This window comes from Plasmodium sp. gorilla clade G2 (assembly GCF_900097015.1).
Source record: "Plasmodium sp. gorilla clade G2 genome assembly, chromosome: 7".
NCBI classification, from domain to species: domain Eukaryota; phylum Apicomplexa; class Aconoidasida; order Haemosporida; family Plasmodiidae; genus Plasmodium; species Plasmodium adleri (nom. inval.).
The window spans coordinates 470,001-540,000 of record NC_041699.1 but is presented as its reverse complement, the minus strand read 5'-3'; the positions used below and the strand labels follow the sequence as shown (position 1 = coordinate 540,000).

Sequence of the window (70,000 nt, the reverse complement as noted above, 5' to 3'; positions counted from 1 at the left end):
ATCCAATAAATGAATTAAAAAATTTAGAAAATAAAAATATAATACATTTGGATGAATATAAAATGTTTACTCCTTCCAAAAACTTCGATGGTCTCTTTTCATCGGTAAATAAAATTATACATAAATATAAATATATATATGTATATATTTTCACCTCTGTGCCATTTTTTTTCATTATATTTTTCAACGTAATTTAATTTTTAATGTAGATATATATATGATAGATTTATAAATACATGAAACATATTTTATCATCATTATTATTATATATATATATATATATATATATATATATATTTTTCGTTTTAATTTTTTTCAGATAATTAAAAAGGGAATAAATGAATTTAAAAGCTGAATAGGAAAGTTATTACAAATAAAATATTGTTGTTGTGAGTTATACATATGTATACATAAATATATGTATATATATATATATATATATATATATATATAATGATAAATCCAATTTATTTATTTTTTTAAACATATATATATTTTTAAAAAAAAATTCTTCTTTTTAATTTTGGATTATATATTTGTATATCATATTTGTTTCTAAATATACGAAATATATTTTATACAATTATATTTTTTTTTAAATATATATTTATTTTTTTTTGTTAATATAAAATATATTATATATATATTATATATATATAATGTATATGTATAATATGTATATAATTTATTGTATATATAAAATATATTTTATGTATTCTTTTTAACATATTTTATAAAAAAATGATCATTTTTTTAAAACTTTTAATGAATATAATATGTTTCTTTTTTTTAATATTAAAAAATATAAATTTTTAAAATATTCAAAATAAATCTTTAAAAAATAAGGAACAAATTTTAAGTATATTTATTAAATTATATGCTTAATACGCACACGGGAAAAAAAAAAAAAAAAAAATTATATATATATATATATATATATATATATATATATTTAATACATAATAAAGCCTTATATTTATACTTATAAAGTTTATATATATTTTTTCTTTTTTTATCAAGTTCCCCTTTTTTTTTTTTTTTTTTTTTTTTTTCCACTTTTCCGAAAATAAATATATGTATATTATAAATATATAAACTTAATTTAAACCGATTGAATATTAATAAATAAATATTATTGTGAAAACAGATACTTTTAATTATGCCGTTTTTAATAAAATAAGTTATTTGTTTTTCTTTTTTTTTTTTTTTTTTTTTTTTTTTTTCTTATAATATTTCTTTTATTTGTTTAATTTTATAAAAATGTTAAAAAAGTTTTTTGTTTTTATAACCTTCCTTGTTTTCATCATAAATTATATCCATTGTGATATAATAATAGTAGAGTAAGAATAATTAGAAAGAAAAATGTATATAGTTTTTTTTTTTGGTTTTGTTTTGTTCTTTTGTATATATTTTAATATATTTATGTATGTTTTGAATAATGTAAAAGTATTTTTATAATAATAATATATAAATATATATATAAGTATTTTATATGTTGATCTATGAAAGGTTTAATAATATGTATATGTTTATATGTATATATGTATATGTTTATATGTTTTTATGTATATATGTATATGTTTTTATGTATATATGTATATGTTTATATGTTTATATTTTTTTGTATATTTATATATTTACTTTTCATATTTTAATTTCTCCCCTTTTTATAACAGTTCCAATAAAGATATCCAAGGATTTGATCCAAATTCAGTTTTAAACTTGTCTGAGGTAATTACAATTAAAAATATATTTTTGTCCATATATAATGATATGAACATATAAAATATATTATGTGTATATATGTATATGCTTTTATATTTTAATAATATTTGTGATATTATATATTTATTATTTTTTTATTTTTTTTCTTCAGAATGTATTTAACATATTTTTAGATACCAAAGTAAAGAAGAACGATTAAATGGGAATACCATTTGACTTTTTTTTTTTTTTTTTTTTTTTTAAATATATTCCTAATTTTATTTTTATTTATAGACGAACAACAGTGATATTAAAACAGTCTATTCAAGTATTTTTAGTGTAATTTATAAAATATGGAAAAATAATAAATATGTACAAAATGTATAAGTTTATAATTTTTATTTTATTTTGTTTTATTTTAATTTATTTTTTTTGTTATGGATTTGCAGAATTCCAAGGTGACAATAGATGGAACCTGTTCATCTATGAAAGAATTAATTAAAGGAAGAAGCCTAAAGTATTTAGGTATAATATATATATATATATATATATGTGTATATATTTATTTTAATTAATAAGGATGGTGTAGTAAAATTATTTAACGCATTTTATTCATATGATTAAATTAAAATTTTTTTTTTTTTTTTTACCATTTAGATGAATTGGGTACTGAGGAATATATAAGTTCAGATGATGTAAGTTTATCAAAAATAAAATATAATAAAATGGATATAAAAATAAAAATATTTTTATGTTTGTTGAAAGAAGAATAATATATATGTATATGATGAAGAAATTTTTATAAGAGTTACATAGAATATTAAGAAACATTACTAATATTGTATATATATATATTCAATATCATATTAGAAATAAATTGTTTATATAATGAAAAAAAAAAAAAAAAAATACTTTCCAAAAATGTTACCAACCATTTATTATATATATATATATTATTTATTTTTATTTTTATTTTTTTTTTTTAGGTCTTTAATTTTTCCATTTTTGTATATACTGTTAATGGACAACCAGGTTAAAAGAAAAATTATAAATAATTGCAGATATGTTAAATAAGATATTGTTATATATAATACATATTTTATTATATATATATATATATATGTTTTTTTTTTTTTTAGATATTATACAACAAGTTTATAAGAAACATCCAAATTATATTAGCTATATAATAACGTGCAAGGAAAGTGAACTTTTTGACAATATTGACGACGCCAAAGATAATAAAAATGTTTTCCATACCAATCCAGTAAGTTAAATATATAAATTTATAAATTATATGAATTCATATATATATATATATACATACATTTATATTTATATTTATATATTTTTAGAATATTCTATCCCAGTTAATGATTGTCTTTTTAATATTTTTTTTCCTCTTTATTGGATTTTACTTTTTAATAAATATCAGCACACCAAAAATATATGAGGAAAAACAATTAATAATAAATAAAGAACATTAAAATGTAAAAGTATAATATATAATATATATTTTGTGATAATATTTATATCACATAGTATTTCATAACAAAAGGATCTTTTTAAAAATTTCTAGACCTATTTTATTGTTAATATTTATATTTTGAATTAATTGTTATCAAGTCTTTTTTTTTTTTTTTTTTTTTCTCATTTTAAAAAGGTTTTTATTTGTAATAAAATAAAATGATTGATGTAATCGTAAAAGTATATATATATATATATTAATATAAATATGTTTATGAATTTATATATTTTTACATTAACTATGTTTATATATATATTTATATTTATCTATCTATTTAATTTTTTTCATTTCTTCCTTTTTTTTTTTTTTTTTTTTTTGTCTATTCTAATTCATTAAAAAAAAAATTATAAATATATTCGAAAATAATAAAAAAAAAAAAATTTATATAATTTTCAAAATTAAAAACAAATTGTTAAATAATGAGAGGATTATTGAAATAAAGCAAAATGTCGATACAAAAAAAAAAAAAAAAATAATTAATTAATTAATTAATTAAGAATTAATAAGACATAAAAATTATTAACTTCGAAATAAATTTTGTTTTAAAAAACATTTGTACGATAAATATTATTATCTACATATTTTTTTAATTTTTGAGACTCTACAAATTTTTGTATAGGTGTTTTCCAAGTATAGGGTGTAAAATCTGGTACAACTTCTTCAGGTATTTTGGATATATTGGATCTGAAATTTTTTCTACATACCATGGTTCTTTTTTTTTGTATTTTTTGAATTTTATATTTATATTCTTTTAGAATATTTTTAAACCAATAATCTGGCCAATGGCTCGTATAATAATGAGGTGCAAAATGACAAACATATTTCTTTCCCGTCATTTTACATAATGTTTTAATAGATACGATTTTATTTAAACATCTTTTTAATGCTTTAATTCTGCTCATCCATTTATTGGATCCACTAAAAGATATTTTGACATTATCTAACCCTAGAATATATGCTAAAGGTAAATATTTTCTATTGATTTTTAAACCTTTTCCTAATGGTCTTGGTATAATTTTCACATGTGAAGAGTATTCTTGTCCACTTACAGGAAAATTCAGTATACAATTTTTATAATTGAAATCGATAAAATCTAAATTACTAATAGAATTTAGTAGAGCACTATTTCGTGCTTCTTTTATATTTTTTCCAAACCCTACACCATATCCATAAACACCTTTCCCATTTCCAATAATGATAACAATTCGTATGTAGTAAACCCGTCCATCTGTAAAAAGAATAATTTTTTTTTTTGATGTATAATAATATGTTATATGAAATAAAAGATAAATGAAAGAAAATATATATGAATAAATAAATAAATAAATATATACATACATACATATATATATATATATATATATATTTAATATTTATTTTATTTTATTTTATTTTATTTTATTTTATTTTATATTTTATTTTATATTTTATATTTTATATTTTTACCTTTGGTCATGCTCATCATACGCTTTACCTCCAATATGGATGATCTCATTTCATTCAGTTTTAGCATAGGGTCAATGGTATCCTTTTCCCTTATATATTTATTAGTATTTTGATCATATATAGTATTTGGTATTTGCTTATATTTGTAATTATATGTATTTGTACTTTCATTATATGTATATGTAATTACAGATCTATTCATATGATAATTTTTTTCCTTTTGTAAAAAAAGATCTATATCCATATCATTATATGTATTACTACTTTTATTATTATTTATTATAGTTACTGAAGAATTATTGTTATAAATAATATTTTTTAATTGTTCATCTGATATATGTTTATTTTGTTGTATTGTATTAATTTTATCTTCAATTGAATTTTTTGGTTGTTCATGAAATAAATAAAATGGTGAAAATTCTTCATAAAAATAGAAATCAGTTATATTTCTACTAGCACATTTTAACATTAAATAAGAAACATATTTATCATTATCTGTTATTTCAATCAAATTATTATTATTATTATTTCTTAATAAATATTTTTCAAAATCATTTATATCCATTTGTAGCCAATTGTCTAAACCTATTTTTTTTAGATTTATAAACATCATATTTATTTGTTCTTCTAAATCTTTATTTATATTTTTTTTTCCTAAAAAAAATTGAATAATCGATTTAAAATATAAGGTTAATTTATTTGTTGAAAATTCTATTTTCATATCTTCCATTATATTATCATTATTTATTTGTAAATTATCATATTTAAAATCATTACCAATATTATAATATTTTTCTTTATATAATGTTTTATTTTTATACTTTTGATTATATAACACTCGTTTTATATGACCTTTTAACCATTCTTCTACATATTTAGTATTTAAATTTCTTAGATTATATGGTAAGTATTTTTTTATCTTTTCATATACATCATTTATCCATCGTTCAACATCTTCTTCATTTTTCTCTAAACAAAAAAAATTACTTAAAGAATTAACAAATTTATACAATCGATCACATTCTCCTTTTTTAGGTATTTCTTTTTCTTCTAATATATCTCCAAACAAAAATATCAAATCTTCGCATATTTCGTTTGTTAAATTTTCAACAGCTAAACAAAAACTATTCGGATTAAAAATGGGTAAGTTCATATTTGTAATATTCATAAAGTTGTTATTACAATTTTTATTTTTATCATAATTACATTCTTCAGAAATATTGTTTATTAAATTATCGTTAAAAGAATTTTTCACATTTAAATTTGTATCATCATTTGTATCATCATTTGTAACATCATTTGTATTATTATTAGTTTGATCATTCTGGATATTATCCTTTATGTTGTAATCATCTCTTTTAATTTCCGCAGAAGATTCAAAGTAATAATTTCTTTTATTATTATTACCATTACCATTACTATTAATATTAATATTTATATTATTATTATTTTGTATTGTACCACTATTATTAATTCCTAGTGATGAAGTGCTAGTACCTTCTAAAATGTCCTTGTTTAAAATATATTTCTGAGAAAATTCATATAAATCATGATTCATTTTACTATCTATATTCATAAACACATCTTCATCAAATATATTCGTTTTATCATTTAATTTTAATAAATTATATATTCTAATAGCTTGCTTATATTTTGATTCACACATTTCTTCTTTTCTATTTTCATTATCAATATTATTATTTGCATATTTTAAATTATCATCGTGCTTTTTTTCTTCATTATTCAAATTAACATTATTTTTTTTTTTTTTTTTTTGTATTTCTTCTAAAATGTTATCACTTAAAAAATAGTCATTACCATCTGCTTCGTCATAAATTAATTGTCTGAGATAATCAATTTTTTTATGTTTTATATTTTTATTGATAGTATTAATATTAATTTCATTGTTATATATATTATCTAAATATTTATCTCTCATCTTTTCATCAGCATATCTATTCTTTAGGGTTTTATTTAAGTGGCTATTATGAATATTACGAAAATTCCACATCTGGAATTTACATGGAACCCTTTTCTTGAACATAATTATTTTCATCATTAAAAAAAATATATATATATATATATAAAATATATATGTAAAAATTCTTATATTCTTTTCATTTATTTTTAAACAATGAAAATAGAGCTTATTATATATATATTATATTACATTTATGCCATTTTATTATTTAAGTGTAAAAACAAAAACCAAAAAAAAAAAAAGTTCATTTTTAATTGAATCAAATTTTTATATTATTAACCATTTCATAAGAAGCCAAATAAAAAAAATATAATTATGTATTTTTTATTTTGAAAAGGTTAATATATTATATTTTTAAAATGGGAATAAATATAAATAAATAAATAAATAAATACATAAATATATATTTTATTCATAAAAAAAAAAAATATATATATAATAAAATGATAAAAACATTCTTATATAAATAAATCGTATTTCAATAAATGTGTAAAAAAAAAAAAAAAAAAAATATATATATATAATATATATATATATAATATATATTTATATTTCAATATGTAATATTTAATATTGAATATTATTTTACATCATGAAAAAAATAATTTTTTTTTTTTTGCTGATATATTAATATTTCACAATTTTAATAATAAATGTATCATTTTAATCATATATATCTTTTAAATAAAACATTGTGTTTGTTACTTTTTGTGTTTGACTATATTGTTGTGTTATTGTAGAAATTTCTTTATCCTTCATAATTTGTATAGATTTATCTTTTTTGAAAAAGGATTCTATTGTTTGTGTTTCCACTGTTTTTTTGTTATATAACTTTTCATAATCTAAGAATATCTTAACTTGTAGTAACTTTTTATTTTTTATTGATTCTTCACTTTCTATTGATTTTTCTTTTGGTATTTTATAGTACATATCAAAAATATGATCATCGTATATTTCCAAAATGTTTTTATTGTATTTATTTAAATGACTTACATAATTTTCAGTAGTAATATTAGAATTCAATTGATTTAATATAATATTATTATTAATAAGTTTATTTAATATTTCTTCAATTCTGTTATAATCACTCGTTTGACTTTTCAAACACTTTAAAACATCACTACGTTGGTATATAATACAACATTTGTCATTTCTATTTTGTAATAACACATTATTCATACTGTTTTGTTCTTTAGGAACAAGAATATTATATCCATTTATAGGTGTATATTTTATTGTCCCATTTTCGTTTGAAAAATTATACATATTAACATTAATTAAAATGTCATCCAATTTATTGTTAATCAGATATAAAAATAATTTTTCTGAATTTAAAAAATGAACAGAATTAAATTGATTTTTTTCCTCTTCTAAAAAAGGGTCATGTGCCATATGATTTTCTGACAAATTATATGAAGATAATTCTGTTTCATTTTCATTTAATAAAATATCATCAAAATTTTCCATTTTTGTTGATTCTACTAAACTATGAATGGTTCTTCCATTTTCATCATTTTTTGTTTCACTGAAATAAAAAAAATCCAATCCATATTCATTCACATTTTTAAATACATTAAAATTGTTCATTTTTTCTTCCTTATTTTTTAAGACATCATTTGTTTGATTTTCCATTTTTTTTAAAACATTTTGTTTATTATTATTATTATTATTATTATTTTCATTTGGATAGATATATGATTTGTCATAATAATTATAAATAATAAGATTGTCTCTTTGGTTATTCGTAATTTTCAAAATTGGAAAATAATTATAAAAATGTTTTAATAACAAATGGAACAAATGAATTAATTTTATAATTTCGTAATTTATTTTTATGCAATTTTTGTACTTTTTAGATAAATGGTTGTAGTTGGAATATATATTATATAAATGATCATTAAATGATACGTTATCACACATGTCATTTATTTTTACATTTACATTTACATTTACATTTTTGTTTAAATTTTCATCTTTATTTATGAAATCGTGAGAATTTGATATATTTACCTTTTTAGAGACATTACATTTATTTTTATTTATTTCCATTTTATTTATATTATATATGTTGATAAATAAATGTATTATCTTTTTAATATTATTTTGTATTTTTTCAATTTTGTATTTCATAGTATTTCTTAAATGTTTTATATATTTGAAAAAAATAAAAATGTATATATAACAGTCCAATATTAAATGTTTCTTATATTCATTATTAATGACTAAAGAATGGTATTTAATATTTTGATTTTCAAAACTGGATAAATTATTATTTGAATAGAATATATGTTCAATTTCTTCTTTTACATATTCATGATTATATTCTTTCTTGTCATTATGATTGTTATCTAACGAATGATCATTTACACTATTAATATTAAATATATTTATATCTTTTTTATTTTTGTTATATAAATCCTTATCACATTCATAATAATATTTAAAGTAATTATATAGAGACAACATTGCCAAGTGATATATAAAATTAACAAACTTGTATATATTAACAAAAAATGATATATATATATACTGAAACATTTGAATATTTATAAACTTTATGTGCTTAATAAAATTCAATATGGTTGCATTGTCTATATATGGAATCTGATCCATATATAATTGTTTGATTTTTTTTAAGTTATTTAAAAAAATAAAAAGCTCAATACTTTTATAATTTTGTTTTATATATTTGTATATATAAATGTATATAAAAATTCCTAAAGATAAATGTAAAAAAAATTGTAAATATTTCTTCTTTTTTTTTTTTTCATTTTCACAAATGAATTCTCTTATCTTTTTCCTAGTAATAATTTTTCGAAATATTTTGGTCAGATAAATCATTCGATTTTTCTTATTATGTAAATTATCATTAACTTGACATATTTTATATAAAAATGATTTTTTAAATGCTACAATGTGTTCAGAATTATTTATATCTTTATTCTTCATATAAGACTTATCATTCAAACTGTTGTTATTATTATTATTATTATTATGATTAATATTTATTTTATTACCATAATTTGTAAATACCACCTTCCTATCATCTTCTATTTTTATATTTTTATTTATAGATTTTTCCTTTTGTTTTTTTTTTTCCCCTTTTATTTTCTTAAATTGTTCCACATAATTGTGTAAAGTATTATAGTCAAAAAGATAGTTGTCATGACAAATATACCTTTTATTGTCTTCATCATGTATAATATAACAATTTTCTTTCATTTTTTCTTTTTCGAAATCATCAGTAGATTTATATTTTATTTCATTTATACATTTAAAAAAAAATAAGGAATCAATGATGATACTATTTACATATTTGAAAATATAATGTTCCGTTATTTTATAAAAGTAATGTAATATATTTGTTGTATAAGAAAAATTATTTACATATTTATAATTACTAAGTAATATAAAGTTTCCATATTTATTAATTTTCTTATTAGTTTGTTTAACAATTTCTGATTTCTCTTTTATTTCAAAATTGTTATATTCAAAATTGTAAATAAGGAAAGCACATGATAATATACACATATCATTCTCATCATAGATAGCTCCCTCCATTTTTGTGTTATTTTATTTTTTTTATATAAAGAAGATTTATTCATATGTATTTTTTGAAAAGTAATATTTACAGTTTAATTGTTAATATATATATTATATTTTTTTTTTTTAGGGATGCATTTGTATATATTTATCAATTTTAATATGTTAAGGAGTATTTATTTTGCATTTACCTATAAATATGCATTTTACTCACCGCGTTAAAAATGAAATAAAAAATTGGTAATATATATATATAAATATATTTAATATTTATATTACACATTTTTATTTGCTTAAGTGTTCTCCAATAATATAACTTTTGTCAAATATTATACATATATATATAAATGTATATATATATGTATTCCATCTTGTCTTTTTTTTCATTATTTTTTATTTTTATTTTTATTTTTTTATTTATGGTCTTTTAATACACTTGAAAAAAAAAAAAAAAAAAAATTAAAATGAAATAAAAAAATAAAAATACATACATATATATAATACATATATATATATATATATATATATATATATTATATGTGTGTCATATTTTGATGAATAACTGATTTTTTTTTATATATGTTAGTGAGATAAAAAAAAGCCACAAGGCAATTTGGAAATTCACAAATTGGTCTTTTATAGAATAACTAAAAACGGAAAAATAAAAAATAACTGATGATGTGAAAATAATAAATAAATAAATAATTGCCCATACATAATGAAAAGGTAATTTGGTCTGTACATTATAACATGGTCTATTAATTTCTAACACATAAGTAATTTCTAAAATGGTATATAATATTAGGCATAAAAATATAAGAGCACAAATAATCTGATTTAAATTATATTCTCCTTTCGTATATAAAGTAATATTTTTATATATAGTATAAGATAATAATAATAATTGATACATATAATTAAGAATGAAAAGTGTTTTTTTCTTCCTATTACTAAATTCAAAATTTAATTTAAAATAATTAACTATATAAAAGGAATCTGTGTATTTACTCATAAAAACATTAAAATTTATAATAGTCCAATATAAACTAATAAATGTATTTTCTGATAATATATAATTTGTTAATTTATCAATTTTACATGTCCTCAAGGTATATATATTTATTACATTATTATTGAATATTCTTATACCATATAAAAAACTTAAAAAACATAAAAAGTATATTAAATAATAACATAAAATCCATAAACTATAATAACAAATAATAGAATTACTAACATTATATAAATATCTTATTTTTAATTTATTATATTTCTTCTCTTTCTCATTCTCATCACTACTTTCATCTTTTTCATTATTACTAAATTCATGCATATCAACATTTATTAAATCATCATTTATATCACTTGTCTCACTCTTCTTATTATTTAAATGGTTTATATTCTCTTTGTAATTCACGTTTAATAATAAAAGAAGCATATTCACAACTGTTAACAAGGCTAGAAGTTCCCATTTTACTTCTCCAGTACCAAAGCAACTAGTATAAAACTTTAACCCTGAAAAAAAAATAATATGATATGATATAAAATAATATAATATGATAAATATAATATAATATGAGTTTAAAATAATATTAGGGATGGAAAAAAATGTCAAGGACACTAAAACTTATATATAATACATAATAATGTATTAAACATAGAAATGATATTATATATCTTATTTTCAATATTTTTCATCTTAAATTTAATACATATATTATATATATATATATACATATATTTGAGCTTACAATCTTTTCTATTGAATGCTGTGAAAACGGTATGAATCCCCGTAAATGTCACAAAAAAAAAAATTGACAAAATTGTAATCTTTAATTTGTGCCTTTTAGCCATAACATATGTATTTATATATTTTATTTATTATTATTTATTATTATTTTATTTTATTTTTTTTTTTTTTTTGGCACAAATTTGTATTTAAAATATTTAATTAGAACTTTATATAGTTCTTCAAACAGATAAAAATTAATCAATAAATTAATTCATAATATAAATAAAAAAACAAAATATATTAATTATAAAAAATATATATATAATAATATATATTATATTATATGTAAAGAAAAAAAAAAAAAAAAATATTATATTATATAATATATTTTTATAAAGATAAATTTTTTCTTTTCTTTTTTTTCTTCCTTAAATTATGAAATAATAAAAATAAATAAAAATTGGAACAAATTAAATGACAAAAAAATTAAAATTCAAAAATTGCTTCTTTAAAAATTTTTTTTTTTTTTTTTTTTTTGAAACCTTTTTAAAAAAATTTGTTCAAGGCATGTATATAAAATATAATATATATTATATTATATGTATTTGAGAGAAAAAAAATATATATAATTATAAATATATATGTATAGTATATTATATATATATATCATAATATAAATATAATATATATATTAAAAATTATTTTATTTCTTTATTTAATGTTATAATTAAATTATATATATATATATACTATAATATTTAAATATATATATTTTTTAAAGTTTAATATTCTTTTCCATTTTATTTCATTCTTATAAATAATAAAATTAAAAATAGAAAATAAATTATAATTATATAATTTTTATATATTTCATATATACATGTATATATTTTTTATATATTACATTATTATTATTATTATTATGTATTTAAGAATGAAAATCGTCTTTATTCTATTAAATATATTATATAGATTTTGTTATTTTTAATAAAAATGTATAAGAAGGAATAAGAAAACCAATTCTTAACATTATTTTTACCTTAAAAAGTAAAAGAATGCTAAAAGTTAATATTTTGAAAATGAACAAAGGATTTTACTTTTAATTTATTTAATAATATAAAAACAAATTGAAGTATGAACATATTTTAAAATTAATAATTAATTGAATATATATTTTATATGTATTTTTTTTTTTCTTTTTTATGAAGAATTAATGTATTATGTGTAATATTAGATAAATTAAATTTTTATAATACATCAAAAGAATTAATCTTATCATTTGAACAATTTACATCAAATTTAAGGTTTATATATATATATATATATATATACAATATGAAAATAAAAATATTTAATTTATAAATATATTAATTTACACAAATAAATTTTAAAATTAAATTTATTAGTTTATAACACAGTTGCAATATATATGTATATATAATATATATTATTTTTATTTATTTACTTTTACTTATTAAGTAATGGTCCAGATAAAATAATGTTACTATAGAATAATTTTTATTTTTAATATTTATTTTTAAAAAATGAAGTAAAATAAACCTTTAACGTAAAAAAAACATTTTCAAATGTTTATTGTATTAATTATAAATACAACTTTCTTTAACTTATATTAAAAATTATATTTTTATATCATTATTTAAATTAATCGTTCTTATTGTAAATAAGTTATCTTTTCTTTATATATATATATTTATTTATTTTAAATATATATATTAATACAAAGTATAATTTGTAATCAGATATATTTTTATAAAATTATTTTTTAAAATACATAAGAAAATATATTAATATGGAAGGCAGTTTTAGATAAAAATAAATGTTATTAATTAATATTACACATATATATATATATATACAATGCTGTGTTATTATAATTGTAAATTTTTTATATATCAAAAGTATTTGATAAACTAAAAGAAGCATCCTTAGAATTTTTATTAATAGATGATCTCATCATATTTTGTGAATTGTTATGTTCATCAAAAAAAAGAATCATCTATATCATTTACATATCTTTCGTCTACATTTTTTTCAATATTATATAAGCTATTAATACTAGAAACATCTTCAATATACTGGTTTACATTATCAGGGATCGAATTATTCCCATTCACGTTTATTTTCATAGAAACATTAGTATATAACTTGGTAGTATCCATAGGATTTAATAACTGGTCACTCATTATATGGGAAATATATTTTTTTTCATTGCTTTTCCATTCATTTATTAAATTGGTTAACATTTCATTTTTATTCCATTTGTTGCACATATCTCTATGTCTATCTAACCATTTATGGAACAAATCTAGTTGGTTCATTATAGGATCTCTATTTGTTTTTTTGGAAACACTATTTGTTGTTGTATGTTTCATATATTTTGTTCCAAATAGTTCATTTTCTTTTCTTTTCAATAACTCATCATATATATCAATATGTTCATTACCATTTAGAGAATCATTAATTAGATCAATACCACTATATAGATTTTGTGACACATATGTCGGAATATCCACGATATTACTAGTTACTTCCTTTTGTTTTGGTATATTCCAGTCAATATTATAACTAACCTGGTTATCACCATGTAAATATCTATCTTGGATTTGTGTAATAAAAGGTTTTTCTCCAAACCTATTATCCACAGTATGGGGTGGGTTGTCCATATAAATGTTTCCACTTATATTTTCACGAGATATATCCATATTATCATTTTGTAACATGTTCAAAATAAAATCCTGTTTTAGTTCGTTCCACTCGTCATCTGTAAGTTTATTCGTGGGTATGTCACTAGGTATAGGTGGTATAGTACCACTATTTGGTGTGTCAGCACTATATGTTATATCACTTTTAGTTGGTTTTAGTACTACTTCAATTAAAGTTTTATATTTTGGCGATTTATAGGGATATATATCATTAATATCGAGGTCTTCATACTCACTTTCTGATGAAGATGTAATATCAGATGTATCAGTTGTTACCACATAGTTGTCATCATCTGTATCATTTTCCACATATATGTATGTTTTTCCTTTATATCGACCATATGGGACATACCTATTCGTGAATGCTTCATCAGGGATACCATAGTCGTTTTGTGGCATTTCTAATATCCGGATCATATCGTCGACATGTCGTTTACTTCGAGGAAGAAGTTTTTTCCACTATAAAAAAAAATACGTGATTGTGTATGTATTTAAATGTATGTGTATACGTTTAGATATTTATATGTATGTATTTATATTTGTTAATATATATATAAATTCTTTTTTAATTATTATTATTATTTTTTTTATTTTTATTTTTATTTTTTTTTTTAATTATTATTTTTTTTTATTTTATTTTGTTTTTCTAATATAATTACATATATATAATATATATAGAACACATAAATATATAAAAAATATATGAATGACCACATCGACATATATAATACACAAACATATATGTTTTTATGTTTTTTACTTTATATAGAATAAATCCTAGAACAAAGAGACCTAAACTAGTTGCTGGAACGTATATTTCAGGTCTAGAATGTATATAAGGATCAATTTTTTTTTGTTTTGGTTGATTTGGTTTTGTTGTTGTTGTACTATCTATTGATGTATCTTTTTGTTCAGGGTTTTTAGGAATCAAAATGTTTTTTACCACGTCTTTTGTTTTTACAACTGCAGTATTTATACCTCCGGCAACAACACCCACTGCCTCATTAATGTTTTCTGCAACTTTTTTTATATCTTCTTGATGTGATAGTACGGTATTGGCAACTTGAAGTGGAATAATTGTAGGTTCCGGTAATCGAGGAATTATGGGTTGTAGCCATCCAACACGGATACCACGGAATTTTGGTAATCGAAAACTTTTCCACCCGAATTTAAACCATCCTCCACTACTTCCATCTGTATTAATCGATGAATGGTCATTACCATTACAAACGTTCTTATATTCTTTAGGATAAGTTTCGAATGCATAAGGGGTATTGGCACGATGAGTACTACCATACTGAGTAAATTTGAATTTTGTACAATTACTCGTTTGATCAAGATATTTATGAGCATCATCAACAGAACAACCTTTTGTTTCTCTTACCATCTGCAAAAAGTTTTTAAAATTCATTTTATTTGTATTGCTTCCTGAAGTTAGTGCTTCTATATTTAATTGTTTCAATATTTGATTTTGGTTTTCAAAATGTGAATTCCATTTATCAACAAATTTTTTATAGTCATCACATTTTTCTTTACAATTTTTACATTTGTTATTTTCATTTGTATCATCTGTACATTTCTCATCTTTATTTTTACATTCATCAAACGCTTTTTTCATTTCATCCATTTTTTTATTTAGTTCTTTACAGAAATGTTCACTCCATTCAGTTAACCATCGAAAAGGTTGAGGAATGTAATCTTCATCAGGTGGATAGTTTGCATGTCCGCACATTTTATATTGTGACAAAGTTATACTTTGGATTCCTGTTTCATCTGTATATGTTTTCGTAAAATAAGCATTAGCTGGAGCAGTACAAGTCATAGCTTCCCAAATATATTTTCTGTTTGCATCCCACCAGGCATATCGAAATGATGTTACATCGTTATATTTATCTTTATGTTTTCCTCCATTCTCATTTACCCATTGTGTTCTTATTTTTTCAAAAACCCCATTTAATTGTTTTTCAAGTCCATTAGTACCATTCATACCTTTATAGTTATCCATTCCTCTTATAATATCTCCTAGATCGGCAAAACTGTACTTCATAGCATCACACAATTCGTAGCGTTTAATACTTGGTCTATTTGTTGTACCATCTGCCTTTTTTTGAGTACTTTCCGTTTTTTTCCATTGTTCTTTTAAATGTTTTCCTTCATTTGCTGCTGTAATTAAAACTTCTTTCAGTAAATCATCTGTATTTTGAACGCTATCCTCTTTTAAATCTTCTAATGTTTTTGTGCACATATGTTTCCTTCTTGGAGGCAAACATATATGTTCGTTGGTCACATTCTTTGTATCTTTGTCACAACTCCATTTGTCTATTTCATCAAACGGATTTCCATTTCCATCACAGTTATATGTTTGTCCAGTATTACTACTAGGGTTAGTTATTGTGCAATTACTAGTATTACTCCAACCATTTTGTTCTGTTTTATAAACATCTTCTGTTTTTGTCCCCATCAATGTATTTTTCACATTTTCTATTTCTTTTTCTGCATTTTTTTGTAATTCATTTGCAGCTTTTTCAACACAATTCATATATTCTACGGGTATTTTATTTTTTTTTTTATTGGAAGCATTACTACTACTACTAGATGGTCTAGATGAATCGACAAAATTTCTATTTCTGTCAATAAATGTTTGATCCGTATTAACTGCATTTCGAAATTGAGGGGTAGGTTTATATGATGATGATGGTTCAGGGTTTATGGTTGGTGATGAAACGGGTAACGTTGGATTTTGTGGTGGTGGTTCTCCACTACTACTAGTACTTGTTCCTTGTGGACGTGAAGGATCGGCTTCAGGATCGGGATTACCCTGGGAACCAGTCGTGGGATTAACCACAGGATCCGCGACAGTCGCGGTAGATGGGACCGTAGTAACTGAAAGTATTCCTTTTCCATCTAATGTACTTGCAGTAATGGTTGTAACAGTAGGGCTAGCACCACGATCAGGTTCTGTTCCTTGTGATTGTGTTTGTTGTCCTTGTCCCCCACCATGTGTCGGTTCCACCACTGGTTTTGTTGTTGCTGGCTTGGTTGCGGCGGGTTTGGCTGCCTGTGGCGAATTATGATCACTAGTTGGTTTTGCTGCGGCTGCTGCTGGAGGTAGTACCGCAACGGGTTTAGCAGGTGTCGTACACTTACACTTAGCTTCATGGTCATGTGGTGGATATTTAAAAGCATAATTGTTGCCACCACTATTACAGAAAACATTTTGTTCCTGGCAATCATCAAAATTACCTATATCATGTACATATGCTGCAGCATTTTCAAATGTGTTATTACTGCCATTTAGTGTTTGTAATTTCTGTATAAATTCGTCAAGATATTTTTGATGTGGATCACCACTATTACTACTAGAATTATTAGCACTTTTTGCTTGTTGGTATAATGATTGGTATTTTGTTTCTATTTCTGTCCATTGTTGTTTCCATGCATCAATAATACCTTTATATTTACCACAAGCTGTTTTGCATATGTCACAATCATTACATGTTACAGACTTACCACCACCACTACCCTGATTCTTACAGTTGATACACTCCATCCTCACCTTATCATACTCCAGTTTTTGTGCCTTGCAAAACCATTCGGCCCATTCGGTCATCCATCTCAACCGTTGGGGGATATAGTCATCAAGTGGTACACTTTCTTTGTAACCGCAATGACTACTTGATTTTCCGTCAGGCGACGTATCATTCATTTTTCCTAAGTGACATTTCATGGCATCCCAGATTTTGCCACGATTTGCTTCCCACCAATCCTTACGTAAATCTAAATATTTGCTATCTGTATTATCATATTTACTTTGAATTTCACCAGGAAGTGTTCCTTTAATTTTAGCAAATATTTTTACCAAATGTTTTTCTAGCTCTATCATCTCTTTGTTTCTACTCCACAGATCTCTTCCTCTAATAATATCTCCCATATCTGCAAAACTGCTACGTACAGCACGACATATTGTCGTTTGATGTCTTGAGTCTATTGGTTCTTTTTGGCCATTTAGGCCATTCTTTTGTTTATACATTTCTATTGTTTTTTTTGCCTCCTCTTTTGTAGATAGCAATACATCTCCCAAAAATGAATGATTAACTTTATTGTCTTGTTTAAGTCCTTCGGCTCTTTCTACATCTAAATTTTCTAAATTCGAGGTACATATATGTCGTCTTCTTGGTGGCATAATGACATCCATGTGATTTTGATTCATGTTTCTTGCATCCTTTAGCCATTGAAATCCTACAACAAATCTCGTGTGTTCACTATTATCTTTACCTGTACCTTTACCTGTACAGGGACCTTTATAATCGCTACCATGTACACGTTTATCATTGGAATGTTTGTCAGTTATACTACATATATCTGTTAACGTACTTGCTTTACCACCGGAGTTATGCCTATATTCACCTTGCTCTGGCTTTCCTTTCAACTTATTCTCACTATCATTATCTTCCAATTGTTTTTTTGCCTCCTCATGTAAGGTTTTTGCGATGTGTTCGACACTTGTAGTGGGTTGACTACCACTAGGGTTGGCACATGGATTGACACGTCCACGTTTTTGTTTTTTCTTTACCGTGTCCGCAATTTCGTTGACTCGACACGTTGTGCAAAAGGGTTCGTATTTTTTATATTGATCATCACGTTTTTGGAAAACATCATCTAAGTTTATATTGTTGGATCCACCACTAGTACCACTACTTTTGCATTTATTATTCGATTCTCCTATATATGTATTTGCATTGGCATGGCTCTTTATATATGGTTCATAATCTTTATATCCTGGTTTATCTTTGTTTCCATATATTTCTTTGTATTTCGATTTTTGGCCTAACCATTCCCTTTTATATACATTTATCCAATTATTGTATTTATAACATTGTTGTTTACATTCTTTATTTCCTTTGTCGCACTTTTTATCATTTTCTACGTCGTTTCCATTTTTGCACAACTTTTCCAATTGTTTTATTTGTTTTTCCCTTTGTTCGCATATATATTCTCCCCATTCTTCTAGCCATCTTAAAAACTGAGGTTTCTTGTCATCAGTAGGTGTATTTTTTTCACACGTGTTGTTTTTATCACATTTCGACATTGTTTCCCATACATTGTCTTTATTTTGATCCCACCATTCTTTACGTTCTTTTTCTATTTGTTCCTCGATAGGTGGTGTAGTAGCACTAGTATCCTTCATTGCAAATACATTGTATATATTTTGTTCGACGAGAGGCGAATACCCTGCCATCCACATATCTGTACCTTTAACCATATTTCCAATATCTGCGAACGAACGTTTCAGTGCGGAACAATATTCCTCTGTATTTCCACTATTACCATCGCTATTACCACCGCTATTACTACCACCAAGATATCTTTTCCACAAATAATGGGCTTCGCCCCTTGCTGCGTCCATAACTTTACTTTTCAATTCAGCTTTGGCTTTATCTTTGGAATTACCACTTTTTCCACCATTTGTTTCTATTGGCGAGAACAACCACCCAATACATATACTGTTACGTCTTGGTGGGGCAAAAACTTTACCTCGATCTTTAGGATTTTTCATATATGTGCTGCTCCACGAACCTAACTTATATTTTTTTTCATTACATGCGTGGAATTCAAAACTAGTGTTACAATGGTTATTTTCAGATGATTGTGCGTCTTTTGTTTTACTACTATTTGCTTTACATGTGCATTTGTTTTCATATTCTCCATGCTCTTTATTACCTAACAAATCCTTTATATGTGTGCCATCACAACTTTGATATGTACAAGGATACAATAAATAATAATTATGTGGACTATATGTTTTTGTGTCATCAACACTCTGTGTATTTTGTTGTTCTTCTTTATCATCTAAATATGTTTTGAAATTATCCTTCCATTCCTTCCTTTTTTTTTCTAGAAAATCTTTGTACTTACCACATTCGATTCCACAAACTCCATTAGGTGTGTTACTACTACCACTACATCCACTATTACCACTACCACATTTCGCCTCCATTTGTCCAACCAATATTTTACGTTTATCATAAAAATCGTCCGACCACTCTTTTGCCCACCATTCGAACTGGTCATCATCCGAAATAAATCGGGGGCATTCATTGCCATTCAAACCACTATTTGCGGCCTTGATCCCACATTTCACAGCATTCCAAAAATCGGATTCGTTTTTTTTCCACCACTTTAACCGATCCTCAGCACTAGCGGTACCACTACTACCATTTTGTATGAGTTGACCAATTTTTGTGTCTATTGCACTAATACTTGGAGGTTTCCATAACATATTTCCTGTCACCAAATTTTTGAAATCATTAAAACTACGGTATGCCGTATTACAAAATCCAGGGGGTACTTGTCCACTAGTGGTACCACTTTTATTTTTTTGTTTGTAGTATTTGTGCAATTCTTTTGTTTCTGTTTTTATTGCTTCTTTTAATTTTGTCTTCAAATCATCTTCCTTGGACAAAGGCTCCTGTATTACTCCACTTGTATCTGCCATATTTGCTACACATATGCTTTGTCCTCGAGGAGGAACACATACAGCTTTTTTAATTTGTGTGCTTGATGTATTGCTACTATTTTTGTTTCTACAATCCCACGATTTTTTGGGCTCGTTCTTCTGAGGATCTTTTGGATCATCATAATCTTTTGTTTTACATTTGTTCTTATCTATATCACTAATTTCTTTACATGTTTTTTCATCAACAGGTTTGTTTTCGTTTACTTTTTCACATGATTCACACACCGATTGTTTCTCTTTAGATTTCGTTTCTAACATTTCGTCAAAAATTGTGTGATTTCTACTACCACTAGAAGTGTTTTTTTTCGAACATTTTTCTTGCGCTTCGCTTTCACTTTTTCCATTTTCTGTCAAATTATATTCACATTGTGCTTCCAAATATGTATCAAGATCAATGTTTCTCATCATATTTTCTTCAAAATTTTTATATATTTTAAAATTTTGCTTTTGTTTTTCCCATTGTTCATTAATTTTCTTTCTTAAATTATCATAACACTTACAATCATCTCTACATATATTGCAGTTATTCTTATTATTTTTTGTGTTATTTTTCATACTTATAAATTTGTTCGTACATGATGATTTCAATATTTCAATATTTTCTTCTAGCAAGCGTTGTATATCGTTTAACCATTCATTAAATACATCATAAAATTTGTAAACCGTATCTAATTCATTTAAATTTGGTTTTTCGTATTTATCATCTCCTTTTCTCAAACACATAGATTTATTAGTGTAACCTAGAGAACTAGTAGCATGATCACATTGCCAATCATTGTCAAATCCTTTATCCTCACATTTTATTGGTTTCGGGCATTTTTTAACACAGTCCTCTGATTTATATATCGCGTCATTTATTTTTTGCTGTATTTGTGAACTAGGGGTAGTATTTTCATGAATTCCGAAATCATTAAGAAAATGTAAGTTATCTAAATATAAATCCAAATAATAATCATTACCTCCATGACTAAATAATTCAAAACTTTCTTTATTATTTGTTTTAAAAAATTCTTTTTGTGAATTCCATTCTTTTTGTTTATTATGTGCCCATTTATTATAACAATGACAATGATTTCGACATTCTTCATTAGGACAATTACTTATATTTCCAGCGTTATTGTTAATACACGATTCTACCTTGGTAATAAACTGTTTGTGTTCTTTTAAAAAGTCTTCTATCCATTCATGAAATAAATCAAAAAATTCTTTGTTATAATCTGTATCAATTTTTTTCCTACATACTGATTGTGTGTTTTTATCTGTTTCGTTACAATCCCATTCGTTCCATTTTCCATCAAACACGCCGTCACATTCATGTTTTTCTTTTTCTTCTTTAAGTTCGCGATCAGATGTTCCAGGTGCAGTAGTTCTCGGAATGTTTTGTGAACCTGTGGTATTTGGTGGAACAATAGTTGTTCCTGTAAGAATTGGATTATATGGATAACGTCCTGGAAGACCATCCGGAAGAAATGATATTCCTGTAGCATCTTCGAGATGTTTTTGTTCAGCACATGTTCTACAATATCTATGTTTTTCATAAAACGTATTTGGTTCTTTTTCAAAATTCACTGCTTCTACATTTTGATCACAACCAGTTTCTTTCAACTGTTCTTGTAAAAACTGGTTTGCCTTTGGATAATCCTTTTTAATTTTCGTAAAAAATTCAGTAATGTTCATATTGTTCTTTAAATACATAGAATGATTTGTCCTCCTTTGTTGTGATTTTAATGCATTTTTTATTTCTTCGTTGTATTTGTTTTTTTGTTGTTCATATTCTTTTTTCTGATTTCGTATCCATTGTGTGTATTGTTCGCATGTTTTTTTACATTCTGAACATGTTGGATTTGATGAAACATGACCCGATTCTGGATAACTAGTTAAACAATCTCCAGCTCCATTATAATTACACCCTGTGCACATTGATTTGATATTCTTATCCTCATTCTTATTCTTAATATGAATATATGTTATATCATATGTATTTTTTTCCTCACAAAAATGACCGCTCCATTCAGTCATCCAGCGCAAAAATTGCGGCATATAATCTATATTGGGTACGGAATCTCCACAACGATTATATTTGTCCATTCCCGCACCACAACTTAACGCTTTCCATATATATTCTCTATTAGTATTCCACCACGTTTCGCGTAAATCATAATAATTCTTAGTAATATCATTATATATATTTTTTTTTTCACTAGGTAATTTGTCATATATTCGTTTGAATATAGCTTTTAAATTTGTTTCCATGTTTATAGTATATATATTTTCCCATATACTTCGTCCTCGAATCACATCTCCAAGATCGGCAAAACTGTATTTCAAATCATTACATAATTTGTTCATTTCAGTATCGGTGCTTCCTTTATAATTTTTTTTTAAATTTTGGCCTTCAACATTTGCAGCATAAACTAATTCTGTTAATAGTTTTTCATTACTATCAATATTTTCTATTGGATGATAATAATTTCCATTTTTATCATTAGTATGAAGAAATCCTAAACACAACGCTTGTGTTCGTGGAGCCAAACAAGCTTTATTCTTCCACGGTGATAATAAAGTCCCGACAGATCTTGTTGTTCCATCACATATCCATCCTTTTGTTTTGATCGTATTACTCTCGCAGGGATTTCTTGTATTTTTTCTTATAAAAGAATCATAATAATTGACACCACAAATATCCTTCACATTATCCCTATTCGTCATTATTTTATCACCGTTACCCCCAACTGTTCCGTCCAAATCATCGTCAGTAACAGAACAGAAACCTAATTCATTCAATACTTCTTCAAGAAATATATTGTTTGTACCCTTTTTAAATATAGAATTTTTTTGATTTTCAGAACTGCATCCGCAATGGTATCCTTTATGTAGATAATCAATATTCTTATCAAACAAACCATTTAAATGTGGTTCATATTCGTTTCCACATGCCGAATCATCACAATTTGTTTTTCGTTTTATTTTTTTTAAAAGAACATTAATATCAGCTTTCGCAATATTTTCATCCATATTTTTATTTTTTGATATATTTCTTATACATTCTTTACGATAATTATCATAACATTTTTTATTACTTTGTAAAAAATTCTCATATGCGTTACAATAAAAATTACAATCCATTTGTGCCATTCCACCTTTGGTCTTAACAACTTTTTTTTCATTATACAAACATGCTCGTATTAAATCATTTTGTATATTCTTTTTTTTTTTCAAAAATTCTTCAAACCATTCTTCCAAAAATCGTAAACACTGATTTTCTGTTTGTGATTCATTATATAACTGACATGTTTCTCCGTTTCCATTTTTTATATCTTTTAATAATATATCGGTTGCGTTTTTAAAAATACTGTTCCATAACACATTGTATTTTTGTTCATTTTTTAATTCATTTTGTAACTTATCATTTATTTGTTTTAATTTACATTGTAAATCCTTTGATTTTTTATAAGAAACTATATCTTTTCCATCAAAAAGATCCTTATAATCTGCGAAATTGCGCTGCATAATTTTACAAATTTCAACATCCTTTTTCCCTGTTTTCTTTAATATATTAATTTCTTCTTTAGCTTTTGTCCCTAAAGAATTCGCCATAATTCCAAACATTAAATGGGCTTTCAGTTCAGCAGAATTCCCCAAAGACATTATTCTTTCCATATCAGTTATATTACTTATTATTCCATCTAAATGAATATTTCTACGACGAAACGGCAAACATGTACTCAGTTCGACAGTATTAAAATTACATCCATTTATAGGTGTTTTAGTATCTTCATCGGGTATGTCTGTTTTACTACAATTTAACATATTAAACTTTTGTGTTTTATTAGAATATTTTAGTACACCCTCTGCATGATCGCCCCATGTATATGGAACATGATTATGCTTTTTCATAACTGCATCAAAAATCTCTTTTTGTATATCTTTCCATTTACAAAATTTTCTATTTTCATCAACAGGGACCTTTTTTGACTGAGTGTTTAATAAGTTCAAGAATTTTTGATCTTTCCATGGTTCATCTTCATCCATAATTTTTTTTAAGTATACAATATAATCCCAATGTAACCATGACTCCGCATTGCTTGGTAATATAGACTTATATTTCTCCAGGGCTTCTCGCCCCACAATAGATGCCTCATTTCCCATTTTGAACAACACAAATAAAATTATTTATGTACATGTATAAATGTCTGCTTACTTCAACATGTATCTAAGTATTCCATTTTGTAAATATTAACATAATATAGACTATAGTGTATATATTCACCTATATATTACGTCCAATATATATATATATATATATATATGTTCTATCTCCAACATTTGAAATATATTAAAAATTTGACATTTTGATACTTTCGTTTGGTATAACGGGATTTGTTTTGTTCATTTGCCATTTTGATATATTGGTGCATTTATATTTTTGGTATTTATTTATTTTTTCTTTGCACTTGTATTTATTTTTATTTGGTCATATATTTTTATTTTGATATGTTTCGTTTATTTATCTTTGGTTTTGTTCTGTTTCTTTATTTAAATTTGACGTACATGTTTTGGTTTTTTTTTTCTTTATTTTTTATTTTTATTTATTTGTGTTAATATGATCACATATTTGTTCTTTTTTATTTTTATAGTTTTATATTTCTATATATATATATATATATATATATGTATTTTCTTTATTGTTTTCTTTTTATTTTTTATATATTATTTTATTATATATATATTGTTACATATACATATATTAATGGTTATATTTATAAAAACAAAAATAAAAAAAAATAAAATAAATAAATAAATAAAAGAAAGAAACAAATGCATACATCGAAAATAAAATGTATGAGAACAATAAATAAATATATATATATATATATATATATATATATATATATATATATATATGTATGATTAAAATATAGAAAAAATATATATGATATAAAAATATGTATAATCTTAAAATATATATATGAGGTATCTATCAGAAAACAAATATATATGTAGTACATGTTGTAGATAATATAATAACATAAAGGATTTTTTTATTTTTATATTATTAATTAATTAATTAATTAATTAATTTTTATTATTGTTGTTTTTATAAAAAAAAAAATAATTTAAAAAAAAAAAAAAATATATATATAATAAGTATATAATAATATAAAAATAAACGAGTTCTTATTTATAGCATAGAATATATTAATGATGAAATAATATATGAATTAAAATACAAAATAATATACAAAGTAATATTAGAAGTGCAATACAATATGTTAAATTTAAATTAACATATAAATGAAAATACAAATTAAAATATATAACAATATACAAATAATATACAAATTAATAAATATATATAACAAGCATTCGAAAAAAATGAGATATTATTATATTATATTTTTAAAATATCTATGTAAATAAATCACGATGTTATAAATACAAAAAATTTTTTTTTTTTTTTTTTTTTTTTTTTGCTTTGTTCCGTAATAAAAATTGAAATACACAAATGATACATATATAATATCAAGCAATTAAATTATATAGTTAATACATTATATAAAATATTGTATAAAACGAAACATTTAATTAAATAATATTAGTTTTATAACAAAAAATTCTATGAATATAAAATTTATGTACAACTGATAAATATATATATTTCATATTGTAAAGTTTGTATTACATGCATAAAAGTTTCTTGCATATTCATATTTCAATTATATATATTTTTCTTTTTCTATGAATGCATTATATATATAATAATATAAATGTAACGGTTATTATAATTAAAACTAAAGATACATTAGCATAAAAAAATGAAATATCTATTAAAATAATTTATTGCCATTTATTATTAATGTAGGTAATACCTAAAAAAAGTAAATATAATAAATTTACAATTGAAATGATCCCCAAATAAATTTATTCAAAAATAAATGTTCGTTAATTGACATGATGATAATGAAAATGATTATGATGATATTCGACAATTAGAATGATAATGGGGTAGACAGCAAAATAAACCCCGATGTTATAAGTGGAATATGTTCCATTATCGAAATATTAGAAACTACAAATCTAACGGTGATATATTATAAATGTGTATTATAGTAACCATTACAGAAGGATTATATAAAAAATTTTCCATATAGTGATTTCAGATTGTTATGCATTGAAAATACAGTTATTAATGCAAAAAAAAAAAAAAAATTAAATAAAATAAAATCAAATAAAGATGTAGAAAATACAAGTTTTATGTTCTTGTAGATGTACATAAAAATATAATAGAAATTGATATACTCATCTTCCTTATATTAATAAACTTCTTTATTGTTTCACACACAAGCATAAATACAAAAAAATATAATAAAATTCTTGGCATATATCAATCTAAGTAACATGTATATACCTTGTTATATATAATGTTACGAAGTATTGAAACAAATGGAACAAGTTATTAAAAGAAATGTCAAATTCTAATTTATGTAAATTGCAATATTTATTCATTTTATTATTATTATTTATACATAGTATTAATATTTTAGAATATACAATTATTGCTATATATACTATTAACTTATTTTAAAATAATTTATTACACATAATATCAAAAAAAAAAAAATTCTTTTAATATAGACTACTTTATATAATGTAATATTGTATCTTTCAATATGTAGAACAGTAATAATTACTATTATATAATTATTAAAAGAAAAATAATTTTAATTATATACATACAATATATAAATATATATTTAAAATATAATGAATGGTAAAATAGGATATCATAATTTGTAATGCATATATATAATCCTTTATATTATATAAAAATAAATTGAATATATTTTTTTTAGATTACATATATATAGAAAATTATTCAATATAGTATTTTTTCTATATGCTTACTTTCTTATTTTATTTATTTATTTATTTATTTTTAATAATCAATATTAAAATAGTTTCATTTTGTGATGATATAATATAATTATTTAATAAAAAATATCATTTTTAAAAGTTTCATAATTAAAAAAAAACAAAAAAAAACATATATTCATTTTAATAATAACATAGTTATATTAGAGGGGAATATATACACAACATATATTTTAGAACAATAGCAAAATATAAAAGAAAACAAATTAATTTAATAACATTTATTTTTTACTTAATTTTTATTAAAATTTATTTATAATTATAGTTTTATGTTTAATATGATATATTATATTGTACATTTTGTTATAATTTTAGAAATACAATGACACAAAGTTATATATATTTTAATATATATTATATATATATATATATATATAAAGACATATGTTGTAGTATATATGTGATGTAAATCTTGAGTAATTACCATTTTACATATATTTTTTTATTTACTACAGGAATATTGTTCCATTTTCATATACGAATTTTTTTTAAACATATATTAAATTTTATTAGGTTGTATGTTAATTATAATTTTGTAATATTCAATTTAAATAAAAATATAGAATATTTAAATATTCAATTATTATTATTTTTTTTTTCTTTCTTTATAACAAAACAAAAATGATTATTCCTATAAAAAAGGAATATATTTATATTTAGTATCAAATATAACATGTATAATATAATAAAAAAAGAATATGAGAATTTCTATTAATTATATATAAAATAAATAAATAAATATATATATATATATATATATATGTAAATTAATTAAATAATTATTTAATGAAAATTCCACAAATAAAATATTCTTAAATAAATAAATAAATATAAGTATCTATTACTTTAATATGTTATTATTTTTTCTTTCTTTTAGTATATTAGTATTAAATTAACACGTATATAAACTAATATTTATTAATATATATATATTTTTTAACATATGTTATATATTATAAAAAAATATATATAGATATATAACAATATTATTATATATAGTTAAAAAACGTATATAAAAATAAATAGTAATATATATACTAATAAATATATTTATATATTACATGTAGTTTTGTTGTGGGAACATAATATAAAGAATAGTTACAAAACAACTGAAATACAAAACGAATATAATATAACATCATCCAAAATATTGTGTGAATAAGAATTGTATGCACCGCCTAATTATGATAAGCATCCAAAAATGCAAAAAGTAATGCAACAATTTGTTGATTGTGCCGCATAACGATTTCGTGAATATGAGGAATAATTTCAAGAAAAAAGAAAGAAATGCAAAGATCAATGCGATAAAGAAATCCAACCAAATAGGAAAACAAATGGTAGAATAGTTTTAAGAATTAGAAGAGGATATACAAAGTGATACCATTCTTACGTGTACGTATCAAAAATCATTAGCAGATAAAATGGAGAAAACTTGTTTAAAATGTGGATAAAATTTAGGAGGAATTCTTCAAGGGTTTGGAATATTCGTTGAATATGGTGTACATAGGATGTTAAAAGCGACTATGACAACTTCTGAGAGAGTGAATATTGAGTTAGGTATTTAATCAGATAAGGCGAGTGTGCTGTCGAAGACATTGCAGGAGTAATATAAAAATTCTATCTACGTATCCTAGGTGGTGTTGCATTGGAAAATATTATTAATGTAGAAAATTTCAATAAAAAATGTTCATTGTTCAAAATATTTTGGAGCAATACAATACAATACAATGTGTGTGTATACTACTACTCTCAAAAGTAGTCTTCTTTGCTCTTACGTCTCATTGAGTAAAATTACTAACCCTTCTATGGTTATAGCAACTAATGAAAATAGTGTTGCACTTAAACCTAGACAAGTTGGTATTTCTAATATTGCAGATGTTACTCCTGGATTTATAGCTAAAGAGATTGGAAAGGTAGCAAGTACAGATGCTATTTTATCTAATCCTATTTTAATTTCGATTATAGTACTAGTGGCATATCCTTTATACATTTAATTATACATTTAATTTTACGTTAACTTAGAAAAAATAAAAATGAGAAAAAAATTACAAAATATAAAATTATTAAAGGAATAGATATGAGGTATTTGATATTCTTGATAAGCAGTTTAATGTATGCATTACATTTGGTTGAATATAGTACGATTATTATTATTATTCATTATAATTTTATACGTATTAAGTTTTTATATATTTTTTTTATTTTGTTATCAGCCTATTTATTCATTAGTTATTTTTTTATTTATTTAAATAATTATTTATAATTTATTTATTTTTATTTTGTTCTTTCAAGATATCTTTTATTTAAAATATAATGTAGTTTTTAATTTATTTGAAATATTTCACGCATGTATAATTATATCATTCAATTTAAGAACATACTGTATCATATATTTATTAAATTCTTTAGACTATTTGTTCTTAAAAGTAATATATAATAGAACAAATATAAAATAAATGATATTATTATTTAATTAATATTATAAGAAATATATTATTAAAAAAGACCAATTGTTTTAATATTTATATAATATAAATTAATATAAATAAAAATATTATTTATATTGAGGAAAATATTCGATACAAAATTATAATATTATATATATATATATATATATATATATATATATATATTAGTTGGTAAATTATTTCATACATTACTTAATGTACTACATAATATGTTATATCATAAATTCTTTTCTGTATTAATTTATATGTTCATTCATAATTAATATATTCTATGCAATAAATATAGAGTTGTAAAACTTTATTTTAATTTAAAATTATTATATATATATATTAGTTTTTGTTTCATAATAGATTTACATAAAAAACAAAAATATAAAATATAAAAACATAACATTAAACAAAAAAATTATATTAATATTTTTAATTGTTATTAAATTATCTACAACATATACTACATTTAAATTATTATATATATATATATATATATATATATATATATATTTTTGTATATATACGTGATATATATATATATATACATTTTTAACTAAATGTATATGTATTTATTTGTATTTGTTTTTAATATAATACGTATATTTATATGACATGCATTCTTTGAATGATAAATATATATTTTTATAACAAAGGAATTTTTCTATCAAATGTATATTAATGTAGGAAAATTTTTTATATCATATATATTTTTATATCTTCCATATATTTTAATAACAAAAGTATTGTTTGAAACATATATATATATATATATATTTTTCAAAATATATTTTATGTATTGTCAACAATTGTATAAGTTTATGTTATATATATATATATAATTATTTATATAACATAATATACATATATATATATATTTATTTATGAATATGTGAAAATGGCAAATATCAACAAAAAAAATCGTTCAAAAAAAAACAAATATTTAATATATTTCAAATGTAGGAGATAAATCGAAATGTATATGAGTAGATGTGGAGATGATGAATTTATATTCTATAAAAATTTTTTTTAAATTATTTAAATAGCGCCAAAAAAAAAATATATATATATATATATTGTTATTAAAATGATAATTGAACGAACAAATAATAAATATTGTAATACCACATGTAACAAAAATGGCAAAACCCAGTGGTACCAATAAAAAAACTGTGATGGAAATTGCAAAAGATTTGCAACAAAAAGCTGAAACAGATGCAGAAGGGCGTGGTTTTAATGAATTAAAAGGTAATCCAGAGAAAGGGCAATATAAGCATAACGGCGATAAAAATGACGATGCGTTGAAGGACATATGTACAATAGATAAAAAACATTCCAATGATAAACGTAACATTAATGGTAGTGGTACAGATAAATATGATGGTCCATGTACAGGAAAAGGAGGACAACTAAAAGACAGATTAAATATAGGAAAAGAATGGGGAACAAATAAAGAAGCAAATCCACAGCATAAAGAAGTATACTTTCCTCCTAGAAGGTTAGATATGTGTACATCTAACATAGAAAATCTAGATGTGGATAAAGCTCCCGGACTAAAAGATAATAATGTGAACCACTCGTTCCTTGGTGACGTATTATTATCAGCAAAATTCGAAGGACAAGATATAGTAAATAAAATTGGTGGTAAGGGTGACGACCCACGTATATGTCGTGCAATGAAATCTAGTTTTGCAGATATAGGAGATATCATACGGGGTATAGACGTGTGGAGTAAAAACGGGGATATGGTGCAGTTGGAAAATAATTTACAAAAAATATTTGGGAAAATCAAAGACAAAGTAGGTGGTAGTAGTTATGCTAGTGGTGAAAAAGAAACCCCCAAGTATAAAACCTTGAGGTCTGACTGGTGGGTTGCCAATCGTGACCAGGTATGGCAAGCGATGGTTTGTGATGCTAAGGATGATTCTACGTTAGTTATTGGTAATTCTGATAATACGACAACTTTTGAACTATCGTGTGGTAAATATAATCCCAAGTTTGTCCCATATGATGATTATATTCCTCAAAAATTACGTTGGTTAAATGAATGGAATGAAAGTTATTGCAAACAGTTGCAATCACATATAAATTCGTTCAAGGATAAGTGCTCGAAATGTAAGAGTGGTGTTAATCTTACAACTTGTATAAGAACTGAACAATCATGTAAGGAATGCAAAAGTACGTGCGAAAAGTATAAAACATTTGTAGAAAAATGGAACGAAAAATGGAAAGATCAAAAAGAACAATACAACACATTATACCAAAATGCAACGTCTACTACCACTGGTAATGACGAAATTCAAAATAAACTTAATGAATTTATCGAAAAACTTAAAAGTGAAGGCAAATCCGATTATAAAAATAGTCCTGAAGAATTTATAAACTCTTTGCTAGGGTATAGGTTTTGCACAGACGCAAACCAAAAAGAAATCAAGGACGATAAGGACGACGCCTACGTATTTAGTGAAACCCCTAAAGAGTATAAGAAAGCATGTACATGTGACGAGGTGCCGCCGCCTCCACCATCTCCACCTCCAGAACCACCAAAACCTGGTGTTCCACCACCTGCTCCTCCATGTACGAATAACAAAATAATTGATGCGGCAAATACACTACAACACCAGGTACAAACGGAATTGGTAAACAATGGTGTAAATTTGAAAGGAGAGGCACATAAAGGAACATATAAATATACGACTGATGCAAGTACATTTAATACTAACCTATGTGGTATAACTATCCAACATACGAATGATGTACGTCCAAAAAATCAGAGATCTGGAGGTCCTTGTACAGGAAAAGGTACAGGAACAGACAAAGACACACATAACCAGAGATTCATTATAGGACAAGCGTGGACACCGGATAATAATCAAGTAAAAGATGGTCATAACGATGTTTTGTTGCCCCCACGTCGTAAACATATGTGCACTTCAAACTTGGAGAATCTAGGTTCACAAAGTAGTCCCGACCCACTTAAAAATGTTACGGATACCACCAAGTTTAACCACTCGTTTCTTGGCGAAGTTTTGGTGACTGCCAAATATGAAGGCCAAGATATCGTGCACAAACATCTGAGCAAAGGCGATACTCCAGGGATATGTAATGCTATGAAATATAGTTTTGCCGATCTGGGGGACATTATACGTGGTACGGACATATGGGAGAAAAATGACGATATGGTAAGATTACAAGGGCATTTAAAACACATATTTGGGAAGATTAGGGACCAGAATGGAGGGGGTAACAGCGGTAAATATAGTGGTACTGATGGTATTACCAAGTTACGTTCGCACTGGTGGGAAGCAAACAGAAAAGAAATATGGAAAGCGATGACTTGTACTTCCCCGGACGAAGCAAAATTATTTACACATAATTTGAAGGGTGAATATAGTTTTTCTAGTCCCAAATGTGGCCATAATGACCCACGTTTTATCCCCTCTGATGACTACATTCCGCAAAAATTACGGTGGCTAACAGAATGGGTAGAAAGTTACTGTAAACAACTAAGAAGCAATTATTGGCCTGTGGTAGCCTTTTGCTGGAATTGTAAAAAACAATTAGAAAAAAAACCAAATGGTAGTGAGAAGGATAAAGAAAAAAAATTATGTGAACGTTGTACAAAAATGTGCGATGTATACAAACAACACGTTACCGATTGGCAAAATCAATGGAAAGAACAAAAAGAAAAATACAATCAATTATACCAAGCAAGTGGTGGTACTCTCGGTGGTAAGGACGAAATTGATAATAAACATAATGAATTCTTAAAAAAACTAAAGGACAACGGCAAATGTAATCCTAAGGATAGTAACGATTATTCAAAACCTGAAGAGTTTGTTGATTTGATGGGAGGATACAAATACTGTAAAGATACGTCCCAAAACGAATACAAGGAGGATAAAAGTAGTGACGATTCTCACGCGTTCAAAGAAAATCCAAAAGGTTATAAAGATGCATGTGCGTGGAAAGATGATAAACCAGGTACTACCCCAACGCCACCCCAATCACCGCCGACAAATAACGATGTCTGTAAAATCGTGAAGGAATGTATTCAAGAAAATGAACAACAAATAAAAAAACCACCACATTACAAAGGGGATTGCAATCCAAAAATAACAAGTACAAACAAGCAATATCCTAAATGGGATTGCGAAAAAAATAAAGGTCTAATAGCGGATAACGATCAAGGAGCATGTATGCCCCCAAGAAGACAAAAACTATGCATACATTATTTAGAAAATTTCAGTGGAACAACCTCAGATGATTTGAGACAAGCATTTATCAAATGTGCAGCACTAGAAACCTATTATTCATGGATGTATTATAAAGATCAAGGTGCTGGAAAAAATACCGAGGCAGAAAAACTGTTGGAAAAAGGAGAAATTCCTTACGATTTCATGCGAAACATGTTATTTACCTATGGAGATTTCAAAGATTTATGTTTAAATAAAGATATATCAAAAAAGGATGGTAACAACAGTGAACTCCAAAATAAAATAGATAAAGTTTTCCCAACGAATGGAAAATCTGATGATGGTCTATCACGAGAACAATGGTGGGATAAATATGGCCCATCTATCTGGAAAGGGATGCTCTGCGGTCTATCCCATCATATTCACAAAGACAATGAGCAAAAACGTAAAACACTTACCGAAAATGATAAATACAAGTACGAACGTGACGATTTAACGTCCGAAATGTCTAAATATATCTTCAATATTGAGCAAACTCCTCAATTTTTTCGTTGGTTCACCGAATGGTCTGATGAATTTTGCACAAAACAAAAAGACAAATTAGCCACATTGCGCAACAAATGTAAGACGTGTATTGTTAAAACTAATAAAGCATGTAAGGATAAGTCACAATGTAACGACTGCCAAAAAGAATGTGAAAATTATAAAAAAAATTTTATTGAATTGTGGAAAAAAGACTATACTAGTCAAAAAAACAAATTTGACAAAGATAAAAAAGACAAATATGATACTGTTCCCCTCGTGGAAAAAACTATCCCTGCATATACATATTTACATAAATCATTGGTTTCCCTAGGACTTAATGATAATTGTATGGAAAAAAAATCCACAACACAAAAAGGTGACATACCACAATCGATGGACACTCCCCCTAATGAATTCAAATATCAATGCGAGTGCGACGATAAACCTCCCAAACCAGAAACATGTGACCAAATAATGGAAAGTGGTACCAACCAGTGGGACTGTAGTGGTAACATTGTATCTGGTGGTAGTAACACTGACAAAATGTGTGTGAAAAACGAAAAGGAAGATGATGAGGACGCAACAAGTGGTGGCGGTTCTGGTCGTGGCAAACAAGGTGGAAAAGCACGTCCCACTAGTGACGATTTTTATGATTTATTTAATGAATGGTTACATGATATGGAACATTCGTTAGATATAATTACAAACTTAATAGAAGAATCGTGCAAAAAAATAGATAAGAAGAAGTCGGGCGACAAAGAGTGTACGAAATGTAAAGATTTATGTGATTGTTACGATCAATTAAAATCGAAAATTGATGTACAGTGGAGTAAACAAAAAAACTACTTCGAACAATATAAAGTTGCAAAAAAAGCTGAAATGGAATTTGCTGATCTTGATATGTTTTTGGAAGCACAATGTGTTCTCAATGAAATTGGGAAATCAAAAGATATAGCGAGTGCAAACAATGTAGAAGATATCGTTAATGAAAAAAAATGTAAAAAAAAAGATGGGAGTAAGAATGAAACTATATTTGACGAAAAATTAGATAATACTACCAAAAAAAAAGAAACGGAGTGTGAAGTGTGCCAGCACAAAGATACTGTTAAAGATAATGAATGTGCTAAGATAGAAGATGCCACTGGGTGTAACACTAAAGATTATGATGATCCAAAAGATCCTCCTAATACCAACGAGCCAAAAAAAAATTGGAAATGTAATAAAGAGTCTAACGAAACCTTGGATAAAGATGCCTGTGTCCCTCCTAGAACACAACAATTATGTATAGCCAACTTGCATGATGGTGACAACAAACCGAATTTTAATGACGAAAATAATATGAAATCTAAATTAAAAGAAGCAATTAAAAAAGAAACGAAATTATTATGGACTAAATATAAAGATGATAAAGATAAGGAGTGCAAATCAGTAAATAGAAGTATAAATGATTTTAAAAATCTTGTTCTAGGTACAAGTTTATGGAAAAATACTGCTATAGAAAATATAGAAAAAAAAATAGGTGAAATTATAGCACAAAAGAATGGTCCCACTGGTGGCAAAAAAATGACACAACAAGAATGGTGGGATGCCAACAAATCGGATTTCTGGAAAGCAGTTCAATGTGGGATCAGAGAGGGACAAACAGGTGTCACAGGTAATGAATGTCCCCCGATACAATACGACACCGAATATGACTCGCAATTTTATTGGTGGTTCATGGAATGGGGGGACGATTTTTGCGCCAAAAAAAAAGAAAAGGCAAAAGCGGTGGCAGAGAAATGTGGTAAAGTGGAAGATAAAAATAACGATAAACGTAATTGTGATAGTGGTGGTCAAAATATAGCAGATCAAGGGTGTAAAAGTGCGTGTGACGATTATAAAAATTTGATTGATAAACATAGAACTGTTTGGACTAAATTTTCTGAAAAATTTAATGAAAAGGAGGAATCAAAGAAAAAAAAGAACAAATCATCATATAATAATTATACAGACTACTTAATAACTAATTGTACAGATTGTAGTGGTACCGATTTTGAAAAAGTGTTCAAAGATAGTAATGTTCATGGGGATTTCGAAACTACATGTACATGTGTAAAACCTAGTAGTGCTGGACGTACTGGTGGTGCTAGTACCCCTACTACCAAAGATATTGAACCATGTGATGCCACAATTATCGCCTCGAGTTGTAAAACGAAAGATATGAGTAACACTAAATGGGACACATCTATTGTTTCCTCAGAAAATATAAATAAAGTCTATTCTCCTCCAAGACGTCAAAAATTATGTTTAGGTAATTTAATGTTATTGACAGGTGGAGAAAAATCTGAATATATGAACAATTTAGAAAAACAATTGTATGCCGCAGCAAAGAAAGAAGCAGAACTATTAAGAGATCTTCACAACAAAGATAATACAAAGATATGTCCTGCCATCAAACGTAGTTTTTATGATTTTGGAGATATAATTAAAGGCACAGATCTAGAAAGAGGAGATTATGACAAAAAGGTCGAAGAACAAATATCGAAAATATTTGAAGATAGTGGCAAAACAAGTGGTAATCCACGTGAAGAGTGGTGGGATACACATAAAGATAAAGTATGGAAAGCAATGACAAATTGTGACACCACCAACAATTGTGGTGCTACCACTCCAACCGATTATGATAAACATGATCAATTTTTAAGATGGTTCATCGAATGGGGAGAAGATTTCTGTACACAGAAACAACAATATATGACGCAACTGCAAAGTATATGTCTGCATCCAGATTGTAATACTGAATGTGAAGGTACTACCTGTCCTGCATGTCAAAAACTATGTGCAATATATCACAATTGGTTATTAACTAAAAAGAATGAATGGAATGGCCAGAAAGATAAATATAGAGATGATTACAAAAAAAATAAAAACACTCATAATATATATGATGGAACAAAAGAAGGTCCTCATGAATATTTAAAAAAAAAAACAAATGGATGCGATCAAGCTGAATTTAATAAAGTTTTCAAAAAAGGAGACAATGAATATGGGAAATATAAAGCAAAATGTAAAAAATGTATAGAGAAGTTAACGAAAGAAACAATAAAAAAAATTAAAGAAAGAAATAATCCTGGTAGTACAGCACAACCTGACGGTAAGGGTGTCAAACCTATGCCGAACCCTAATCCGAGCCATCCTGGTAGTACTGCCACTAAGGGCGCGTGCGAGATAGTGGAGACAACACTCAAGAATAAAGATGGAAGAGGTAGAATAGCTGCGTGTGGAGAAAAAGATTTTAACACGAAGAGTTGGGATTGTAAAGATAAGATTGATTCAAAATATCGTGAGGGACCCTGTATGTCTCCTAGAAGACAATCGTTATGTATAAATAATTTAAAAGCTTTGAAAGGTGATAAAACTACAGATGATTTAAGAAAAGCATTAATTCAATGTGCATCAATAGAAACATATTGGTTATGGGAACAATACAAAAAGGATTACCCTAGTGAGGTTTCACAATTAAATAATGGTACCATACCTGAAGGATTTAAAAGAATAATGTCCTATACATTAGGAGATTTTAGGGATTTGATTTTGGATACTGATATATCTGCAAAAAAGGATACATCAAATGAAGAAAATGATGTGGGTGCGGCAAGAAAAAGTATAGATAATATTCTTAAACCAAATGGCAAAAATGCTAATGGCGAAACACCTGAAAGTTGGTGGAAAAATATTGAAGAACAAGTATGGGAAGCTATGGTTTGTTCCTTAAGTTATAATACAAAAGACAATAAAATAGATGATACTACGCGACAAAAACTCACCGACAAGGCCGAAAACAAATACTCCAACGTCAAATTTAGTGACAACACCACCACGTTGTCCTCGTTTGTGGCTCGGCCACAATTCCTGCGCTGGATGACCGAATGGGGGGAACACTATTGTGTCACACAGAAAAAACACTACGACGAGGTGGCTAGTGAGTGTGTGAAATGTGATGCCACTCCTGCTAGTACTAGTGGTCGTAAAGCAACATGTAATGATGAGAAGAAATGTGAAGAATGTAAAAATAAATGCAATGCATATAAAAACCTTGTTAATACATGGGAAAAACAGTGGAAACTACAAGAGAAAAAATACTTAGAATTATACAATAAAGCAACAAAACCTGGTGCAACTGCTAGTCCTGCACAAGAAGATCCCGTGGTCACATACCTAAAACCACATACTGGTGACACCACGTACTCTAGCGCTGGTGGGTATTTGACAAAAGAAGGATTCATAAGTGGGTGCGAAAATACACAAAATGATTTTGCGAATAGTGGTGGTAGTAACAATTATGCGTTTAAGGAATATCCAAATACATATGATAAGCAGTGTACGTGTGTGGACAAGCCGGCACCGGTCAAACCAGTGGTGAATCCAACACAGGATACGGCGTCACAAAACCCGGGCAAAAAAGGCAAGGACAAAGGATCACAAAAACCATCACCATCATCTCCTGGTAGTAATTGTACGGGACCTGATAAAGGTGATGGAGGAACGTGTCAAGGAGGTCCAGTTATAAATACAGGAGAAAAGGGACAAGGTGGCATCACAGTTATTACTAACCAGTCTAGTGGAAAATCTAGTGACCCAAAAGGTGCAACCACTGATCCCAAAAGTGCTAATGACCCACCTGGTAACCCCGCCTCGCCTAATGGTGGCTCGGCTAGTGGCCCTGGCTCGCCACTCGATCCTGGTGGTACAGCGGCGAGTGGTAACCAAGGTAGTGGTGGTAGTACTGGTCAAGCTAGTGGTGAACCTGATACCCCTAGTAGTTCTAGTTCTAGTTCTAGTAGTGCTGCTAGTGGTACATCACAAAGTGGTAGTGATCCAAATAAAGTACCTAGTGTTCCAGGTGCGGTGGTGCCACAACCGGGTGCAGGTGTGAAACCTGGTGCTAGTGTTGATAATGGTTCCCCTTCTCCTGGTACTAGTGGTCCTGCAGATCCATTTGATCAATTGGAGACATGTCCATTAAATAACACTGATGCATGTAACAAAATTGGTAATGCTGGGTGTCCACCAAAAAAACTAAATTATGATCTTGATAAATGGGAAACGCAATATTTGACTCATTCAAATTTTAAAAATAAAACAGTACTAGTTCCTCCTAGAAGAGCAAAAATATGTTTTAACTATATTATTAAACGATGGCATACGTTAAGAAAAGAAGAACTTTTCACAAAACGTCTACTGGACACTGCTGCAACCGAAGCACAATTGTTGAGTATGAAATATAAAGAACCTAAGGAACGTGAAATATTGTTTGATTCAATGAAATATAGTTTTGCTGATATTGGCAATATTATTAAAGGTGATGATATTCTAGAAGATCTTCGTACAAGATATGTTAAACAAATATTCGAGAAGATATGCAAAAAGGAAGGTCAGTGTAATAACGGCAATACAAATGATCAAGAAATAAAAAAAAAACGTGAAAGTTGGTGGAAGAATAACAAAACTAAACTATGGCATGCTATGTTATGTGGATACAAAAGAATTGCTACAAATGGAACATTGGATAACAAATGGTGTACTGTACCTACTGAAGATAAAACTCCTCAATTTCTTCGTTGGTTTCAAGAATGGACTGAAATTTTCTGTACAAGGAAAAAAGAATTAGAGAATGAGGTAACGAGTAAGTGTGATAACTTCAATTGTGATAGTGGTACTGGAAATGTTGACGATACCTGTAGAACTGTATGCGAAAGATATAAAAATTTCATTTTATCAAAACAAATCATGTATAAGTTACTAGAGAAGCAATATAATGATAATTATATAAAAATCAATGCAGGTGGTAGAGAAGCCCCAGATTATTTGAAAATTAAATGTAAAGACGGTAAATGCGATTGTATCACTAAAAATTTTAACAATGATACCAAATGGGAAACACCCTATGATACATTTTATGATACCAAATTTAAAAGTATATGTGAATGCCCAAAACCTCAATCGAAAAATCCTTCATCAAATTCTCCTGGTAAAAGTGGTGGCAGTGTTTTTAGTGATTTTTGGAAAGATATAGCAGGGGCTTTAGGTTCTTTATCCGGTAAAGCTGTTGGTTTGGGAGTTACTGCAACAGGAAAAGCTATTGAACATGCTGCAAATATAATTCCTGATGCTGCAGACCTTGGATTAAAAGCTGGAATAGGTGCTTTAGATAAAATAAAAACCATGCTTGATGCTACTAATCCAAAATCAACCAATCCAGGACCTGATGCACCAGAACCCAAAGCACCTGGTGGTGGAACCCCTCCATCTAGTGGAATAAAACCCGAAATTGTGACATCTACTGTTCCTGTTGGAATAGGATTTGCATTAGGATCGATTGCTTTATTGTTTTACTATATGAAGGTAAGAGAGAGAAAGATGCTATATGTGTGTTTTTGTGTTTATATATATATGTATGTGTGTGTGTTTTTGTATGTATTTATATTGAAATATAGTAAGAAAGAAATTAAATATATATATAAAAAAAAAAGGTATATATTGGAATATATTTGATGAAATAATAAATATATATAGGAATCAATTTGTTAAAAAAGAAATATATAGATAAACAAATTTCAGAAATTTAAAAATATAAATAAAAAATGAGAAATTTTTTTAAATAAAAAAAAATACACAAAAATTAAGTTAAAAAAAAAAAAAGAGAGAAATTTTATCAGAAACAAAATATAAAAAAATTCAGTTAAAATAAAAAAAATGAGAAAATATTTTATCACAAAACAATTAAAAAAAAATTCATTTAAAACACCAAAAAACAAAAAAAAAAAAAATTGAAAATAAAAATCCAATTAAAATACAAAATGAGAAATTTTATCAAAAAAAAATATAAAAAAAATTCATTTAAATAAAAATGATGAAAACAAAAATTCTGTTAAAATAAAAAATGAGAAAATTTATCAGAAAAAGATACAAAAAAAAAAAAATTAAGTTAAAATAAAAAATGAAAAATATTATGAAAAAAAAAAAAAAAATACCTATATTTATTTACATACATACATATCCCAATACCTATGTACCTAAACCCACACATACATATATATATTCACATACATATACTTAAACCCATACATACATATATATATTCACATACATATACTTAAACCCATACATATATATATTCACATACATATACACCTATACCCACACATACATATATATTTTGTTTTGTAGAAAAAAACCACGACCACACCTCCCGAGATATTTCGTGTGCTTAATATACCCCAAAATGATGATGCGATGCCGACAAAAACCTCCACCAATAGGTATATACCTTATAGGAGTCAATATAAAGGAAAAACGTACATATATGTCGAAGGAGACGAACCAGATGATTATGTACGTGATATATCTTCTTCTGATGTCACGACCTCGTCGTCCGAAAGCGAATATGAAGAGATGGATATTAATGATATATATAAATCACGTAGTCCTAAATATAAAACTTTGATCGAAGTAGTACTAAAACCTAGTAAATCAACACAGGATGATACACCTATGTATCATGAAAATGACAACAATAAACTTACGGATAATGAATGGAATGAACTAAAAGAGGATTTTATATCTAACATGTTACAAAATCATTTACCTAATGAAAATATCATTGATGATAATATATATAAAAATATCCAACCTGATACTTTACACAATAATATGGAAGAAAAACCTTTTATCACTCAAATCCAAGATAGATTTTTACATGGTGATAACGAGGTTACTTATAATATAAATTGGAATATTCCCGAAAATATTAATAGGACTACCAATATCGTGAATGATCCAAAATATGTGTCACAAAATCTATATAGTGGTATTGATTTAATAAATGATTCGTTAAATCGTGATAACGATATTGATATATATGATGAATTATTGAAAAGGAAAGAAAATGAATTATATGGAACAAAACATCCAAAAAATACAACTTTTAACCGTGTCGCTACACAAACATATACTGATCCGATAATGAACCAAATAGATTTGTTTCATAAATGGTTAGAGAGACATAGATATATGTGCGAAAAATGGAATAATAAAGAGGAAATGTTAAGTAAATTGTATGATGAATGGAATAAATCAAATAACGAACATGTATTATATATACCCTCGAATGGTAATGCTGATGATATTAATACAATTAATGATGAAAATTATAATATGATTAATGCAAACAAACATGAACCTAATCACAAAACATCTCTTGAACATCTTGGATCTACAAATATTCCTCCTAATGATCTTACAGGAAACAATAATGATTCTCAAACAAAGAATTTTCGCACAAATGTATCTATAAATATACATTTTGATGAAAAAAATAATATACCACGTGAAAACGACGATTTGGAAAATTTTTATAATTCTTTTGATGACGATGAAAACAATTATATGAATTTAAAAAGGATTGTTTCTAGATAATATATTAATAATAAATTAAAAGAAGTAACAAATTCCTATATCTAATATATACAATATATAATATATATAAATATGTTTATGTATGTATAACAAATTTTTTACTTATTTGTTTTCTTCTTTCTTCTATAGAAATGTTATTTTATTTTATTTTATTTTATTTTTAATCAATCTCTTTTTTTGTAATTATAATGTTAAAATATATACTTACATTATATAAAAACAAAATATTTTAAATATTTCTTAATTGTTTTATATTATAAAATATTACACAATGTAATATATATAACAGAAAAATTATAATCAAAAAATATTCATAATAACATTATTATAGTAATAAAAGGAATAAAATATCATAATATTTTCCTTTAATTATTTCTATTATTAACATTAATTTTTACTATAATAAATATAATATATTTCTTTATCAAATTTTTTTTAAATATATTGCTATAACAGGGACGTTAATAATAAAATGATAATTATACAAAATTACTAATACATACATATATATATATATATTTGATTATGTATATATGTATTTTTGTATAATGAAAAATTCCAAATTAATTTTTCGGTTTTATTTTTATATGTTAGTTTTGTTTGTTTTAAGATATTATATAATTATAAATATATATATATATATATATATATTAGTATGATTTATGATATGTACTATAGTGTAATAATTTATATGTATTCATATAAAAAGACATAAAGGAAAAATATATATATCTTTTTTTTTTTTAAGGAATATATTTTAACGATATGACAATGTAAATAATTTTGAAAGAGTAATGTAGTTGTTGTTATACTTCATTTTTTTATTTTAATATATGTATATTGAATTATATATTTATATGTATTGTAGTTGTTTACCTTCAAATTAATATATATATATATATATATATGTTATGATTGTAGTTGGTTTTTTTGTTTTTTTAATATTTAATAATGTTTTTATGTTATAACAGTCTTTTTGCTTTTAATTTTTATCTTTTAATATTATATCTTTATTATTTATTAATTTGTTGAATTTTTTTTTTTCTTTGGACTACATTATATCATAAATACACATACATTGTTATACATACATTCTCTCATACGCGTCTTATTAATTCAACAAAAATAAATAAAGAAACAAACAAACAAAAATAATGTCTATATTATTTTGTACGAAGGTTATTTATTTTTTTATTATTTTATTTTTTTTTATGATATACAAAAATCTATGGATATTTTGTACATTTATATATATGTGTTTGACGACTACATACATTAAATATATTATAATATTTAATATATAATATATACAATTTTATAATTATATATGTTATAATGATGTTAGACTATGATTATTATATAACATTATTATTAATTATATTTTTATAATAATCACAATATAATATATATATATATATATTTTGTTGTTCTTTTTGTTGTCGAATATTATTATTATATCTATAGAATAATATATATATGTATTTGTTCGAGTTGTGTAATTTTTCTATTTTTCTATAAATGGAAAAGTATATTTTAATCTTTCTATTTAAATAATATATAACAATTATTAATTTACACTTCTACATAAATAAACATATATTTATATAATCATATGTTTCATTAATATATCGTATATGGGATAAAATATTATTATAATTATCTACACATTTTATTTTATTTTTTATATTTCTCTTTCCTTATTACTCCTTCAATGGTAAAGAATTTATATATATATATATATAATTATTTGACAGTATACATCAACAGTTCCTGAATTCAAAATTATATTTTAATAATATCAATACACATACTAGTTTATTAAATGTACCAATCGATCATTTATTCCACATAATATTACATAAACAATGTCCCTAAAGTAACACACATATATTATATAACATATTCTATCCTATTATAATAACATTTCTTATCTTTTTCCATTTTTGATCTTGTTTTTTTTTTTTTTTACTCATAATTATCATTATAAAATATATAAATATACATTTAAAATATGAATAAATTATAAAATGGTATATCTGTCATTTTAATATTTTATATAATATATATATTATGAACACGTTAAATTCACTAACTTATCAATAAAATATATTTGTATAATTTAAAATAGAAAGTAAAACTATGCATTATATTAGTTCATTATATGTATACTTTCTCTTTTCTTAAATTCCTTTTTTATAATAAATATAAATACTTTTTGGGTTGTAATTATATGATATAATTATTTAACGCAAAAAAATATTAATATTTTAAATTTATTATATATATATATTCATATTTTTATAATTTTAGATACATTTCAGGGATATGTATAATATACAATAAATTTTACAACATAAAATAACAGAAGAAATTTTTTATTAAAATATGTTACATTTAATTAATATTAAAATTTATATGCTATTTTACTTTGTCATTTAATGCCACATATAATGATATACTAGTGTTATATCGCAATTATTTTTTATTATAATGATACAAAACAATATCTTATGATATATAAATATATATATATATATACACATGTAATATGTTGTAATATATATGTGGTATACATCTTCACCAATTACCATTGCACACGTTTTTATATTATTTACGACAAAAAGGAAAGAGATCATTCAATGTTATAATAGGTTATTAAGATGTATAAAAGAAAATAATAATAATAATAATAAATTAATATGATTATTTACTTTTATATATAAAATTAAATTCTATTAGAAATTTGAAAACATTATGAAAAATGTACAATATTTTATTATATAATTTTTTTACATTTTTATTTTTTTCTAGTAGAATAAATAGTGTGCTTCTAAATAAACAAATATATATTTATAATGAAAATTTAATTGTGGTATATTATAAAAGTGTAATAGGATTTTAGATTAAACATATTCAATTTATTTATTTATAAAATAAAATAAAGAATTATATATTAATTTATTATAATATTATTAATAACATAATATAAGTATAAGAATAGAAATAAAGTTATATTACACTAATATATTATTATTTTCCCTTCCATTATATATATTTTTAACATCATGTCTTGTATGAATCAAATAAATACTATTACAATACATATATGTATATATGTATGTATATGTAACATTTAATAATTTATGTAAATATTTCATATATATAATTATAAAAAATATATATGTGTAATTATAAATTACAATTAAATATTACATAAATATATTATATATTTTTATAGGTTAATATACAAAAGAATCATAACAGCTCTACACTTCATACAGCAAACACAAAAACGGAAAAAATACAAACAACTAGGTTATTATGAGAATGTAAATTCTATACACCTAATTATGACAATGACCGGAAATGAAAGCTTCGATTCAAGAATATAAGGAAATATTGTAAGAAAAACGAAAGCAATGCAAAGATCAATGCGATCGAGAAATACAAGAAATTATTTTAAAAGACAAACTTGAAAAACAATTATTAGAACAATTGAGTGTGTTGGAAACATATATAAATACCGAGGATATACCCACTTGCGTTTGCGAATAGTCGATGGCAAATAAAGTGGGAAAAAGTTGTTTGAGATGTGGAGGAATATTAAGTGGTGTGACACCTGAATAGGGTTTGATAGGTAGAACTACTTTATATGCTATTAGTGTTTGGAAACCTAAAGCTATTGCTGCTTCTGCACTCGATGCCAAGAAAGGAGCTACTGCTGGTGAAGCAGCGCTTGCTAAGGTTGTATTGAAGGAATAAAATCAGAATCCAGTATTAATACCTTATTTACTAATTCTTTGGATATAGTTATCACTACAGAAAAGTATTGTAATAATAGTTTGCTCAGTCAAGGTATTAAGATGCAATATAATATAATGTGCAATATGTATAATACAAAAGGAGAAGGTCTTCTTTGTTATTATGGAGACTTATGTGATATTGATAAAGTATATAATGCTTTAGACCTTACTGTAAACAAAAATGTTAAACAAGCTATAACTGCTACTACTACTGAAACAACCAAAGTTACTGCTGAAAATACTAACGCACAAATTAATGTTGAAATTAATAAAGTAACAGTTTCAACTACTAATTTGTATATTGCTATTATTTGCTTCCGTTGTTTGCAATAGTCATTATAGTTTTGGTTATGTTAATTATTTATTTAATTTTACGATATAGAAGAAAAAAGAAAATTAAGAAAAAATTACAATATATAAAATTATTGAAAGAATATATATGTTTTGTTAGGTAGATGTATATAGATTAATATATTGATTGTTTTGCTTTTTTTATTTTGACAAATTATATAAGGTATATATATGTTTTATTTTGTTATTAATTTAATTAATTATTTATTTCCTTTATTCTTTCAATACCATTTTCGTTTTTACTTATTAAAAACTAAAATTTTTAATTTCTTTTTTAAAATACATCTTTTATATGTAGACACAAATGTACATAATTATAATGTATGTTTTTTAATAATAATATAATATATATATATATATATATATTAATTTCTGCTTATGAAATGATATATTATTGAATGTATAATAGAATAAATATATTACAATCGTATTCATATATTGAATTATTATTCATATTGTAATTTCATGTATGTGATATAAATGAACAATAATAAATAAAATTTATAAGTTCATATTAATTTTTAATATTCTTATCTTATTCTTTTTATAATGTATTTATTAATATGTTTCATTCTAATGTAATATATACATTGAAATATTATATATTTATTAATTATTTTATTCTTATTTTTAATAAAAAATAAAAATATTATTATATAGTGAATTTTAGAACAAATATAATATACATATATGTATATAATTCCTGTCAATTTATAACCAGAAAAAAAAATTTTGTAAATAAAACTTTTGTTATATTCATAATTATATAATATAATAATTTTATATATAGTGATTCAAACGTTATTATTCTAAAACAATCAAAAGAAAGATATACATATATATGAATCACAATTTTATTATAGTATCAATATTTATAAAACTTTTTTTTTTTTTATTATGTTCTAATACATATAATTATTCTCATAATTGGAAATATAAATAATTTTATAAATATTAATCTCATATAAATTAATTAAAAAATATATATATTTATATATATAGTTTATATTTTTATATATTTAATATAATATAGATTAATGCTTCATAAATTCATAATTTAAATTAAAAAATATTAAAAAATAACTATATGCATGAGAACTGCTGATATCATGTAATAAATCTAATAATATATTAAAATTTTTATAAATTCTCTATGTATTTTTCCATTAAATACATATATTATTATATAATAAATTATTTACAACGTAAAAAATATAAATGCAATACATTTGTTTTATATATAATTACACAATTCCATACAAAGTATGCTATGTTATTATGTAGTATCATTAGAATGTTCTTTAATTTTTATTGTATTTAATATATTAATAAGAAAAACAATTTTTTATATAAATTATTTATAGTTAATATATATATTTTATTTAAATATTCTATTAATTATATATATATATATATATATATATATGTTAAATTAAATAACAAAATAGATACATTACAGAGTATATTATATCATAGAATAAACCTTAGTAACACAAACAAAATAATCTAAAAATAAATATAATAAGATATATATGAAATGTTTTTTATTATAGTACTTTTTGCTTAATATTAAATATTATTATTTATAAGGAATCTTGTTAATCATTCCATAGTAGTAATTATATTAAATTATATTTTAGGATATCTATTTGACGCAAAATTTGTTAGCTTTTATGTTACATATATAGCATACACCTATAACAACTACTATTCTACACACTTATATGGCTTTCGTAATAGAAATATATTATCCCTTATTCCTATATGATTATATAAATAAAAACAATATTTATTTATAATATATTTGAACTGTAATTTATCATAGTTTTATATAAATATAATTATTTTAAGTATTTAAAAAAAAGGTAAAAAAAATTATAAAATATTAAATTGTGTTTTTTGCTTTATTATATATTTTTTATAAATATGATTTGAATGTTCTTAAAAAAATAATTGTACTTTTAGGAAGAAAATATAACTGTATTATAACATAAAATTAAAAATTTTATTTTTAACGTTCCTAATATAAATAATATTAAATAAAATAAGATATGTCATTCGATATAAATTATATTAATATAATTTGAAATATAAAATATTACATTTTTAATTTAAAAATTAATACATACCGCCTTAAAATGTTTTTATTTTCCCTTTTATTTAATACATTTTTTTTTCACAAAATGTATGCAAATAACTATTACTATTACAGTTATATGTATTGTTCAACTGCTTATATATATATATATATATATTCCAATTTTTTTTTTTTTTTTTTTAGGAAAATTATATGTATAAACATTATAATATAACCTTGTACAAAATAACAAACAAAGGATATCAATAAAATCAAGATCCTTAGCAGAAATAGAGAGACCAAAAAATCCTCATTATCATAATGATCCAGAACTTAAAGAAATAATTGATAAATTGAAACAGGAGGCAATAAAAAAATATCAACAAACACATGATACATATGAACAATTACAAGACGTGGTTAATAAAAATGGAACACAAATTATAAGTGGACATATTGCAGAACCTATGTCAACCATAGAAAAAGAATTATTGAAAACATATGAAGAAATGTTTAGTGATCAAAATCCTATTATGTTAAACCCTGGTATAAACACCAAGCAAAATGATAAATCTTGTGAATGTCCAAATAAGAAAAATTCATCCGATAAATTATTTTTATAAAATACAGTACACGATAAATATTTGGATAATTTAAAAACAGGTTGTGTTGGAGGTGCTGCTACATTTGCGCTTTCATCCATAATTACAGCGGGTTCGGGTGTTACTGCTGCTTCTAAAGCTGCAATTGCATCGTTTCCACCATATATCTCATCAATTACAAGTACCTCAATTGGTTTAAAATTCTTTTTTCCATCTTTATTAGAATCTGTGATAAAACCTTTAGTTCCTTCTCACTTAATTTCTCTTACTACACCATCAGAGATTGTTGCAACTGCTGCAAGTACAGGTACTGCAACGTTTTTCTCTTACGGTATGGCAATTGTCGCGATTATTGCAGTAATTATTATAGTGATACTTTTATATATATGGTTACGCAAAAGGAGAAAACATTCATGGAAATATGATTGCAAAAAACATTTATGCACGTAAAATATTTTTTATAACATAGGAGTATTTTGCATTAATCTTATATAAACTACATATTAAATTAATATTTGTTACACGATCTAATATTATTTGAATAATTTATTCTTTAAAATAAACATTTATAGATATTATATACATAAAAAATAAAAATATTTGATGATATAATTATTAAATATTTTATGGTAAAAAGAAAAAACCTTAAATAAATAAAAACATTCACAACATATATTTTTCAATAATAATACTAAAGAAAAAAAAAATGAAACACACATATATAGTTAGAATCCTGATATTTTAATCATTATTATTATTTGTAAAATACTAGAGAAACAAAAACAGCGACAACAAAAATATAACATATATATATATAAATTTTTTTTTTTTTTTTTGTTTTTTGATTCCCATTTATTCTTCTATTTAGCTCTTTCTTCGTCATTATATTATTTTTTTGAAATATCTAATATTAATAAAAAGTATATTTTTATTTTATATAAAAGGAATATTATACAATTATCTCTTGCTCAAACTATATATATATATATATATATATATATATATATATATAATTTTTTATTAGAAACGTTGAAAAACAGATGACAAAGTCTTATACAAAAATAACAAATATGGTGGATGAAAAAAAACTAATGGAATCATAAAAATTATTTCAAACCATAAAAAAAAAATAAATAAAAAGGAAATATTATGAATAAGAACATACAATTTTTAACCTTTATTATTTAAAAATATTCTTTCTATTTTTAAATATTTTAATTTTAATATTAATTATATATATACATATATACATATATATATATATATATATATATATATATATATTTTTATTTTCATAGTTATATAACGTTAAAATAATATAAATGACCGTTTAATATTATTATTATTAAATTTATAAATATGTATAAATAGAGATTTAGGATTCACACTATTTAACCACAAATTAATAATAATAAATTTTTATTTATTTGTATTATTAGTAATGAGTACACAATTAATTCTTATCGATTCATAGCATAAATAGTCCTTGTAATTATAATATTTTAATTATATTTAAAATGAAAATACATGAATTTTTTGGGGAAAATAAAAACGATGTACTATTCCACTTTATTTACAAATAAATTATATATATATTTATAATTAATATCATTAAACATTATATACAAGATATCATAGTAGTATTTAATATAGAAATAAAAAAATATATATATAATTTAATTTTATTGTATTTTTTTTTTTTAAATAAAAAAAAAAATTAAAATAAAATATTTAAAATAATTCTTAATAAAATATGTTAAAACACTTTTTTTTTTTAAATATGGTGTATTTCCATTTATCTTAAAAATTAAATATAAATATCACAAAAAAAAAATAATAATAAATCATCATACAAATTAAGAGAAAAACATAAATATAAGAAAAAGATATAATTGAAAAAAAAAAAAAAAAAAAAAAAAATTGTTAATGTAATATAATACAAATAAAAAAATTATATATAAAATAAAAATATATATATATATATATATATATATATATATATTTAAAATTATATTAATCCTCTTTAAAAGTACATTATACAATAAATTTATAAAATAAGGAAAATATAAAAAATATGACAAATAATTTAATATATATATATTTTCAATAGTTACTATTGTTATTATTAGATTAATCTGGAAGTCCAAAAAACAGAAAATTGAAGTATGGTTACTATTCTTATAGTAATGAAATTATATTCATTAAATGTAATCATATTATTATATTTTATAATTTCATTTTAAACATGAAGACACCATAATATTATTATATTATTTTAAAAATTAAAAAAAGAAAAAATGAGAGTAATAAATGTACAAAAAAATAGCAAATATTAATATCCTTTATTAATTCATATGTAAAACATATATCTTAGTTTTCCTTCACAAAAAAAAAAAAAAAAAAATTATTAAATGAACAAATATATATATATATATATATATATATTTAAGCTAATTCCGAATCTTAAAAACAAGAATTAATGATATGTATAATGATATTAATAATAATAATAATTCATATATCATATTATATATCTCATGCATTATATATAGGAATGTATTCATCCTGAACAATAGAATTGTTAACTACTAACACTTTATTTATTTTTTTATTTTGTTGTTTTGTACATTTATAGGATTATCATCATCAAAATCATCATATAGATAATTATCATCACGTGATTTATTTAATAACTCTTTTTCTTTTTTATAAAAAATATGTTCTCAAAAATATAGAGGCGTGGTACATTATTAATTGAATGATTAAGTTTATTTATAGAATTTCCATAGATATACTAGTTGATAAAATATTTGTTCTTATTATTCTATTTATATATATTCACAAGACTATTGTTTATAGGTAGTAATTGATCAAGTGATATTATTATTATTATTATACTAATTAGTTCTTGTATTATTTAAATTATATTCTTCGTGAACTAGAAGCACTTTAAGCTTATTTTCATCATAATTATCCTCCGACATATGAATGGTATTTGATTTATTCCACTCATCATTCAATTTACTTAACATTTCCTCTTTGTTATTCCACTGTTCGCACATAACTCTATGTCTATCTAACCATTTATGGAACAAATCTATTTGATTACTTATAGGATCACTATTTGTTTTTTTCGAAACACTATTTGTTGTTGTATGTTTCATATATTTTGTTCCAAATAGTTCATTTTCTTTTCTTTTCAATAACTCATCATATATATCAATATGTTCATTACCATTTAGAGAATCATTAATTAGATCTGTACCACTATATAGATTTTGTGACACATATGTCGGAATATCCATGATATTACTAGTTACTTCCTTTTGTTTTGGTATATTCCAATCAATATTATAACTAACCTGGTTATCACCATGTAAATATCTATCTTGGATTTGTGTAATAAAAGGTTTTTCTCCAAACCTATTATCCACAGTATGGGGTGGGTTGTCCATATAAATGTTTCCACTTATATTTTCACGAGATATATCCATATTATCATTTTGTAACATTTTTAAAATAAAATCCTGTTTTAGTTCGTTCCACTCGTCATCTGTAATTTTATTCGTGGGTATGTCACTAGGTATAGGTGGTATAGTACCACTATTTGGTGTGTCAGCACTATATGTTATATCACTTTTAGTTGGTTTTAGTACTACTTCAATTAATGTTTTATATTTTGGCGATTTATAGGGATATATATCATTAATATCGAGGTCTTCATACTCACTTTCTGATGAAGTTACGTCAGAAGATGATATATCACGAAGATAACTATAATCGTCCGTTTCTTCTCCTTCAACATATATATATGTTTTTCCTTTATATCCATGACTTCTATAAGGGACATATTTATTTGATGATTTCTCTGTAGGTATACTATAATCGTTTTGGGGTATATCAATAACACGAAATAAATTGGTCCGGGTAGATGTAATTTGGGGTTTTTTCTATAAAAAAATGAAGATATATATATGAAGGATTTTGTATGTATATGTATGGTTATATGTATGTGTATATATAATACCTTAAACCATTTTTATATTATATGCATGAAAAAAAAAATATATATATTTTTAATTTTAATTTTTATTTTTTAAATTAAATTTTTTTTTTATATAAATTTTTTTTTTTTTTTTTTTTTTTTTTTTTTATTTGTAATAAAATTTTTTATTATTATTTATATTTTCAATTATATATATATATATATATATATATTTATTTTTGAATTTACACGTATTTTATGAATATATTATAATGAATACACCTATATATATTCATTCTTACAAACATATATATTATATTTACCTTGAATAAAAGCCATCCTATTGTTAAGGCCGTACCTATACCTGTAGGAATCAGAATATTGGGGTTTTCATATATGTTATTGTTGTTAGATGATGTATCTCCTTTTTTTTCCACAGGTTTTATTATTTCGTTGTATATTTCATAAATCTTTTTTTTAAAATATTCTCCAGTTTTTAAACCAATTTCTGTAACTCCCATGGTACCTATTAATCCATAAGAAAGTATATCTTTCATAGTATCTACAGCCGTTTTTATACTGTTTGGATTCAAATTTATTTTCTGTGATATATTTTGTATTTGTGTTCTAGATGAATCAGTATCAAATTCTATTATTTTAACTAGTTCCTTGAATACTGCATTATCATTGTCAGTGCCATATTTACTTATGTCTACCATATCTTTCAAATTACACATACATGAATTACATCGACTTCTTACATATTTCTCCGCAGAATCCTCAGATGGTATATTACTGCCAGATTTGTTGTTGTTCTTAATATTATTGTATTTTTCAGATAATCCTTTCCATTCATTATTTCGAGATAAAATCCAATTTTCATATTGACTAAATAATTTTTTGCATTCTATATTTTTTATTGAGTATATATTGTTAGGTGTGTCTTTTCCATTAACAATATTATTACATTTTTGTTTTAATGTTTGGGATATTGTTATTTTTTCTTTACAGTATTGTTGGGACCATTCTGTCAACCATCTCAAAAATTGATTCGTATTATCTTCGTTAGGTAAACTACACCATGTATTGTCCAATGTTTCATTGGTGCTAGCATTTTTACCTTTTCTATATCCACATAACATAGAGTGCCATACATGTTTTTTATTATTGTCCCACCAATTTTTAGGATCATCAGATATCTGATTATTTCCTTTTTTATTAAGTATTAATCTTAACCTTTCGTTCAAATTATTCAAATTACCCATCATGTCCGTACCTTTAACTATATCTCCATAATCCGCAAAACTATATTTCATTGCTTGTAAAGATTCACTAGTGTATTTGCTATATATATCTCTTAATAATCTTCCTTGACTATAAGCAGCATGGAGAAGTTTCATTTTAAAGCCATTAATGTCCATTTTCCCGTTCGTTATATCTCGTAAGGATATTGTGCATAAATGTCGTCTTCTAGGAGGAAGTAACACACCTTTATTTTCAACAGTATTACTTTTTATAAGTTCATTACTCCATTCAGAAAGTTTGTTATCAAATGTGTTTGTTGAACAATGCCGAACCTGTTCAAATCTCTTACATATTTCATTATTTCTATTATTGTAAGGGCATTTATTCAATGAATAAGGAGAACATTCACATTTCATTTTATATTCTTTAGGATACTCATCAAAAACCTTATCGATATTATCATTATTTACCTTTTGAGCTATACATTCGCATTTTTCTTTACATTTTTCCTTCAAAAATTCATGTGATTCTTTTCCTTGGTTAGAATTCTTGTGGTAATTATTATATTTTAAGCTTTGATTTCTATATTCATTTTTTTTTTGTTGAACCCATGTTTTGTATTTGGCACACGATTTTTGACACGATCCTATTGTTTCATTATTTGCATCTTCACAATTATTAAATTGACAGGCATCATTCACTTTCTGTATCTCTTTCCTTTTGAGAGCACAAAAATCTTCTGTCCATTCAGTAAACCAACGTAAAAATTCCTTTTCAGTATCATTATTAGGCAATTCGCACACAACATCTTCATCATCAAGTGGTTTATTTGGTTTTGCATCATTATATCCACATATCATAGCTTGCCAAATATCGGATTTATGTTTATTCCACAAATCTTCACTTGTTTTTCCATGAGTTCCATCATATTGTAATTTAGTTTTAATATAATCTTCCAGATTTGTTTTTGTACCATTGTAATCATATTTAGTTGTTCCTTTAATTAAATCACCGTAATCCGCATAACTTCGTTTCATTGCTTCAAGTGTATGTTGTTTTATGTCGTCGTCAGTGACTACACTATCATTTGAATATATGCTTACTTTATCATCTCCTTTAAAGTATTCATAAAGTAATTTTGCTTCATTGTATGCTGAAGCCTGCATTCTCATAGAAAATATGTGTTCTGCAACACCAAGGTTTTTTGTACTTGTTATTTCTAATGCTTCTAATGGTTTTAAACATAATTGCTGTGTTCGTGGTGGTACATATATATTATAACCAAGAAGTTTCTTCCACTTAGAACCTTCACCAACTAAGGCATATTTTGTTTCACATATCTTATGGGATCCTATACGTTTTAATGCTTTACATGATTTCCTATATTGAGTACCACATAAAACTTTATATCCATAAGGTGGATATTCAAAGGAATAAGAATTATTATTTGTACTTTTTGTTTTGTCAAATGTAAGATGTGTACAATAACTCGCTTCCTTAATAAATTCTTCTGCACGTACTGGTTTATCTTTACATTTATCATTAATTTTATCTAAGAACTCTTTAATATGCCTTTTATTAATATCAACTGCAGTTCTTGAATTATATAATTCTTTATACATTTCTTGTTGTTTTGTCCATTGATTATACCATGTATTAATCATATTTGTGTATTCTTTGCATGTATCTGCGCAGTTCGTACATTTTCTATCTTTGGTATTTGAATTCATCATACATGCTAAATCATTTGTATTTTTATCACATTCCCCACATTCTTTTTTCAAAATATCTAATTGTTTTTTTTGAGCATTACAATAATTTTCGCTCCATTCTTTTATCCAACGAAAACCTTGAGGGATATAATCATCTGTTGGTGGATCATCGTCGTGACCACATTTATATCTTGAAGATAATAAGTTATCAATTCCACTATCTTTGAGATATTTACGAAGAGGAGCATTTTCTGGAGCAGAACAAGTCATTGCTTCCCAAATTGATTCCCTATTAGCATCCCACCAAGCGGAACGTAATTTGTGAAAATTAGGTTTATCATTAGGATATTTTAATTCCAAATCATTTATTTTTTGTATATTTTCAAAAACAGTTTTTAATTTTTCCTCAATATTTGATCTATTACTACCACCTTTACTACTATTACCATTTGTACCTTTATAGTTATCCCTTCCTCTAATGATATCACCTAAGTCAGCAAAACTATATTTTATAGCATCACATAATTCGTACATTTTTATTTTCGTTCTCGCGTTTGGCGTTTTTTCCATCTTTTCCCATTGTTCTTTTAAATGTTTTCCTTCATATGCTGCAGTAAGCAATACGTTTTTGAACAATACTTCTGACGTTTTATTTGATGTAGTGTCTATCTTTTCCAATGGTTTCGTGCACATATATTTCCTTCTAACAGGCAAACATATATTACCAATGGTCAACCTGTTAGTTCCGTTGTAGCAATCCCATTTTCCCTTTTCATCATCAAAAGGGTTTTCATTTCCATCACAGCTATATGTTTGTCCTGTAGTAGTATGTGTAATTTTGCAACTACCACTATTACCCCAAACCTTTTTTTGTGGTGTATATACATTGTGTTGTTCTGATCCCTGCAATTTACTTTTCACATTATCTAAAGCATTTTTTGCCTCTTTAGACAAATAATATGCTGCTGTGTCAACACAATTCAAAGGATCTTTAGGTGCACGTATGTGATTTGGCTGCGGTACTGAATTTTGTTGCTTTTTTTTTTCTTTTTCTCCATTGGGTACAATTGTTGGTGGTGAAGACGGTGCAGTAGAAGCTGGTGGTTGTGGTTCTTGTTTGCTACTTCCAGGATTTACAGTAGATGATTGACCTCCAGTACTACCACTATCTTTTCCGGGTTGGCTATCAGGTTGTGGACTACCACTACCTCCTGCTGCCAATGGGTCAACCGTGTTATCCGGACCAGAGGGGGTAAACGAAACTGTAGTTGTCACTGTTGCTCCATCTGAAGTTTTAGTAGTGCTAATAACCGGAGTATTACTATCCACAATACTACGTCCAGCAGCACCACCACCACGTGGTTTTGTTGTTGCTGGCTTGGTTGCGGCGGGTTTTGCCGCGGCTGCTGCTGGAGGTCGTGCTGCAGGGGGGTTAGCAGGTGTCGTACACGTACACTGATCTTTATAATCTTTTGGGTACTCCTCAAAAGCATAATCGTTTTTACCACTATTTTCACAAAAAACATTTTGTTCCTTGCAATCATCAAAATTACCTATATCATGTACATATACTTCAGCATTTTCAAATGTGGTATTTCCATTATTTTCATCCTTCAGTTTTTTGAAAAATTCAAGAAGTGTTTTCTCGTTTTCGTCCTTACCACTATCATTTACTTTAGTCATATATTCTTTGTACTTCTTTGATTGTGTTTTCCAATCGTTTCCCCAATTTGTAATAAATGTACTATATTTACCACAAGCTTTTTTGCACTTTTCACATTCTGTACATGTTACAGCACCACCCTTACGACCACTAATACTACTATTTGTACATTCCTTACACTCCTTCATCAACTCCTCATACTTATTTTTTTGTGCTTTGCAAAACCATTCGGCCCACTCGGTCATCCATCTCAATCTCTGGGGGATATAATCATCCATCGGGACACTATCACTATATCCGCAGTTACCATTTGATGAAGGATCGACCGACGTATCATTCAAATTTGATAAATGACATTTCATTGCTTGCCATATTTGTGTACGATTTGCTTCCCACCAATCTTTACGTAATTGTGCATTGTCGGTGTCAGTAGCATATTTATTTTTGTCACTAACTGTTCCTTTAATCTTTATAAATATTTCTTTCAAATTTTTTTCTAGCTTCATCATGTCACTGTTTTTACTCCATAAATCCATTCCTCTTATAATATCTCCGATATCAGCAAAACTGCTACGTACAGCTCTACATATTGTTGCCTGGTGTTTTGCGTCTAATGGGTCTTGTGCGTTTTTTAGTTTATTCTTTTCTTTATACTGTTCTATTATTTTCTTTGCCTCTTGATTCGCAGTAAGCAACACATCCCCCAAAAAAGAATTATTAACAAGTTTTCCATCATCACCTTTATCACCACCTGCAAGTGGACCACTTTCAGTTTTCAAATGTTCCAAATTTGAAGTACATATATGACGTCTTCTTGGTGACATAATAACATCAAGGTGGTTTGGATGCATGTTGTTGTTATCCGTTTTCCATTGAAATCCTACAACAAATCTCGTATGTTCACTATTATCGTTACCTGTACCTTTGCCTTTACATGGTTCACCATCACCAATGTTACGCTTATCATTGGAATGTTTGATATCTATATTACATATGCCACCCTCCAATTTATTTACCTTACTATCACGTTTATATTCACCTTTCTCTGCATTACCTTGCAAATGATCACCACCACGTTCATCCAATTTTTTTTTTGCCTGCTCTTGGAAATGTTGTGCGACGACGTACACACTTGTAGTGGGTTGACTACCACTAGGTTTGGCACACGGATTGGCACGTCCACGTTTCTGTTTTTTCTTTACCGTGTCCGCAATTTTGTTGACTCGACACGTTGTGCAAAATGGTTCGTATTTTTTATATTGATCATCACGTTTTTGGAAAACATCATCTAAATTTATATTGTTGGATCCACCACTCTTACTACCACTAGTTTTGCATTTATCACATTTGGAGTTTATATAATCATTAGATGTTTTGTCTGTATTTACGTATTTTTTATAATCTTCATATTCTGGTTTATCTTTGTTTCCATATATTTCTTTGTATTTCGATTTTTGGCCTAACCATTCCCTTTTATATACATTTATCCAATTATTGTATTTACTACACTGTTTTTTGCAATCTTCACTTCCTCGGCCACATTTCTTATCACTTTCTACGTCGTTTTTGCTATCATTACATTTATTCTGTAATTCATTCATTTGATTTTCTCTTTCTTCGCATATATATTCTCCCCATTCTTCTAGCCATCTTAAAAACTGAGGTTTCTTGTCATCAGTAGGTGTATTTTTTTCACACGTGTTGTTTTTATCACATTTCGACATTGTTTCCCATACATTGTCTTTATTTTGATCCCACCATTCTTTACGTTCTTTTTCTATTTGTTCCTCGATAGGTGGTGTAGTAGCACTAGTATCCTTCATTGCAAATACATTGTATATATTTTGTTCGACGAGAGGTGAATACCCCGCCATCCACATATCTGTACCTTTAACCATATCGCCTATATCGGCGAACGAACGTTTCAGGGCATCGCAATATACGGGTGGTACAGTACCACTAGGAGAAACACCAGATTTAACCTGTTTATCTTTATAATATTTGTGTAGGTAGTGCACTTCCCCTTTCGCTGCATCAATAATTTTTTGTCTCAATTCACTCTTGGCAGCGTTCTTGTTGCCACTTTTAACACTGTCTAGTGGCGAGAACAACCACCCTATACATATACTGTTACGTCTTGGAGGGGCATAGACTTTACCACGATCGGTCACATTTTTCACGTACAGACTACTCCACGAACCTAAATCATATTTTTTTTCATTACATGCATGGAATTCAAATTTATCACTACAAGGATTCTTTTCTTCTGGTATTTGTGGCAATGTACCGCATTTGCATTTTTTTTGTAATTCTCCATACTCCTTATCACCTAACAAATCCTTTATATATGTGCCATCACAACTATGATATGTACAAGGATATAATAAATAGAAATTATGTGGCGAGTATTTATCCTGGTTGTGTGTTTGCTCTAAATGTTTTTTGAAATTATCTGTCCACTCTTTGCGTTTAAGTGTTAGAAAATCTTTGTACTGTGTACATTTTGTGCTACAAACTGTACTAGGTGTTGTGTTACTACCACTACACCCATTACTACCATTACAGGCTGCCTCAACTTGTACAACCAATTCTTTTCTTTTGTCGTAAAAATCGTCCGACCACTCTTTTGCCCACCATTCGAACTGGTCATCATCATTAATGAGTCGAGGACATTCATTACCACTTGCATCTGGTTTTGCCGCTTTGATCCCACATTTGACAGCATCCCAAAAATGTTTTTCGTATTCTTTCCACCATTTTTGCCGTTCTTCAATAGTAGCATCAGTACCACTTTTACCACCATTTTTTATAATTTCACCTATTTTATCTTCTAACTTTTTAATATTCTGATGTCTCCATAAACTGTCACCTAAAACCATATGTTTAAAATCATTAAAACTTCTATATGTTAATCTACATGCTTTATCGTTATTAGTACCTTTATTGCCAAATTTATCCCATAGCAGTTTCGTTTCTTTTTTTATTGCAGATATTAATTTTTTTTCCAAATCTTCTTTTGTATCTTTTAATAAAACTTTCCCAGCGTTATCTACCATGTTTGCTATACATACGCTTTGTCCTCTTGGAGGGACACATACCTGTTCTTTAATTTCTGACTTACTATTATCACTTTTACACGACCATTTTTTATTTTCTTCATTTTTATGGTTTAATCCATCAAATTCCTTACCTCTACAATCAGTAGCATCTTTAATTTTTTTACATGTTTTTTCATCAACAGGTTTGTTTTCGTTTACTTTTTCACATGATTCACACACCGATTGTTTCTTTTTAGTCTTATTTTCTAACATTTCGTCAAAAATTGTCGAATTACTACCACTGTTGGTGTTTCTTTTCGAACATTTTTGTTGCGCTTCGCTTTCGTCTTTTCCTTTTTCTGTCAAATTATATTCACATTGTGCTTCCAAATATGTATCAAGATCAATGTTTCTCATCATATTATCTTTATAATCTTTATATAATTCAAAATAGTTTTTTTGTTTTTCCCATTGTTCATTAATTTTCTTTCTTAAATTATCATAACACTTACAATCATCTCTACATATATTGCAGTTATTCTTATTATTTTTTGTGTTATTTTTCATACTTATAAATTTGTTCGTACATGATGATTTCAATATTTCAATATTTTCTTCTAGCAAGCGTTGCATATCGTTTAACCATTCATTAAATACATCATAAAATTTGTAAACCGTATCTAATTCATTTAAATTTGGTTTTTCGTATTTATCATCTCCTTTTCTCAAACACATAGATTTATTAGTGTAACCTAGAGAACTAGTAGCGTGATCACATTGCCAATCATTGTCAAATCCTTTATCTTCACATTTTATTGGTTTCGGGCATTTTTTAACACAGTCCTCTGATTTATATATCGCGTCATTTATTTTTTCCTGTATTTGTGAACTAGGGGTAGTATTTTCATGAATTCCGAAATCATTAAGAAAATGTAAGTTATCTAAATATAAATCCAAATAATAATCATTACCTCCATGACTAAATAATTCAAAACTTTCTTTATTATTTGTTTTAAAAAATTCTTTTTGTGAATTCCATTCTTTTTGTTTATTATGTGCCCATTTATTATAACAATGACAATGATTTCGACATTCTTCATTAGGACAATTACTTATATTTCCACCGTTATTGTTAATACACGATTCTACCTTGGTAATAAACTGTTTGTGTTCTTTTAAAAAGTCTTTGATCCATTCATTAAATAAATCAAAAAATTCTTTGTCATAATCTATATCATTTTTTTTCATACATACTGGTTGATGGTTTATATTTGTTTTGGTACAATCCCATTCGTTCCATTTTCCAACAAATATTTCGTCACATTCATGTTTTGGTTTTTCTTCTTTAACATCTCCAACAGATATTCCTGGTACCGTTCCTCCAGAAATGTTTTGTGAACCTGTTGTATTTTTTGGAACAATAGTTGTTCCTGTATAAACTGGACGATTTGGATGGTGGCCTGGACGACCATCCGGAAGAAATTTTTCTCCTATAGCATCTTCAAGATGTTTTTGTTCAGCGCATGTTCTACAATATCTATGTTTTTCATGAAACGTATTTTGTTCTCTTTCAAAGTTTATTGGCTCTACATTTTGATCACAGTCAGTTTCTTTAAACGTGTCATGTAAAAAATTATTTGCCTGAGGATAATCCTTTTCGATTTTTGTAAAAAATTCAGTAACATTTTTACTATTATTGAACATAATTGCTCTTTTATTCGTTCTCGTTTTTTTGATTTCATTTTGTGCTTTCTTTATTTCTTCTTGGTATTTGTTTTTTTGTTTTTCATATTCGCTTTTCTGATTTCGTATCCATTCTGTATATTTTTCACACATTGTTTTACATTTTGAACATGTAGTATCTGACGATATATGACCAGATTCAGGGTAACTATTTAAACAATCTCCAGCTCTGTTATAATTACACCCTGTGCACATTGATTTGATATTCTTATCCTCATTTTCACTTTTGATATGAATATATGGTATATCATATGAGTTTTTTTCCTCACAAAAATAACCGCTCCATTCGGCAAACCATCTCAAAAATTGAGGCATATAATCGATATTGGGGGCAACATCTGCGCCGCAACTATTAGGTGTGTTCATTCCCGCACCACATCTTAACGCTTTCCATATATATTCTCTATTAGTGTTCCACCATGTTTCACGCAAATAATGATAGCTTGTATCACGCGGGTTATTTTTGTCATTTTTATATATACTTTGTTTCTCACTCGGCAATTTATTATATATTCGTTTGAATATCTCTTTTAAATTGTTTTCCATGCTTTTCGTATATCCATTTTCCCATATACTTCGTCCACGAACAATATCTCCAAGATCGGCAAAACTGTACTTCAAGGCATTACAAAGGTTGTCACCACCACTTCGCTGATGTCGTGATGCGAAAAAGCTTTTTAAATTTCTGCCTTCAGTTATTGCAGCGTAAACTAATTCTGTTAATAGTTTTTCATTACTGTCAATAGTATCAATTTTGTTATATGTTATGCCATTATTATCAACATGTAAATATCCTAAACACAACGCTTGTGTTCGTGGAGCCAAACAAGCTTTATTTTTCCATTCATGTATAAGTCTTTCTTGGATACCTCTATTTTCGCTGCACATCCATACTTTAGGAGATCTATAATTTGTTGTACATAGATCTGCTGTTTTTTTTCTAAGGAATAAATCCACAAACCTAATATTACAAATATTTTTTGCGTTTCCATCCAATGTTATAACTTTCTCACCATTACTACCCACTGTTCCATCTAAATCCTCATCATTCATGGAACATAAACTCAGTTCGTTCAGGACAGTTTCCACTTTGTTATCACGATCATTGTTATTATACAAACGTTTGTAATTGTTATTACCAGTGTTGTTTTCACAACCGCAATGATAACCTTTATGCAAAAAAAAATTAGCATAACTCGGGTCAAAATATGGTAATAAATCCACATTATAATCTCCACATATATGTTTTGGACATTTTGATTTGTTTATTATTTTTCTCAATGCGGAATTTATTTCAGCCTGTGCAACGGATTCCTCATACATTTTACTATTTGATTTATCTTCTGTTTTCATAATATTTTCTTTGCATTTTTTACGATATGTCTCATAACAGGATCTACTGCTTTTTAGAAAATCCGTATAACCTTTACAATAAAAATCACATGTTGTTTCAATATTTTTACCATCAACAACCAATTTTACTATTTTTGATTTGTTATTAACACATCTATGTATTATATTATTTAGAATGTTTTGTTGTTGTTTCAAAAATTCCTCGAACCATTCTTCCAAAAATCGTAGACACTGAAACTGTGTTTCTGAGGTATTATGTAGTGTGCATTTATTTCCACTTTCATCTATTAAACCATCCAAATCTTTTTGTACAATTTCTTTAATTTTATTATCTAATAATTGACTATATTTTGTTTCATCTTCTTCTTTTATATATTTACGTATTTTTTCCAACCTACATTGTAATTCTTTGGAATAACCATGTGACACAATATCTTTTCCAAGAAATAAATCTTTATAATCAGAAATATTTCTTTTCATTATTTTACATATATATGCATCAGGTTTTCCACTATTCTTTAATTTTTGAATTTCAGTTTTTGCTTTATTTGCAAGCGAACCCACCACACTTCCAAGAAAAAGAGGTTTTACGGCATCAACTGAAAGTCCTTTATCAATATATTCTTCTGTTGCACTGATATTTGTTTTTATTCCATCGATAAATAAATTGCTTCGTCTTGAAGGTAAACATGAACCAATGTCTGTAGTGTTAAACAAACATACGCTCTCTTTATCCGTTTTAGAATTTTTTGTTTCTTTTTCTATTATATCAATTTGGCTGCAATCGTTTTTCATTAAATCTGTGGTTTTAGAGGATTGATTTAATATACGTTCTACATCTCTTTCCCAAGGATAATAATAATCGTATTGATGGTGTTCGATAACAGCATCAAAAATCTCTTTTTGTACTTCTTTCCATCTACAGAATTTTTTACTTTCTTCAACTGGAACACCTCCATTATCTCTTAATATTTGTAAGAAGTTTGTCTTCTCCCATGGTTTATTTTTTTTAATATCATTTTCTAAATAAGTAATATAATCCCAATAATACCAATCCTTTGCCTCCTTACCATTAATATGTTCTAATATATCTTTATACTTTTCCAGAATTTCATCTCTTCTAGAAATATTGTTCCCCATTTTGACGAAAAAAGTTCACAGATACAATAAAACATTATATTTTATAATATACGTGAGAAAAACATACGTATTTATATGTGATTATGTGTCACATATGTCAAACATACATAGTATCAACAATACATTTATATCCTTACATATATACTAACATATATCTCACATAGTGTGTCCTATATAGTAGAAAATATGCATCTTTTTATCTCCAACATTTGAAATATATTAAAAATTTGACATTTTGATACTTTCGTTTGGTATAACGGGATTTGTTTTGTTCATTTGCCATTTTGATATATTGGTGCATTTATATTTTTGGTATTTATTTATTTTTTCTTTGCACTTGTATTTATTTTTATTTGGTCATATATTTTTATTTTGATATGTTTCGTTTATTTATCTTTGGTTTTGTTCTGTTTCTTTATTTAAATTTGACGTACATGTTTTGGTTTTTTTTTTCTTTATTTTTTATTTTTATTTATTTGTGTTAATATGATCACATATTTGTTCTTTTTTATTTTTATAGTTTTATATTTCTATATATATATATATATATGTATTTTCTTTATTGTTTTCTTTTTATTTTTTATATATTATTTTATTATATATATATTGTTACATATACATATATTAATGGTTATATTTATAAAAACAAAAATAAAAAAAAATAAAATAAATAAATAAATAAAAGAAAGAAACAAATGCATACATCGAAAATAAAATGTATGAGAACAATAAATAAATATATATATATATATATATATATATATATATATATATATATATATATATATGTATGATTAAAATATAGAAAAAATATATATGATATAAAAATATGTATAATCTTAAAATATATATATGAGGTATCTATCAGAAAACAAATATATATGTAGTACATGTTGTAGATAATATAATAATATAAAGGCTTTTGTTAGTTTATTTATTATTGTTTTTATAAAAAAAATAATTAAAAATATATATATATATATATATATATATATATATACGTTTATAATAATGTAAAATTGAACGATTTTTTATTTATAGCATAGAATATATTAATGATGAATTAATATTTGAATTAACATACAAAATAATATATGAAGTATTATTAGAAGTACAATACAATATGTTATATTTAAATTAATATATAAATGAAAATACAAATTAGAATATATAACAATATACAAATAATATACAAATAATATACAAATTAATAAATATATAAAACAGCCAATAATAGAAAAATGAGATATAATTATATTATATTTTTAAAATATCTGTGTAAATAAATCACTATATTATAAATTCAAAAGAAATGCTTTTTTTTTTTTTTTTTTTTTTTTTTTTTTTTTTGTTACGAACAAAAGTTAAAAAAAATAAAAATATATTATGAAAGAATTAAATTATATATTTAATACATTATATAAATTATTGTATAAAATAAAACACTAAATTAAATAATATTAGTTTTTTAACAAAATATTTTATGAATATAAAATTTATATATAACTGATAAATATATATATTTGATATTCTAAAATTTTTATTACATACATAAACGTTTCTTGAATATTCATATTTACATTATATATATATTTTTCTTTTTCTATAAATGCATTATATATATAATAAGTGTAACGCACTTTATAATTAAAACTAAAGATAAATTAGAATAAAAAGATGAAACATATAGTAGAAACATCTATTCCTACTTAGTATCAATGTAGGTAATACCTAATAAAAGTAAATATATTAACTTTACAATTGAAATGACCGAAAAATAAATTGGTTGAATAAAAGATATTCATTAATTGACATGATGACAATGAAAATGATTATGATTATATTCGACAATTAGAATGATAAAGTAGTAGACAACAAAATAATCCACAATTTTATTAACGGAACAAGTTCCATTATATTAACATTAGGAACTATAACTCTAACGGTGATATATTATAAATGTGTATTATAGTAACCATTACAGAAGGATTATATAAAAAATTTTCCATATAGTGATTTCAGATTGTTATGCATTGAAAATACAGTTATTAATGCAAAAAAAAAAAAAAAAAAAAAAAAAAAAAAAAATTAAATAAAATAAAATCAAATAAAGATGTAGAAAATACACGTTTTATGTTCTTGTAGATGTACATAAAAATATAATAGAAATTGATATACTCATCTTTCTTATATTAATAAACTTCTTTATTGTTTCACACACAGGCATAAACATAAAAAAATAATAACATTCTTGCCACATATCAATATAAGGAACATATATATACCACCTTATCACAAATATTGTTGCGAAGAATTGAAACAAATGGAACAAGTTACCAGAAGAAATGTCAAATTGTAATTTATGTAAATTGCAATATTTATTCATTTTATTATTATTATTTATATATAGTATTAACATATTAGGAAATATATTTATTGCTATATATACTATTAACTTATTTTAAAATAATTTATTACACATAATATCAAAAAAAAAAAAAATTCTTTTAATATAGACTACATTATATAATGTAATATTGTATCTTTCAATATGTAGAACAGTAATAATTACTATTATATAATTATTAAAAGAAAAATAATTTTAATTATATACATACAATATATAAATATATATTTAAAATATAATGAATGGTAAAATAGGATATCATAATTTTTAATGCATATATATAATCCTTTATATTATATAAAAATAAATTGAATATATTTTTTGTAGGTTACATATATATAGAAAATTATTCAATATAGTATTTTTTCTATATGCTTACTTTCTTATTTTATTTATTTATTTATTTATTTTTAATAATCAATATTAAAATAGTTTCATTTTGTGATGATATAATATAATTATTTAATAAAAAATATCATTTTAAAAAGTTTCATAATTAAAAAAAAACAAAAAAAAACATATATTCATTTTAATAATAACATAGTTATATTAGAGGGGAATATATACACAACATATATTTTAGAACAATAGCAAAATATAAAACAAAACAAATTAATTTAATAACATTTATTTTTTACTTAATTTTTATTAAAATTTATTTACAATTATAGTTTTATGTTTAATATCATATATTATGTTGTACATTTTGTTATAATTTTAGAAATACAATGACACAAAGTTATATAAATTTTAATATATATTATATATATATATATATATATATATATATATATAAGACATATGTTGTAGTATATATATGATGTAAATCTTGAGTAATTACCATTTTACATATATTTTTTTATTTACTACAGGAATATTGTTCCATATTCATATACGAATTTTTTTTAAACATATATTAAATTTTATTAGGTTGTACCTTAATTATAATTTTGTAATATTCAATTTAATTAAAAATATAGAATATTTAAATATTCAATTATTATTATTATTATTTTTTTTCTGTTTTTATAACAAAATAAAAATGATGGTTCCTATAAAAAAGAAATATATTTATATTTAGTATCAAATATAACATGTATAATATAATAAAAAAAGAATATGAGAATTTCTATTAATTAT

General features: G+C 24.7%; 8 protein-coding genes and 2 pseudogenes across 8 annotated transcripts in view, besides 2 other annotated features; 5 read left to right on the top strand and 5 right to left on the bottom strand.

Moving 5' to 3' along the window:
• The window catches only part of PADL01_0711800 (conserved Plasmodium protein, unknown function), a gene marked incomplete at both ends in the record, with an annotated part of 938 nt that extends 583 nt beyond the window's left edge, over positions 1-355 (top strand). The window contains 2 exons of the mRNA XM_028681151.1: positions 1-104; positions 320-355. The exon at positions 1-104 is cut by the window's left edge and continues 583 nt beyond it. Of these exons, the coding sequence (XP_028537557.1) occupies positions 1-104; positions 320-355 (140 nt within the window). The remainder of the gene's footprint in view (positions 105-319) is intronic.
• A 905-nt stretch (positions 356-1,260) lies between these two features.
• PADL01_0711700 (conserved Plasmodium protein, unknown function) lies at positions 1,261-3,191 on the top strand (the record flags this gene model as incomplete). The annotated part of the gene is made up of 9 exons (XM_028681150.1): positions 1,261-1,340; positions 1,677-1,731; positions 1,877-1,906; positions 1,999-2,043; positions 2,154-2,229; positions 2,362-2,399; positions 2,691-2,736; positions 2,844-2,971; positions 3,060-3,191. 9 exons carry the CDS (start codon positions 1,261-1,263, stop codon positions 3,189-3,191), a joined length of 630 nt encoding a protein of 209 aa, XP_028537556.1.
• A 583-nt stretch (positions 3,192-3,774) lies between these two features.
• Positions 3,775-6,737, bottom strand: PADL01_0711600 (mitochondrial ribosomal protein S5 precursor, putative; the record flags this gene model as incomplete). The annotated part of the gene is made up of 2 exons (XM_028681149.1): positions 3,775-4,460; positions 4,679-6,737. 2 exons carry the CDS (start codon positions 6,735-6,737, stop codon positions 3,775-3,777), a joined length of 2,745 nt encoding a protein of 914 aa, XP_028537555.1.
• A 585-nt stretch (positions 6,738-7,322) lies between these two features.
• On the bottom strand, positions 7,323-10,220 carry PADL01_0711500 (conserved Plasmodium protein, unknown function; the record flags this gene model as incomplete). The annotated part of the gene is made up of 1 exon (XM_028681147.1): positions 7,323-10,220. The coding sequence occupies one exon, from the start codon at positions 10,218-10,220 to the stop codon at positions 7,323-7,325; it is 2,898 nt and encodes a 965-aa protein (XP_028537554.1).
• Positions 10,221-10,746: 526 nt separating this feature from the next.
• On the bottom strand, positions 10,747-12,056 carry PADL01_0711400 (serpentine receptor, putative; the record flags this gene model as incomplete). Its single annotated transcript, XM_028681146.1, has 2 exons — positions 10,747-11,717; positions 11,954-12,056. The coding sequence occupies 2 exons, from the start codon at positions 12,054-12,056 to the stop codon at positions 10,747-10,749; spliced, it is 1,074 nt and encodes a 357-aa protein (XP_028537553.1).
• Positions 12,057-13,934: 1,878 nt separating this feature from the next.
• PADL01_0711300 (erythrocyte membrane protein 1, PfEMP1, putative) lies at positions 13,935-25,323 on the bottom strand (the record flags this gene model as incomplete). Its single annotated transcript, XM_028681145.1, has 2 exons — positions 13,935-15,116; positions 15,418-25,323. The coding sequence occupies 2 exons, from the start codon at positions 25,321-25,323 to the stop codon at positions 13,935-13,937; spliced, it is 11,088 nt and encodes a 3,695-aa protein (XP_028537552.1).
• A 6,379-nt stretch (positions 25,324-31,702) lies between these two features.
• On the top strand, positions 31,703-43,741 carry PADL01_0711200 (erythrocyte membrane protein 1, PfEMP1, putative; the record flags this gene model as incomplete). The annotated part of the gene is made up of 2 exons (XM_028681144.1): positions 31,703-41,668; positions 42,494-43,741. The coding sequence occupies 2 exons, from the start codon at positions 31,703-31,705 to the stop codon at positions 43,739-43,741; spliced, it is 11,214 nt and encodes a 3,737-aa protein (XP_028537551.1).
• A 3,304-nt stretch (positions 43,742-47,045) lies between these two features.
• Positions 47,046-47,983, top strand: PADL01_0711100 (annotated as a pseudogene).
• Positions 47,046-47,983: a sequence feature (rifin, pseudogene).
• A 2,050-nt stretch (positions 47,984-50,033) lies between these two features.
• PADL01_0711000 lies at positions 50,034-51,024 on the top strand (annotated as a pseudogene).
• Positions 50,034-51,024: a sequence feature (stevor, pseudogene).
• Positions 51,025-53,471: 2,447 nt separating this feature from the next.
• PADL01_0710900 (erythrocyte membrane protein 1, PfEMP1, putative) lies at positions 53,472-66,453 on the bottom strand (the record flags this gene model as incomplete). Its single annotated transcript, XM_028681143.1, has 2 exons — positions 53,472-54,524; positions 54,883-66,453. 2 exons carry the CDS (start codon positions 66,451-66,453, stop codon positions 53,472-53,474), a joined length of 12,624 nt encoding a protein of 4,207 aa, XP_028537550.1.
• Positions 66,454-70,000: the final 3,547 nt, after the last annotated feature.